Source organism: Squalius cephalus (assembly GCF_949319135.1).
Source record: "Squalius cephalus genome assembly, chromosome: 9".
NCBI lineage: Eukaryota > Metazoa > Chordata > Actinopteri > Cypriniformes > Leuciscidae > Squalius > Squalius cephalus.
Genome location: NC_137130.1, coordinates 35,064,144 through 35,136,232, shown reverse-complemented (window position 1 = coordinate 35,136,232; position 72,089 = coordinate 35,064,144). Strand labels below are relative to the sequence as shown.

Genomic DNA, 72,089 nt, shown 5'->3' with positions numbered 1-72,089 from the left:
TGCGTAACACGAGAGTGAACCTCATTGGTTCTTGCTGAAGCTCAAACGTTCTGCGTAACACGAGAATGAACCTCATTGGTTCTTGCTGACGCTCAAACGTGATGCGTAACACGAGAGTGAACCTCATTGGTTCTTGCTGAAGCTCAAACGTGATGCGAAACACGAGAATGAACCTCATTGGTTCTTGCTGACGCTCAAACGTAATGCGTAACACGAGAGTGAACCTCATTGGTTCTTGCTGAAGCTCAAACGTTCTGCGTAACACGAGAATGAACCTCATTGGTTCTTGCTGACGCTCAAACGTGATGCGTAACACGAGAGTGAACCTCATTGGTTCTTGCTGAAGCTCAAACGTTCTGCGTAACACGAGAATGAACCTCATTGGTTCTTGCTGACGCTCAAACGTGCTGCGTAACACGAGAATGAACATCATTGGTTCTTGCTGACGCTCAAACGTGCTGCGCAACACGAGAATGAACCTCATTGGTTCTTGCTGACACTCAAACGTGATGTGTAACACGAGAGTGAACCTCATTGGTTCTTGCTGAAGCTCAAACGTGCTGCGTAACACGAGAATTATCCTCATTGGTTCTTGCTGACGCTCAAACGTGCTGCGTAACACGAGAATGAACCTCATTGGTTCTTGCTGACGCTCAAACGTGCTGCGTAACACGAGAATGAACCTCATTGGTTCTTGCTGACACTCAAACGTGATGTGTAACACGAGAGTGAACCTCATTGGTTCTTGCTGAAGCTCAAACGTGATGCGAAACACGAGAATGAACCTCATTGGTTCTTGCTGACGCTCAAACGTAATGCGTAACACGAGAGTGAACCTCATTGGTTCTTGCTGAAGCTCAAACGTTCTGCGTAACACGAGAATGAACCTCATTGGTTCTTGCTGACGCTCAAACGTGATGCGTAACACGAGAGTGAACCTCATTGGTTCTTGCTGAAGCTCAAACGTTCTGCGTAACACGAGAATGAACCTCATTGGTTCTTGCTGACGCTCAAACGTGCTGCGTAACACGAGAATGAACATCATTGGTTCTTGCTGACGCTCAAACGTGCTGCGCAACACGAGAATGAACCTCATTGGTTCTTGCTGACACTCAAACGTGATGTGTAACACGAGAGTGAACCTCATTGGTTCTTGCTGAAGCTCAAACGTGCTGCGTAACACGAGAATGAACCTCATTGGTTCTTGCTGACGCTCAAACGTGCTGCGTAACACGAGAATGAACCTCATTGGTTCTTGCTGACGCTCAAACGTGCTGCGTAACACGAGAATGAACCTCATTGGTTCTTGCTGACACTCAAACGTGATGTGTAACACGAGAGTGAACCTCATTGGTTCTTGCTGAAGCTCAAACGTGATGCGAAACACGAGAATGAACCTCATTGGTTCTCAAACGTGATGCGTAACACGAGAATGAACCTCATTGGTTCTTGCTGACGCTCAAACGTGCTGCGTAACACGAGAATGAACATCATTGGTTCTTGCTGAAGCTCAAACGTGCTGCGTAACACGAGAATGAACCTCATTGGTTCTTGCTGACGCTCAAACGTGATGCGTAACACGAGAATGAACATCATTGGTTCTTGCTGAAGCTCAAACGTGATGCGAAACACGAGAATGAACCTCATTGGTTCTCAAACGTGATGCGTAACACGAGAATGAACCTCATTGGTTCTTGCTGACGCTCAAACGTGATGCGTAACACGAGAGTGAACCTCATTGGTTCTTGCTGAAGCTCAAACGTGATGCGAAACACGAGAATGAACATCATTGGTTCTTGCTGAAGCTCAAACGTGATGCGAAACACGAGAATGAACCTCATTGGTTCTCAAACGTGATGCGTAACACGAGAATGAACCTCATTGGTTCTTGCTGAAGCTCAAACGTTCTGCGTAACACGAGAATGAACCTCATTGGTTCTTGCTGACGCTCAAACGTGATGCGTAACACGAGAGTGAACCTCATTGGTTCTTGCTGAAGCTCAAACGTGATGCGAAACACGAGAATGAACCTCACTGGTTCTCAAACGTGATGCGTAACACGAGAATGAACCTCATTGGTTCTTGCTGACGCTCAAACGTGATGCGTAACACGAGAATGAACCTCATTGGTTCTTGCTGACGCTGAAACGTAATGCGTAACACGAGAGTGAACCTCATTGGTTCTTGCTGAAGCTCAAACGTTCTGCGTAACACGAGAATGAACCTCATTGGTTCTTGCTGACGCTCAAACGTTCTGCGTAACACGAGAATGAACCTCATTGGTTCTTGCTGACGCTCAAACGTGATGCGTAACACGAGAGTGAACCTCATTGGTTCTTGCAGAAGCTCAAACGTGATGCGAAACACGAGAATGAACCTCACTGGTTCTCAAACGTGATGCGTAACACGAGGATGAACCTCATTGGTTCTTGCTGACGCTCAAACGTGATGCGTAACACGAGAATGAACCTCATTGGTTCTTGCTGACGCTCAAACGTAATGCGTAACACGAGAGTGAACCTCATTGGTTCTTGCTGAAGCTCAAACGTGATGCGTAACACGAGAGTGAACCTCATTGGTTCTTGCTGAAGCTCAAACGTTCTGCGTAACACGAGAATGAACCTCATTGGTTCTTGCTGACGCTCAAACGTGATGCGTAACACGAGAGTGAACCTCATTGGTTCTTGCTGAAGCTCAAACGTGATGCGAAACACGAGAATGAACCTCATTGGTTCTTGCTGACGCTCAAACGTAATGCGTAACACGAGAGTGAACCTCATTGGTTCTTGCTGAAGCTCAAACGTTCTGCGTAACACGAGAATGAACCTCATTGGTTCTTGCTGACGCTCAAACGTGATGCGTAACACGAGAGTGAACCTCATTGGTTCTTGCTGAAGCTCAAACGTTCTGCGTAACACGAGAATGAACCTCATTGGTTCTTGCTGACGCTCAAACGTGCTGCGTAACACGAGAATGAACATCATTGGTTCTTGCTGACGCTCAAACGTGCTGCGCAACACGAGAATGAACCTCATTGGTTCTTGCTGACACTCAAACGTGATGTGTAACACGAGAGTGAACCTCATTGGTTCTTGCTGAAGCTCAAACGTGCTGCGTAACACGAGAATGATCCTCATTGGTTCTTGCTGACGCTCAAACGTGCTGCGTAACACGAGAATGAACCTCATTGGTTCTTGCTGACGCTCAAACGTGCTGCGTAACACGAGAATGAACCTCATTGGTTCTTGCTGACACTCAAACGTGATGTGTAACACGAGAGTGAACCTCATTGGTTCTTGCTGAAGCTCAAACGTGATGCGAAACACGAGAATGAACCTCATTGGTTCTTGCTGACGCTCAAACGTAATGCGTAACACGAGAGTGAACCTCATTGGTTCTTGCTGAAGCTCAAACGTTCTGCGTAACACGAGAATGAACCTCATTGGTTCTTGCTGACGCTCAAACGTGATGCGTAACACGAGAGTGAACCTCATTGGTTCTTGCTGAAGCTCAAACGTTCTGCGTAACACGAGAATGAACCTCATTGGTTCTTGCTGACGCTCAAACGTGCTGCGTAACACGAGAATGAACATCATTGGTTCTTGCTGACGCTCAAACGTGCTGCGCAACACGAGAATGAACCTCATTGGTTCTTGCTGACACTCAAACGTGATGTGTAACACGAGAGTGAACCTCATTGGTTCTTGCTGAAGCTCAAACGTGCTGCGTAACACGAGAATGAACCTCATTGGTTCTTGCTGACGCTCAAACGTGCTGCGTAACACGAGAATGAACCTCATTGGTTCTTGCTGACGCTCAAACGTGCTGCGTAACACGAGAATGAACCTCATTGGTTCTTGCTGACACTCAAACGTGATGTGTAACACGAGAGTGAACCTCATTGGTTCTTGCTGAAGCTCAAACGTGATGCGAAACACGAGAATGAACCTCATTGGTTCTCAAACGTGATGCGTAACACGAGAATGAACCTCATTGGTTCTTGCTGACGCTCAAACGTGCTGCGTAACACGAGAATGAACATCATTGGTTCTTGCTGAAGCTCAAACGTGCTGCGTAACACGAGAATGAACCTCATTGGTTCTTGCTGACGCTCAAACGTGATGCGTAACACGAGAATGAACATCATTGGTTCTTGCTGAAGCTCAAACGTGATGCGAAACACGAGAATGAACCTCATTGGTTCTCAAACGTGATGCGTAACACGAGAATGAACCTCATTGGTTCTTGCTGACGCTCAAACGTGATGCGTAACACGAGAGTGAACCTCATTGGTTCTTGCTGAAGCTCAAACGTGATGCGAAACACGAGAATGAACCTCACTGGTTCTCAAACGTGATGCGTAACACGAGAATGAACCTCATTGGTTCTTGCTGACGCTCAAACGTGATGCGTAACACGAGAATGAACCTCATTGGTTCTTGCTGACGCTCAAACGTGATGCGTAACACGAGAGTGAACCTCATTGGTTCTTGCTGAAGCTCAAACGTTCTGCGTAACACGAGAATGAACCTCATTGGTTCTTGCTGACGCTCAAACGTGATGCGTAACACGAGAGTGAACCTCATTGGTTCTTGCTGAAGCTCAAACGTTCTGCGTAACACGAGAATGAACCTCATTGGTTCTTGCTGACGCTGAAACGTGCTGCGTAACACGAGAATGAACTTCATTGGTTCTTGCTGACGCTCAAACGTGCTGCGTAACACGAGAATGAACCTCATTGGTTCTTGCTGACGCTCAAACGTGCTGCGTAACACGAGAATGAACATCATTGGTTCTTGCTGACGCTCAAACGTGCTGCGTAACACGAGAATGAACCTCATTGGTTCTTGCTGACGCTCAAACGTGACGCGTAACACGAGAATGAACATCATTGGTTCTTGCTGACGCTCAAACGTGCTGCGTAACACGAGAATGAACATCATTGGTTCTTGCTGACGCTCAAACGTGACGCGTAACACGAGAATGAACCTCATTGGTTCTTGCTGACGCTCAAACGTGCTGCGTAACACGAGAATGAACATCATTGGTTCTTGCTGACGCTCAAACGTGCTGCGTAACACGAGAATGAACCTCATTGGTTCTTGCTGACGCTCAAACGTGACGCGTAACACGAGAATGAACATCATTGGTTCTTGCTGAAGCTCAAACGTGCTACGAAACACGAGAATGAACCTCATTGGTTCTTGCTGACGCTCAAACGTGATGCGTAACACGAGAATGAACCTCATTGGTTCTTGCTGACGCTCAAACGTGACGCGTAACACGAGAATGAACATCATTGGTTCTTGCTGAAGCTCAAACGTGCTACGAAACACGAGAATGAACCTCATTGGTTCTTGCTGACGCTCAAACGTGATGCGTAACACGAGAATGAACATCATTGGTTCTTGCTGAAGCTCAAACGTGCTACGAAACACGAGAATGAACCTCATTGGTTCTTGCTGACGCTCAAACGTGATGCGAAACACGAGAATGAACCTCATTGGTTCTCAAACGTGATGCGTAACAAGAGAATGGACCTCATTGGTTCTTGCTGACGCTCAAACGTGATGCGTAACACGAGAATGAACCTCATTGGTTCTTGCTGACACTCAAACGTGCTGCGTAACACGAGAGTGAACCTCATTGGTTCTTGCTGAAGCTCAAACGTGCTGCGTAACACGAGAATGAACCTCATTGGTTCTTGCTGAAGCTCAAACGTGATGCGTAACACGAGAATGAACCTCATTGGTTCTTGCTGACGCTCAAACGTGCTGCGTAACACGAGAGTGAACCTCATTGGTTCTTGCGGAAGCTCAAACGTGCTGCGTAACACGAGAGTGAACCTCATTGGTTCTTGCTGAAGCTCAAACGTTCTGCGTAACAAGAGAATGAACGTCATTGGTTCTTGCTGACGCTCAAACGTGATGCGTAACACGAGAATGAACCTCATTGGTTCTTGCTGACGCTCAAACGTGCTGCGTAACACGAGAGTGAACCTCATTGGTTCTTGCTGAAGCTCAAACGTGCTGCGTAACACGAGAATGAACCTCATTGGTTCTTGCTGACGCTCAAACGTGCTGCGTAACACGAGAGTGAACCTCATTGGTTCTTGCTGAAGCTCAAACGTTCTGCGTAACAAGAGAATGAACCTCATTGGTTCTTGCTGACGCTCAAACGTGATGCGTAACACGAGAATGAACCTCATTGGTTCTTGCTGATGCTCAAACGTGCTGCGTAACACGAGAGTGAACCTCATTGGTTCTTGCGGAAGCTCAAACGTGCTGCGTAACACGAGAGTGAACCTCATTGGTTCTTGCTGAAGCTCAAACGTGATGCGTAACACGAGAATGAACATCATTGGTTCTTGCTGAAGCTCAAACGTGCTGCGTAACACGAGAGTGAACCTCATTGGTTCTTGCTGAAGCTCAAACGTGATGCGAAACACGAGAATGAACCTCATTGGTTCTCAAACGTGATGCGTAACACGAGAATGAACCTCATTGGTTCTTGCTGAAGCTCAAACGTGATGCGTAACACGAGAATGAACATCATTGGTTCTTGCTGAAGCTCAAACGTGTTGCGTAACACGAGAATGAACCTCATTGGTTCTCAAACGTGATGCGTAACACGAGAATGAACCTCATTGGTTCTTGCTGACGCTCAAACGTGATGCGTAACACGACAATGAACCTCATTGGTTCTTGCTGACGCTCAAACGTTCTGCGTAACACGAGAATGAACATCATTGGTTCTTGCTGAAGCTCAAACGTGATGCGAAACACGAGAATGAACCTCATTGGTTCTCAAACGTGATGCGTAACACGAGAATGAACCTCATTGGTTCTTGCTGACGCTCAAACGTGATGCGTAACACGACAATGAACCTCATTGGTTCTTGCTGACGCTCAAACGTTCTGCGTAACACGAGAATGAACATCATTGGTTCTTGCTGAAGCTCAAACGTGCTGCGTAACACGAGAGTGAACCTCATTGGTTCTTGCTGAAGCTCAAACGTGATGCGAAACACGAGAATGAACCTCATTGGTTCTCAAACGTGATGCGTAACACGAGAATGAACCTCATTGGTTCTTGCTGACGCTCAAACGTGATGCGTAACACGAGAGTGAACCTCATTGGTTCTTGCTGAAGCTCAAACGTTCTGCGTAACACGAGAATGAACCTCATTGGTTCTTGCTGACGCTCAAACGTGATGCGTAACACGAGAGTGAACCTCATTGGTTCTTGCTGAAGCTCAAACGTGATGCGAAACACGAGAATGAACCTCATTGGTTCTTGCTGACGCTCAAACGTAATGCGTAACACGAGAGTGAACCTCATTGGTTCTTGCTGAAGCTCAAACGTTCTGCGTAACACGAGAATGAACCTCATTGGTTCTTGCTGACGCTCAAACGTGATGCGTAACACGAGAGTGAACCTCATTGGTTCTTGCTGAAGCTCAAACGTTCTGCGTAACACGAGAATGAACCTCATTGGTTCTTGCTGACGCTCAAACGTGCTGCGTAACACGAGAATGAACATCATTGGTTCTTGCTGACGCTCAAACGTGCTGCGCAACACGAGAATGAACCTCATTGGTTCTTGCTGACACTCAAACGTGATGTGTAACACGAGAGTGAACCTCATTGGTTCTTGCTGAAGCTCAAACGTGCTGCGTAACACGAGAATGATCCTCATTGGTTCTTGCTGACGCTCAAACGTGCTGCGTAACACGAGAATGAACCTCATTGGTTCTTGCTGACGCTCAAACGTGCTGCGTAACACGAGAATGAACCTCATTGGTTCTTGCTGACACTCAAACGTGATGTGTAACACGAGAGTGAACCTCATTGGTTCTTGCTGAAGCTCAAACGTGATGCGAAACACGAGAATGAACCTCATTGGTTCTTGCTGACGCTCAAACGTAATGCGTAACACGAGAGTGAACCTCATTGGTTCTTGCTGAAGCTCAAACGTTCTGCGTAACACGAGAATGAACCTCATTGGTTCTTGCTGACGCTCAAACGTGATGCGTAACACGAGAGTGAACCTCATTGGTTCTTGCTGAAGCTCAAACGTTCTGCGTAACACGAGAATGAACCTCATTGGTTCTTGCTGACGCTCAAACGTGCTGCGTAACACGAGAATGAACATCATTGGTTCTTGCTGACGCTCAAACGTGCTGCGCAACACGAGAATGAACCTCATTGGTTCTTGCTGACACTCAAACGTGATGTGTAACACGAGAGTGAACCTCATTGGTTCTTGCTGAAGCTCAAACGTGCTGCGTAACACGAGAATGAACCTCATTGGTTCTTGCTGACGCTCAAACGTGCTGCGTAACACGAGAATGAACCTCATTGGTTCTTGCTGACACTCAAACGTGATGTGTAACACGAGAGTGAACCTCATTGGTTCTTGCTTAAGCTCAAACGTGATGCGAAACACGAGAATGAACCTCATTGGTTCTCAAACGTGATGCGTAACACGAGAATGAACCTCATTGGTTCTTGCTGACGCTCAAACGTGCTGCGTAACACGAGAATGAACATCATTGGTTCTTGCTGAAGCTCAAACGTGCTGCGTAACACGAGAATGAACCTCATTGGTTCTTGCTGACGCTCAAACGTGATGCGTAACACGAGAATGAACATCATTGGTTCTTGCTGAAGCTCAAACGTGATGCGAAACACGAGAATGAACCTCATTGGTTCTCAAACGTGATGCGTAACACGAGAATGAACCTCATTGGTTCTTGCTGACGCTCAAACGTGATGCGTAACACGAGAGTGAACCTCATTGGTTCTTGCTGAAGCTCAAACGTGATGCGAAACACGAGAATGAACCTCACTGGTTCTCAAACGTGATGCGTAACACGAGAATGAACCTCATTGGTTCTTGCTGACGCTCAAACGTGATGCGTAACACGAGAATGAACCTCATTGGTTCTTGCTGACGCTCAAACGTGATGCGTAACACGAGAGTGAACCTCATTGGTTCTTGCTGAAGCTCAAACGTTCTGCGTAACACGAGAATGAACCTCATTGGTTCTTGCTGACGCTCAAACGTGATGCGTAACACGAGAGTGAACCTCATTGGTTCTTGCTGAAGCTCAAACGTTCTGCGTAACACGAGAATGAACCTCATTGGTTCTTGCTGACGCTGAAACGTGCTGCGTAACACGAGAATGAACTTCATTGGTTCTTGCTGACGCTCAAACGTGCTGCGTAACACGAGAATGAACCTCATTGGTTCTTGCTGACGCTCAAACGTGCTGCGTAACACGAGAATGAACATCATTGGTTCTTGCTGACGCTCAAACGTGCTGCGTAACACGAGAATGAACCTCATTGGTTCTTGCTGACGCTCAAACGTGACGCGTAACACGAGAATGAACATCATTGGTTCTTGCTGACGCTCAAACGTGCTGCGTAACACGAGAATGAACATCATTGGTTCTTGCTGACGCTCAAACGTGACGCGTAACACGAGAATGAACCTCATTGGTTCTTGCTGACGCTCAAACGTGCTGCGTAACACGAGAATGAACATCATTGGTTCTTGCTGACGCTCAAACGTGCTGCGTAACACGAGAATGAACCTCATTGGTTCTTGCTGACGCTCAAACGTGACGCGTAACACGAGAATGAACATCATTGGTTCTTGCTGAAGCTCAAACGTGCTACGAAACACGAGAATGAACCTCATTGGTTCTTGCTGACGCTCAAACGTGATGCGTAACACGAGAATGAACCTCATTGGTTCTTGCTGACGCTCAAACGTGACGCGTAACACGAGAATGAACATCATTGGTTCTTGCTGAAGCTCAAACGTGCTACGAAACACGAGAATGAACCTCATTGGTTCTTGCTGAAGCTCAAACGTGCTACGAAACACGAGAATGAACCTCATTGGTTCTTGCTGAAGCTCAAACGTGATGCGTAACACGAGAATGAACATCATTGGTTCTTGCTGAAGCTCAAACGTGCTACGAAACACGAGAATGAACCTCATTGGTTCTTGCTGACGCTCAAACGTGATGCGAAACACGAGAATGAACCTCATTGGTTCTCAAACGTGATGCGTAACAAGAGAATGGACCTCATTGGTTCTTGCTGACGCTCAAACGTGATGCGTAACACGAGAATGAACCTCATTGGTTCTTGCTGACACTCAAACGTGCTGCGTAACACGAGAGTGAACCTCATTGGTTCTTGCTGAAGCTCAAACGTGCTGCGTAACACGAGAATGAACCTCATTGGTTCTTGCTGAAGCTCAAACGTGATGCGTAACACGAGAATGAACCTCATTGGTTCTTGCTGACGCTCAAACGTGCTGCGTAACACGAGAGTGAACCTCATTGGTTCTTGCGGAAGCTCAAACGTGCTGCGTAACACGAGAGTGAACCTCATTGGTTCTTGCTGAAGCTCAAACGTTCTGCGTAACAAGAGAATGAACGTCATTGGTTCTTGCTGACGCTCAAACGTGATGCGTAACACGAGAATGAACCTCATTGGTTCTTGCTGACGCTCAAACGTGCTGCGTAACACGAGAGTGAACCTCATTGGTTCTTGCTGAAGCTCAAACGTGCTGCGTAACACGAGAATGAACCTCATTGGTTCTTGCTGACGCTCAAACGTGCTGCGTAACACGAGAGTGAACCTCATTGGTTCTTGCTGAAGCTCAAACGTTCTGCGTAACAAGAGAATGAACCTCATTGGTTCTTGCTGACGCTCAAACGTGATGCGTAACACGAGAATGAACCTCATTGGTTCTTGCTGATGCTCAAACGTGCTGCGTAACACGAGAGTGAACCTCATTGGTTCTTGCGGAAGCTCAAACGTGCTGCGTAACACGAGAGTGAACCTCATTGGTTCTTGCTGAAGCTCAAACGTGATGCGTAACACGAGAATGAACATCATTGGTTCTTGCTGAAGCTCAAACGTGCTGCGTAACACGAGAGTGAACCTCATTGGTTCTTGCTGAAGCTCAAACGTGATGCGAAACACGAGAATGAACCTCATTGGTTCTCAAACGTGATGCGTAACACGAGAATGAACCTCATTGGTTCTTGCTGAAGCTCAAACGTGATGCGTAACACGAGAATGAACATCATTGGTTCTTGCTGAAGCTCAAACGTGTTGCGTAACACGAGAATGAACCTCATTGGTTCTCAAACGTGATGCGTAACACGAGAATGAACCTCATTGGTTCTTGCTGACGCTCAAACGTGATGCGTAACACGACAATGAACCTCATTGGTTCTTGCTGACGCTCAAACGTTCTGCGTAACACGAGAATGAACATCATTGGTTCTTGCTGAAGCTCAAACGTGATGCGAAACACGAGAATGAACCTCATTGGTTCTCAAACGTGATGCGTAACACGAGAATGAACCTCATTGGTTCTTGCTGACGCTCAAACGTGATGCGTAACACGACAATGAACCTCATTGGTTCTTGCTGACGCTCAAACGTTCTGCGTAACACGAGAATGAACATCATTGGTTCTTGCTGAAGCTCAAACGTGCTGCGTAACACGAGAGTGAACCTCATTGGTTCTTGCTGAAGCTCAAACGTGATGCGAAACACGAGAATGAACCTCATTGGTTCTCAAACGTGATGCGTAACACGAGAATGAACCTCATTGGTTCTTGCTGACGCTCAAACGTGATGCGTAACACGAGAATGAACCTCATTGGTTCTTGCTGACGCTCAAACGTGATGCGTAACACGAGAATGAACCTCATTGGTTCTTGCTGACGCTCAAACGTGATGCGTAACACGAGAATGAACCTCATTGGTTCTTGCTGAAGCTCAAACGTGCTGCGTAACACGAGAATGAAGCTCATTGGGTCTTGCTGAAGCTCAAACGTGATGCGTAACACGAGAATGAAGCTCATTGGTTCTTGCTGATGCTCAAACGTGATGCGTAACACGAGAATGAACCTCATTGGTTCTTGCTGACGCTCAAACGTGATGCGTAACACGAGAATGAAGCTCATTGGTTCTTTTACAATCTCTTTATGAACTTTTTTATGAAAAGTTGTAGTTGCGTAGCTGTCAATGGAGGGACAGAAATCTCTCAAAAAGATCTCATTAAAAAGATCTTCATGTGTGTTTCAAAGATGAACGAAAGTCTTACGGGTTTAGAACGACATGAGGGCGAGTAATTACAGAATTTTCATTTCTGGGTGAACTAACCCTTTAAGGCAGCAACTGAACTTTTTTCCCCGGTTTCACAGACGAGGCTTAAAGGACAAGTTCGGTATTTTACACTTAAAGCCCTGTTTACAGTTCGTTTCTGATGAAATAGAATGGTTAAATAAAATTTTGGACAAATGCTGCTGTCACTCGAACACTCCTTCCTAAAACACATTAAACTTTCGTTTACAAAGACGTGAAACTCACCGAGTGGTCAGGGGTGTCCACATGATATGCTCACACAAAAAATCGCTGCAAAATATGCACCTATACACCCAGTCTACAGGTGGGGGGGAAAGCGAAAGAAACCTAAAATTCTCGGGACAGCAGCATTTGTCCAAAATTTCATTTAACCATTCTATTTCATCAGAAACGATCTGTAAACAGGGCTTTAAGTGTAAAATACCGAACTTGTCCTTTAAGTCTAGTCCAAGACTAAAATGCATGTTTGAGCTGTTTTAACTCATATAATTTAAGATCTTTGCAAGTGCAAGTTGCTTTCAGTGTCATTGTTTTGTCTCAAGATGAACACTAGTAAGGGTTTTTTTTTTTCCCTAAGGCACGTTTATAAAAGCTACTTAAATGTCCTAAGTGAACTAAGGCCTAATCCTGGCCTAATAAAAGCCCTGTCTGTGAAACCAGGCCTTTATGTTGAAATAGGTGGACAATTTACAGTGTATAAAGCAACTGAAAAACTGATTTCTGTCATCTAAACATTACATAATCTTTTTAAACATTTATTGTTTTGTATTATTTCAAAGTTTCAACTAAAGATTCACCAAAGTGAACCAGCAAGCTGTCTAGCCTAAAATATAATTTCCCCTTTGGTGGTTTGGTTGATGATATCATTTTAGACTACAAATATAAGACGTATATGTACTCACATAATTCTGACTATAATATAAGTGCTTAAATGTCCAGTTATCGTCCAGCTGTTGTGAGTCTGTCTCTGACGCAGGTGTTCAGAAAGTGTGCTGTATCAGAGCTCCCCCTTCAGGAGCAACACTGCACTGCACTTCCACACACATGTGGGACTTCACCAATAATACAGTATTCATTACTGAAACCTCTAAACTTAAACTAATGATCTTTGTGTATATGTATTCTACTGTCTACTATACCTATAAATTGTTGTCATATTGAAATATGTGGTAATATTAGAATAGTAATATAGTATTTTAGCACTAGCTTATTGAGCTATTCTCGTTATATTGTGTTTTACATTTTAAATTGTGGTTATAAATAAGAATATTCACCAAATGCACTTAGTTTTTCCCCCCCTTAATCTTATTTCTAAATCTATATGTTATCACATACATCCTCCTGTGATATTATTCAAGACGTGAGGCACTTTTTCAAATTGCTTTTCAAAGTCTCTCAGACAGCCTTAATGTCACCGGGGAGAGAGTGAGCGAGAGAGAGAGAGAGAGAGAGAGAGAGAGAGAGAGAGAGAGAGAGAGAGAGAGAGAGAGAGAGAGAGAGAGAGAGAGAGAGAGAGAGAGAATTGAGAAGTTCACACACCCTTTTCTAGAAATTCACTATTTATAATGTCATCTTATCTGGCTTGCTCTGAGGACTGCACTGTGAGTGCACTTGTGCTTTCTTTTGTTAGGGTGAGTTAGCAATTTCCTGAGAGATGGAAGCACTGCAGTCGGGCGTCTCTCCCTGATAGCGTCTCTGACATGAACGGCTGTTAGCATCAGCACGCAGAGCTAGGATAGTACTGACGAGGACTTGTCATCCAACTCCCACTAACCTCAGACACACTGCAGACGATCAGCATGCGGTCCAGTCCAGTCCAGTCAGCTGTGGCCTTCTGATGAGATCTGAAAGAGCATATAGTGACCTTACTATTACTGCAATGTGCACACTGTGAACAGTATGCAAATTATCTGTATGCATGGAAAATGACCTAATGCATGACAAAATGTGCATTATACACAGAGCACACTTCATGGGACAATGTACTTTTCCAGTGAGACAAATCAGAAGTAATATAAGTCATGACTTTTAACTTCTTTTTCTTGACTCATTGGATATGTACAGAATGACTTACTATTACTGAACACAGTTAGACTACATGCTGCTTGCTATTTACAATATTGGTTGTACTCTATTTTACAGTACATGCACTTACCTATACTTACTGTACTTACCTAAGAAAGTATACATGGGTTAAGGTTAGGTTTAGGTTTAGGGTTAGTACTTACCCAGTTATTGCAAGACTATACGTAGTACATCATGGGGAACAGGGCTGTAAAATAAAGTAAGTGGTAAGTGCCAAAATATTAATAATAATGAAACAATATGCATATGCAAGGAGAAACATTTCAGACTGTATTATACTGTTGTCACATGACTTTATCATGTTGCATGTTTCATCCTACTATTTTGGAAATAAATTATTTTTAGATTTTAGGGGCAAACAGCATGTTTTACAGCAGAATTTGAATTAGCCTCATATTTGAAGGTTTGCATTATTGATTCTGTGAATTTTCCTTTTTATAACTTGTATAAACTGCTTTGAAATAATCTATAGTGTTATATACATAATGGGGATTTAACTTAAAATGAGAATAAAGGTTATAAAAAAATGTGACTTACTTTTGTCCACAGTCACATTATGTGCACAATAGGCTACTATGTAATACATAGCTATTTCAAATTATTTTTACATGTATCATTGCATGTTGTCACATTAATATAGGTATTATTCTGTAAATGACATTCCATTCTGTATAGTCAATGTGAGAGCTAAAGGAGCTTATGATGCATACTCTGATCTCTTTAATAAAGGGAAATATATATCTTATTATACTCTGTTTTCTACTATACTCATGTAAAGCAGCTAAAAATCTAATTTCACCTCTTCTTTTCCTCCTGCTCTTTCAATCAATGTTTAACCGCGGGAGATTGTGGGAGCAATTTGCTCTACTGGTCTCTCTTCTCAACAGGCAAACAGAAGCACACGTCTGAACAATGCCAATGAAAAGGGGCCCATAATAAATACTCAATATTCTACATAATTATTAATCACGGATACAACAGCAGCCAGGACCACTCTTGCCTCTGCCAGTGTGTGCTGCAGTGCTGCCGTGTTTAGGGGGCCATCATATAATCACGCAGATCTCTGTGATGCCCGCTGACCCTGCAGCGCGGGAAACAGGTAAGAAAGCGCGCGCGCGGGCTCCCTCGCACGCGCCGTCTCTCTCGCGCTCATTTAGCGCTACGCTGCTTTTCATAATTAGCGCCGCGAGGCCTCATTAAGTTCGCTCTAATGAATAAATATTGTATTTCATAGCCTGATTACCAGATCAGCTCGACGCTCGAGCGTCGTAAACAATTATTTCCCTAAATATTCATCACCCTAAAGTGGATGATCATTGGTATTTAATACCAGTATTTTCGAGTGCATCTTTATTATGCAAATAAATACTTTTGAAGCGTTTGTTTCCTGCAGATCCGAAAAGATTCACTCTTAGAATTAAAAACTGAGCATTCTGGGGAAAAATAGGCATGAAACATGACATTAGCCTAATGACAAAAGAGATTATCATGCATTGACATGTGTAAATCCCCTATAGGCTGTTTAAAAAAATAATCTTTAATTGTACCAGTAGTTCCCGCCAAAAAGTTATACAGCTGTAAAACTGTGATACCTTGGTATAAGCCACAACTTAGAAAGTATGTTAAAATGGAAGTAAAACTTGGTGGAAACTAAAGCTCATGACCTGAAAACATTACCTGCTCAGTGGGGTTTTAAAAGGAGGAGGCAAAGTCCTCACAGTTTTTATTAAAAAAAAAAAAATCAAATGTAAATTAATGTCCCTGTTACACTTAATGTTGTCACCTTTTCCTGGTTAAATAAACATTACATAAATACCAGATCCTATGTTGTATTTTTACACTATGTAATGTTCTATTTATTAAAACCAAGTATAAATCTCATCAAGTTAGTGTTTTACGCAATTATACATTTATTCCAACATAATAAATGTTCAGCTTTTCTTTTTATTAGTCAACTTATTTTCATCAGTCATCGAGCACACTGGTCAGAGACAGGCTACCTTTAATTTCCCCAAGCTGACTGCTCACTAAAACCCCCCACAGTCATCATGTTTTCAAACCATTTCAAGTTTGATTTTGGCGTGACATAAAGCAGTGATATCTAAGTGGCTGAGTTGTTTACTTGTTTTTAATTCGTCTTTCCATTAACGTCATTGTCGTCATTCAGACCGATTTGCGAACGCGCACGAAAACAAGAGGCGGGATTTATCGCACGAACCAATCATATCCCTGATAGCACACGTACATCACGGAGACGTCTATTTGATGTGTGTGTTTACATCTGTTTGCTCATCTGCAATATGTCTACAGGACATTTCCTGTCAGATGTCAAATAGACGTCTAGAAAATGTCTTTAAGATGTTTATGATTTAGAATGCATGTATCAATCAATCAATCAATCAATCTATTATATAAACTACAATATAAACTATTAGTAAACAGCAGATGCTTTCCTGATGAAGTGATCTTTAACAGACATCTTGCAGACGTACGTGTGCTATCTATTATGACTGATCATATCCAATCATAGCGCGATGAATGCATTGCCTCCTGTCACGTGACTTCCCCCCATTCATTCTCAATTACCCCCCACTAAACCCACCGCAAGCTTTAGGGGGTCTGTAAAAACTCAATGGGCTCAGAGGAGGCAAGAGAGACGCGGCATCCCGCTGTAGCTTTACCTGCTGGTGTCCCTGTGGGACCATTTGTTTGAGCAATAATCCCCGCGAAGCCGTGATTTAGAACAGCTAAGGGGCGTTGTTAGGCACGACGCGGAGTGGAGTACTACTTTTGAAAAATACTACTTTTGAATGTTCTCTGAACATTATGAAACAAGTAATACAATTTAAAAACATTTAGACATCAAATAAAATGTTTCACAAAAAAATGTAAATGCGATGTATAAATACATTTTTGTGCTAACGTTTACCAGACAGATAACTCATAATGAATATTCTGTTAATTTTACTGGAAGCACGTTTGTTCATAAATTCGTGAGAACCTTGTTCCTTGTCCCCGTCCGCAGTTTTTCAGTTGTTTTATATGCTAACGTGCTAGATGGATGGATGTCTTTGACCATTTCATTGCATTTAGCCATTTAGTACTTTAAAACGTGTCTAGAGACTTCATTCTGCTCAGGTGTCCCGTTGCTCTCACTCTTCGTTCAGTTATATGAATCTCTTATAGAAGTGTGTACATGAATGCTAGACATACTTAAAAAAACTCCTCTCAGAGTTAAATTCTAACATGAGCATATACTTCATCTTTTAAGACATTGCAGTCTATTGCTCTGTTGACATCTCCTCATGCCTCCTATAGCTTGTTCATGCAGGTGATCAGAGACCCCGCATTTCTCTTGATGTTTTTCAGTCAGTAGAAAGGTCTCTTTATAGTGTCCTATAAGTAATTGTAACTGTGGCCTTAATTGTCTAGTGCCTGTAAACCGTTAGTCTTAAGGACTGATCCACAGGTGCATGTGCTAATTGTTGATAGTTCATTGAACAAGCATGAAAATCATTATTTGAAAAAAAAAAAAAAAAAGATCTGTAAAGCTTACAATTTTACAAAATTATCTTTAAAATCCAATATCTTAAATTTATCTTTTTTTTTTTTTTTTTTTTTTGCTGCGTTTGTATTCCATGAATGCACAAGCGGTATTAATAGGCCACTAAAGGGGCGTTTAATGTCAGAAATCAGCAAGTCCACGGTGATCTGAATGAGAGGAAGGAAAAAAGGGAAGGAGCTGAGGGATGCGAAAGAGCTTTAACAGGGAAAAATGATTCACAGGTATAAGATTTCCCATTAGAGTCTGCTAATTATTTCCACACCATTAGTGGCAGCTCTCTAATGAGGGATGTGAGCAGACGGCAGTATATCACAGTGTTCTGGCTCTCCTCGGCTATAACCCCCTCCTCATGCCCTCTTAACCCACACGGGCACAGAGGGGCAAGAGCTGAGGGCATGTTCAGATAATCTCTTCTGATTGAATTCCTGCTGAAATAGATGTCGAGGCGGATTCACTGCTGTAATATCAAATGTTCGGTATAGGGGTTGTGCTGATGTCAGATGTAAGAGGAGGTTCTCCATTAGTATGGGAAATCACAGACTCCTTTTGTGTCCCACTCTATTTATTTTTACAAACATACTGTAAAGTGACTTGAACACCTCTTCTAATATTAATCTGTTTTGCATAAAATGAAAAATATTAATGTGGTATAACCCAAGTAGTTTAGCTTTTTGTTTTGTTTTTTATCTCAAAGTCGCTAAATGTTTTTTTTTTATTAAAAATTGTCTGACTAATAATACTGTAAAGTGTCATTTAACCAATATGTTGGAAACTATTTGTCCGAGAAAACCATGATATGGGAACATCAGAGATGAACCCCGCAGAACAACCTTTTTGGTATACCAAACCATATTTACCATAGTAAAAATCTATAGCCCAGTAATAAACAGTATATAAATAATATTATTAAAAAAATACTGCTTAGAAAGGGTAAAAACCATTTCAATATGCAATGGATTATCAAAATAAAAACTACACAAAGAACAATTTTTAGGTAATGATGCTGCCTGAAGCAAATGCCTTTTGCTGTTGTCGGCTGCAAGGAGCTTTGAAATAACTGAAATCATTTGGCAAACTGATATGGAAGATCTGCCTAAAAGCCATTTAATGTTCATGAACTCATTTTAATAAAGAAGCACCATTACATATTTTTCACATTCGTCATTTAACGTATGCTTGAATAAATCTGCAATGCAAAGTTACTAAAGCCACCATTTAAATGTTTATATTTTAACAACAAATTGGAGTACAATTATAATTATATCCATCAAAACCTTAAATTTAACTTGTGCATTTTATTAAGTGTTGGCTATTAAATACACCATTGGTTTTGGGCTAAATTAAATATTTCACTATGGTTTTGAAAAAAAAAGAAAAAAAAAAAAGTGCATCAGTTGCAGTGTTTTATGAAAGCTCGTTTCCGCCACAGAATAAAACATTTTAAAAGACAATTCTGACTTTATTTCCCAGAATTGCTTGTTTATATCTCGCAATTCTGACATCTTTTCTCAGAATTGTGAGACAAACTCCCAACTGCGAGTTATAAAGTCCAACTCTAAGGAAAAACTCAAAATTGAGTTTCTCACAATTGTGACTTTATATTTCACAAATCTGAGATAAAGTGTCAGAATTGCACGATGTAAACTCGCAATGGAGAAAAAGTCACTATTACCCATTTTATTATTTATTCTGTGGCAGAAACAATCTTCCATAGGGTTTATTACAATAAAGTTAACAGTAATAGCTACTAAAAACCAGTGTAAAAAGTGTAATGTGGTCAAGATCTGCCAGGAACTACTTTAGCATTGCATCTCACTGAAAACAACTGCACGCCTCAGACTCACTCCTGGAGGGCCAGTGTCCTGCAGTTCAGCTCCAACTGGCCTGGAAGCTTCTGGTGTGCCTAGCAAGACCTCGATCGGCTGGTTCAGGTGTGTAAGTGGGGTTGGAGCTGAACTCTGCAGAACAGTGGCTCTCCAGGAGCAGGATTGGACATTCCCTGTTATAGAACATTCAACCAATCAGATTCAAGCATTCCACTGGCCCGTAGAAGTATATAATGTGGTGTAAATCATGGGTTTCAGACAGTTTACAATTTCATGTTGCCTCCATAGACATTGCCCTACCTTGTCCATATGGTATTAATATTATTTGTGCCGCTATTAAAAAAAAAGGTCTTAAATAGTTTTAAAAAAACGTGTAGATACCCTGATGACTTTCGTTTAAAAAGTATTCAAACTCTACGACATGTACACTTAAATCTATTGAAGACGTGAGGACAGCTACTTAACTTCATTACACCATTTTAACCTCAAATCAACTTAAATGATCTAACAGATCTAAAAAGACAAAACCAAACATGAACACATTTTACCCTCCATCTTGCACGACAACACTCACGAAGACGACAGAAGTTAAAGCACAACTTTTATTCCAGTACTACAGCAGAACACTGCGCAGTCATAACAGCGTCTAAAGATTAAAAAGATGCTAAAAACAGTAAACAACAAGTATTGCAGCAAACACTTTTCAAAGTAACCAATACAGTACAGAGATAAAAACACTCCCTTTGAAAAAAAAATTACACATTTAAAACAATGCAAATGTATTAAGATTTCATGTAGACAACTCCCAACGGCCTACTCGAAGAACCCGAATCAGGCTTAGGGAAGCTGTGAATCACATCAGCGATCAAGACGCTCGAGGGCGACGCCAGTTTGGCTGGACTCCGCAGAACATGGCAGCCATTTTATTCTCCTTCCTCCAATTCCTTCTTTAAACTGTGGAGAGAGAGGTCAGAGACATTGGTTACGCCTTCCTGGATTTCCCAAAAGCCACCAAGTGAGTGACAACAGTGAGAAGTCGACATACACCCCCAACTATAACTCTTATAGTTTCGGCAATCAAAGAAATGTTTGGATGAAATACAGTCTAAACCATAGCATGTGTAGATGCTAGCACTGGGTTGAGTTCTTGTTAAATCAATCTTCGTTTTGATGAACAGATCTGTTAGTCTATGCCGTTTTGAGTTGAACAAAACTTCACTAAACATTATTAGTACGTGTCCAATCCAATAAATTACAATGAGCTTTTGAAATTGAAACAAATCTGGTCCTGTCACTTTAATGTGTCGTGACAGAGCAGCGCACGTGACCTGATCATCTCTTCCTCTTTACTACTAGTTACAGCACAAAAACATGAACATCAGAATGAGTGTTGAAAGATACAATACAGCTTACAGTCTCATGTCTAATTTAAATCGCTCAGCGTTTTAACCGCAGAAAGACGTCAGCTTGTAAACAGGCTCATGTGATTTTACATTTACCTCAGAAAATCCATTTAATGTTCACAAACTCATTTTAATAAAGAAGCACCATTGCATATTTCACATACGTCATTTAACATATGCTTGAATAAACCTGTCATGAAGTTACTAAAGCCACCATTTAAGTGTTTATATTTTAACAATTGGGAGTACAAGCAACTATCAATCAAAACCTTACATTTAACTTATGTGCATTTTATAAAGTTTTGGCTATTAAATAAACCATTGGTTTTGGGCTAAATTAAAAATTTCACTATGGTTTTGAAAAAGAAAAAAAAATTCAGTGCATCAGCTGCAGTGTTTTGTGAAAGCTCGTTTCCACCACAGAATAAAACATTTTAAAAAACAATTCTGACTTTATTTCTCAGAATTTAAACGGTCAATTCTGACTTTATAACACGCAAATTCAAGTTTATATCTCACAAATCTGTGACAAAGTGTCAGAATTGCGCGATGTAAACTCGAAATTGAGAGATAAGTCGCAATTACCCATTTTATTCTTTTTTTCTGTGGCGGAAACAATCTTCCATAGTGTTCATACATAAGTGTTCAGTAATCGCTACTAAAAACTGTTACCTTTTGAGATAAGAGTGCACATTGTCATAGCCATGGTACTTGGCCAGGTACACGAGCACACCGGTGGCACAGCGCCCCTCTCTGGCCCGGCAGAAGCTGCAGTTACAGATGCCCCTGCACGGGGGGCAACGCCACTCCTGGAAGAGAACCACACACCTCAGCAATGCACTCATTGCACAGAGAAACACTGAACCAATCAGAACACATACGCCAAGGCTAATGATGTCAGGACATGCAGAAAGACTGACCGGGTTCAGGAGGGCATCATGGACCTCCTCTCCATAGCGGTTCCTGAGACAAGGCCCGCAGAACTGCCCGCGGACACCCACACACTCCGGGTTGCGGCAGTTGGTCTTGGTGTCAGTGGTTTTCTGGCGACACTGATGGCAGGTTGAACCCTGATGAACAAAAGCACAGTCACACACAGTTCTGGCTCGCCGAAAGCGTGAGGTTCTGAAGGAGACTCACTGTGGCACGGTTGTAGGTCTTCTCTCTGACGTTGACACAGATGTTGTCCAGTTCAGCCTGAGTGATTTCCTCCACAGGCCTCACGACATGAGGAATCGTCAGAGTGCTGTTATAACTGCGCCGCCGTGGTTCTTTCTACTCAAACACACACACATATTCAATACAGAGGCACCTTACTTGAATGTAACAAGACATGCAAGCGATTTGCCCATGGCAATAATTGGCCATTTTGAGATTGCATGTACAGTACCGTTCAAAAGTTGATTTTGGGGAAAGACTTTTCTTTAAATTATGCTAAATTCACTTTTGCATGGTGTTTGGACATAAATGTGTGTTGGCAGTGTGTGTACACAACCACCCTATACTGCTAAAAATCCATTCACTCCTTTTTTTTATCCCCATAAATCCTAAGCAGTGTCTCCCAGCGACCTTTTTTCAGCCATGGGGCCGGTGTGACGTCACATCAGCCACAGGCCCCGCCCACGAATGTTGACAGACACTGCCGGTTTAACATAGACCCATCGCTGCAAGCGTTGTAGGTGTTGTGTGGCTGGATGTATTAATCCACATGGCTCTCTCTCTTTACTCCCGAAATCTGAGCCAGCCGCTGAAGACGAGGTGGATTCATTTTGTTTTTGAAGAAAATGCTCCCTCAACTCTACCGAAACTCGTTTATGTCTGCTCGAATCATTTTACGCCGGACTGCTTTGTGAATGAGGGTCAGTATAAAGCAGTTTTTTTTTTCTCCGGAGCGTTAGGCCTAACGTTACTGATCACGGCAGAAATGAAAGCGAGAGCGCACACTTTATGACCACTGAAAAGGTGTGCATTTAATGTTTTTTGCACGGACTGATTGTTTCACTTCATAAAACGCCCCAAAGTTCTTACCAGCCCCAAACTTTTGAATTGAAGTGTGTCAAACACTGAAAAAAAAAAAAAAAGTCAAGTTAACACCAAGAAACTCACCTCTTCCTCATAATCATCATCGTCGTCGTAAGCTCTGTTTTTGCGAACCAGGCTGTATTTGTCGTCGGGATCGTCCTGTGGAGCGGGGGAGGGGGGTCCGCCAGCCAGCGAGCGCGAGCGTGTGTGAGGACGGGTCGATCGCTCCGGGTTCCTCCGCCGAGCGGCGCTGGGGTCAAAAGAGCGCCGAGGAACTCGACGAGGCTGTGCACGGAGAAAAGGGTGATACAACTACAGTATTATATCATCATTAGTATTCTCAGCATCAATTTGTTATTAATAGTAATACTTTTAGTATTATTAATAATAATAATAATGTTACTATTTTCATCATTACTGTTAGTATTAGAATTAACATATTCATTTTAATATTATTAGCACCTTAAAATCTTACCGTATTGCCCTGTGACAAAGCAGCCTTCCCGGGAAACGGTCCAGGAACCTTATCCAGCTCTGCCATCAGTTTAGCAAGCTACAAGGGGAGGAACAAAAATACAATTCACAATTCTATTAAAACTGGATTCACACTCTTACTATTAGAATTGCATTCAAACTCTTAAGTACGTAAATGCAAATTAACAGGCTATCTAGGGTTGGGTGGTATGGCTACATGCTGTGCAACCATTTCATAAACGGAAAATATTGGAAAAAGATCATGCACGTGCATGTAGAAGTTGACTTGCTCACCATAGCTTTATTTTCTTTGATGTTCAGTGCTCTCTTCAGCATGAAGTTGTTGTTCTCAGGGTCAGACTCGGGGGCTTTGGCTTCAGGTTTGGGTTTGGACTCGGGGGTCACTGGCTTTGATGGACTGGCCCGTTTGTTCGGGAACTTCATGGCTACTCGGAGCGTGAACGATCTGCGAGTTTTCCTGGGAGGCGAACATGTTTCAGTGTCTGAGTCCATTTTCTAAAAGGAAATGCATAAGAAATTATTAATTGAACGTATGCCTCCTTTCAAAAGCCATTATGATATAGCAGCCAGCAGAAACTTAAAGGGATAGTTCACATAAAATAGAAAATTCTGTCATCATTTACTCACCCTCAAGTTGTTCCAAACTTATATAAACGTCTTTGTTCTGCTGAACAAAGGAGAATACTTATAAGAATGTTTGTAACCAAGCAGATCTCGCTTAAAAAAAAAAAAATAGATCGAGATCTGCTTGGTTACAAACATTCTTTCAAAAAAAAAAAAAAATGCATATAGGTTTGGAACAACCTAAGGGCGACTAAATGACAGAATTTTCATTTTTGGGTGAACTAATCCTTTAAGCGTTTCCTATCATTACAAACCATTTCAGTCATGTGATCGTTCAGGTCGCTCTCAAAACCACTGCACGCATCCTCTTCCTCAGTCACAGGTAGAACATTAAACACTTTCTCAATCTGAGTCGAGCTTCTCGTCCGTCTCATTGGTCTCTTCTAGAAGAAAGAAACAAACACTCATCATGGGTTCAACATGAACAGCTGGTATGTATGACCTAGTCTAATTTTCCATATGTAAAAGTTCACGTCATACCGAGTTCCCAAAACCATCAGATCCAAAACTGTCACAGCTGTCATCCGAGGAGGAGGTTTCCATTGGGACCACAGCAGTGCTCCTGTAACTGCGCAGGCTCATTCTGGTGGAGGGCAGAGACGCCTGCAGCCTCTGGACATGATTCATAATCATAACATTATTAATGAAGAATAAGTCCAGTAAATACTCTAAATAAATTCAGCACAGGTCAGGCTGGTTATTAGTTATTAGAACAAGGTTTCAGATCTGGTGCTTGGAGAGAGCCTGTCTATGGCTCTATTATTATACTGCAAGTATGGCTTTAAAATTTGTAACGTTAATTAAAAATTAAAAATTGTGGGAGTAAAAGTGAAGCCAGCTCTGTTCAAAAGTCATCGGTGTCTGGAGGGCGTGACCATTGCGACTAACTTTTAACTCTTTAATTCAACACTTAACTGCATTTCTTTTTATGCTTAATTTTTTTTTTTTTGCAATGACGATCAAAAAGGCAAAGGTAAACAGTTGTAGAAGCTTTCAACTTAAGTAGTTCATGAAACAGAATTTTTATTTATTTATTGTTAAGCAATTTTACTATGTTTTCCAGAACTTAGGGCGACCCCTGCCCCCACTAAGTTAAACACAAATCTACAAGTTTAAAACAGCAAACAACACTTACAAAAACAACCATGCTCTCGAATATACGTCCCAAACAAAGAAATACAATGAGCAATCGCTCTATTTGGTAACGTTAATTTAACTATTTTACAGCGCTGAAAAGCACTTTAACAACACAAGCCACAACATCCTTCCTCCATTCATTCATTCATTCATTCACAAAACATACTTTCAGGTCAATAGAAAAGAAAAGCTGCTGTATTTAACGTTACCTTGGAGCGCATTGTTGCAGTTCGGTGTGTAAGTTTATAATGTGCAAGAGTCTTCCGTGAGCGCGTGCCTCTCTCGTGTGGCGCGGTGTTTGGTCTGGAGGTTTGGCGGGTAAATGTTGAAAAGGCGCGAGTCTCTTCCGCGCCATATGAGAGTCCTGGAAGGTGTGTAAAACTAATAATAAAGTAACCCAATCGAATAGGTTGAAGATTCAAGAACTGTAGTATCAATTTAATTATGAGTTAAGTATTAACGTGATGATACAACTGCATTAGAAGTCTGGGGTTATTAAAATGAAGGTGAATAGAATTATGTATATTTGGAATTTCATGCGCTTACAGGATCTTTAGCTGTGGCGCCAAACCTCAGAGCTCATTTGCATAAGGACACATAAATTGCGCGAAATGCAGACTAAATAAAAACAAACAAAGTGTTGGTTCAAATTTTATATTTTATTAATATCTTATAAATGTATAACTTTTGCAATTCCACCAATATAATAATAAATAAATCTTTAATATCATTTAAATGAAATAATCCTCCATAATAAAACATCACAATTTAATATACAACCACATTTAATATATAACCAGACATTATCGAAACAGAGAAAATGCCCTCAGTTATAATGATCATCATTGAAGTATTCAGCATAGTTCCAATACAAAAACAAGGAAACAAAATAAAATCACAAGAGAGGCAAATTCAAGTTTAACCCTAGAAAGGGAATATCATCAACTTTTAAAAAAGCTAAGAAAACGGGCCTTTTTCAGGAACGGCATAATAATTTATGACATTTAAGATCAGTATATCCATTTCATGGCATAATAATTTATGACATTTAAGATCAGTATATCCATTTCATGGTGAACTTTTGCCCTTAATCAATGCCAATTTCAAAAGATGCTTTTATTTACAACACTATCGCACGCTTTCACAGACAAAATGCATGTTTGAGCTGTTTCAATTAAAGGAAACTTGCACTTACATATCTTAAAATATGTCGGTGGCATTGTTTTGTCTCACGTAATGTTTTTTTCTAAGGCATGCTTATAAAAGCTACTTAAATGCCCTATTTGAACTAAGGCATAATCCTGGTTTAATCTGAGCCCTGTCTGTGCACAACTAGGTTTAAGTGCTTTCTTTGGTTAAAACCAGGTCCCCGTTCAGCCCATACTCTGAATCAAACTTGATTCATCACCCCTTCTACCAGAATAAACACTCAACTTCGTCCACGCCCCCCTCCCCTCCCTCCTCTCCGTGGCCGGTTTCTGGCCTGCCTTCCTTCCTGATGTTTATGTTCCTGTTTATTAGACTTCTTTCTTTCTACTTTAATCCAATCCCCATCACCAGCCCCGGCCTCTTCAGACGGCCCTTTCTGCTTCACCACTTCAGTGGCGATTGACATCCCCGGTATTGGCCGCTGGTGGTTGGATGGAGTTGCGTAAGAGTAGCTGTTTCGTGGCCGTCCAGCCTGTTGGAAACCTCTGGATCCTCTCTGTGTCATCTGATTAAACCTCCTGGCGTCTCCGTCTCCTCGTCCTCCTCCAGTGATCTTAAGCGTGTGGTCGTAGTAGGTTTTTCTGTTGTAGTTGTGTTTAGCTCCAGCACTAGGGGGGCGCTCTCGCTCGGAGGCGCTCTCAGACGTCGTGCTGGACGGGCTGCTGCCCTTCGACCCCAGGTGGATGTTGGAGAGTTTGACAGAAAGAGTGGGAGAGGAACTCCGCGAGTCGGTCCATGGCGTGCGAGGACTGCGATTGGGCGACTTCCTCACCGCGGAGGCGTACGATGATTGGTTGCTGATGACCGACAGGAACTGAGGGAGGGTCATCTTGCCTGTGGAGTCCTGGGTAGCTTGTTCTCTCATCTGCTTCATTCTCAGGTTGTAAATCCATCTGGGATCAACACCTGATTGAGAAACACAAAAACAATCATTCAAATTTTTTATACAAAGTAATTACACAATAAGGCCTTAAAGGATTAGGTCACTTCAGAATAAAAAATTCCTGATAATTTACATGTGGACTTCAATGGGGTCCGTTGAAAGGTCACGTGTGACGTAGGCGGAAGTACAGACCTAGTGTTTACAAAGCGAAAGTGCAAAGACTAAGTAAAACGCCATTTACAAAAATAAATAAAAGGTAAAACAAAGATGTCAGACGATTTTGAATTTGGAGGAGAAAATGAGGGAGTTTTTTGCCCTACCTTATATTCCTGAACCGGAACACGTGTGACCTTTCAACATGATTATGTAATGCGTGGCATATTGCAGAGCTAGTGCAAGATGATCATTTGTGCTTAAAAAGTATATAAATGTTTATTTTTTTTTAGAAAATGGCCGATGGTTTGTCTAGATAAGACTCTTATTCCTCGGCTGGATCGTGTAGAGACTTTGAAGCTGCACTGAAACTCACATCTGGACCTTCAAACCGTTGGACCCAATTGAAGACACTATATGGAGAAAAATCCTGGAATGTTTTCCTCAAAAACATTAATTTCTTTTCGACTGAAGAAAGAAAGACATGAACATCTTGGATGACATGGGGGTGAGTAAATTACCAGGAAATTTAAATTCTAAAGTGAACTAATCCTTTAAAAACAGATGGCTGAAAAGAAATAAAATCTCAGGAGGTCAAACTAAAGCTGCTTTATTTTCTATTCATTTTATGAGGGGTTTGCATTTTTTGCTACCAAATAAAATATTTAAAATCCACATAAAACTAAAATAAGTAAATAAATAAAACTTGGGCAGATTAAGTTGCAGGATTTTGCCTAAATGAAGCATTTACTTGGAGTAAACTACTTAAAGAAAATGATTTTACTATAAATTCGGTGCCAAGGTTGAATGGTTGAACGTGACAAATACAGCCAACATACAATTTGTGTAAACAATTATTATTTACTTCAATTAATCATGAAATAGTTCAAAAGAAAGTTCAATATAATACATTTTAATACGACAGCACACATGCTATATGAATCAGTGAATCAGTATTACCTGAGTTGGACCTGCTTCTGTTGTAACCTTCCTTGATGCTGGCCGTCGCCTCAATGAGCAGCTCTACTGGTTTGATCACGTCTCTCCCGCTGTCCGGACTCCACCGCAGTGTGTGCCCATGTCTCGTGCACTTTGGAGATCTCACGTTACCCTGTCAGGAAACAAGGCATCAGTCCAAAACAGTCTCATGCCCCCTTATAACCTTGATGGCACATCTGAAAATTCTGCATTCAAATAACTACAAGACATACTAAATAATTATAAACTATTTAGCAAGTTGCACTTAAGGAGTTTCTTGAAACAGGTTATACTTATGTAGCTAAACTTTGCATCAGTTATCAACCTGAAAGTACTGTCTAAAATAACAGAAATATCCAGTTAAATATAAAATAGATGTTAAAGTCCACATGAAATAAAAATCGGCCATTTACTTTCTTAGTATGCATTGGAACCTTTGTGGAAAAGAAGAGCGTTTGATTGTATTGTATGTGCACTTATTAAAAGTATGTTTTTTAAAAACTGTATTTATTTACTGTACAAACAGTCCACTTCAGTGTACATGAAGAGAGTACATTTTCATGACTGTATAATGTCAAATTAAAAGTCTTAATTTAAATTTTTTACATTGTTTCAATAATAATGGTGTCATGCTTTATAGAAGTGCACTTATTTTGATGTGTTGACATGTAAAGTACTTGATTATAATTTTAACTGTAGTGTGTTATTCAATACAACATTTAAAGTTAATATATTTACTATAACTTTATCATTACAAATGTGTAATTTTGTAGTTTACAATAAATGTGTGTCACTACATTCACCATATTTCAAAGACAAGTAATTATGATTTATTATGAATTACTATAACACATTTTTGTATTCAATTGCAGTTAACATGTAATCAAATGTCTGATAACATTATATTTTGTTTGGATTAAGATAGATTATTTCTGTAATAAGTACTCTTTCAAAGTAAGTTAAAGTAAATAGCACTTCTTTTTTACAATGCTAGTATTATTGTGCACATTATTCCAAAGTAAAATAATGTTTGTCTTTGGAATCTTTCATCAAAAATGGCTAGAATATGCAGTTTCACTCTGAAAAACACTCCATTTTCAAAAATATTTGTTGCACTTACAATATACTTATAAGTTATACTCAGGTTTTTCTTAGGTAAGTACACTAAGATAACTACATTTGGGTTTTAGGTTTGGGTGTTTGGGTTAGGTTTGGGGTTAGTGCCTTGTTATAACTGTAATAAGTACATAGTGTGTACGGTACATGCAAAACAGGACTGTAAAATAAAGTTCTAGTCTTTTGGCTGGTACTTACCTCATAGTTCACTATGCAGTCAACAGTTTGAGTGCCAGATATTCCGACTATCCATTTATCCATGACAAACGGAGGCTGGAGAGTAATTTAGATTTTAAAGCACATCACAACAGAGGCTGAAAGGCATGACAGCATCATAACATGCATGAGATATTCACTCTTATCATGACACATTTAAGACTTGTGTTGGTGGAGTAAACATAGTTGTGAGGAAGAATTATCTCAGGTTTATGACCTCAGGAAGACCTCATCTCCTGGATTCCTCAAAACGCAGCGGGAATCTAATGGAGACATCGTTTACAGTGATATATGGCATTTCTCACCTTGGTCATCTTTAATACATCTACATCTGGTCTGTTGGCATTAAAGGTCACGTCTTTGATATATGCTATCGCCACCTCATCCCCATCAAGCTCCATGTACATTTTCCATTTGCAGTCCTGCAGAGGTCAGAAAGACAGAGCGAGACACAGATGAGAAAACTGTGTGTAGGATGAGGTTAAAGTGCAGGTAAATGTGGGCATAGATATAATGCATGTTTTTTAGCTGATTTGATTTTAGCTGTTTGAGGGTGATATAACAACAGCACAACCTAGAGGACAACAATGGGAATTAAGAACACACAAAGCACAAACCAGGGTGAATCTAACTGCACACTTTAACTAGATTTTCACAATTTCTCTCAGCTCAAAATGATAAATCTAATCGTAATATTTTAATTTCTTCCCATTCTGAAGGAATTTTCAGGCTCTTTCCAATAAAAAACATGGGGGTGGTTGCTAGGGCGTTGCTAAGGTAAGTGTTTTTAGTGCATTGCTTTGTGGATTCTAATGTATTTTAACTACTCTCAAGTCATATGTATAATATATAATATTCTGGGGCTGGTTGCATAAACTGCTTAGACGAATCTTAAAAGTTAGCCATCTATTTTCGTTCTTCAAGACTGGTCCTAACTTTTTAAAGTCAGTCACATAAAAAGGTAGTTCGGTCTAATAAGAAAAGTAAGAATGACTAATTCCTAGAGTCAAATTAGTTCTTAAGACACAGTTTTAACGTAGTGGCAAAGTTTATTTCATTCATTTTTGGGAACACAAATGAAGATAGTTTTAAAGGTGACCTAGAATGTGAAATTGAATTTATCTTGGCATAGTTAAATAACAAGAGTTCAGTACATGGACATGACATACAGTGAGTCTCAAACACCATAGTTTTCTCTTTCTTATTTAAATCTCGTTTTTGAAAAACACCCCTGAAAAACAGGCGAATCTCCACATAACACCGACTGTGACGCAACAGTTGGGATTATTAATATGTACGCCTCCAAAAATTTGCATATGCCAGCCCATGTTCAATGCCAGGCGGAACTGCGCAGCCGAATCATCAGAAGTTCTGCAGGTGAAGAAACAAGCAGGAGGAGGATCATAGGGAAAATGGCAGATCTATCTATAATCTGATACCGCTACAGTTTAATTCGAAGTTGTTAGTTGCTCTGTCCATTTCACCACGGACTGTTTTTCTAACCTGGAACAATATCAAGCAGCCAGGCTTCTCTTGGCGTCTCAAACGGACGAAGGGGGCAATTTCAACTAACGTTATATTCCCGCAAGCGGTAAGTAGTGATTTTATTAACGATAATTTACACTGTGTTATCTAGATCCAGCGCGATATTGTTTTTTCCTCGAGAGACATCGTGGCTTGCAAACGAGCGAACGAAGCATGGCAGTTGCTCAGTGTTTGGATGTACAAATGAACACAAAAGTATTTTTTTAGTTCCTTCATCCGAGCCTCTGGAGAACCAGTGGGTTATGTGAATTTCTGATGTGTAATTGTTCAAGTTCAGACAGATAATCTTTCTCTCAAAGTCCTTCAACACTGTTTATGCATCAGTAGATCGCGTTGCAGTGATAAGATCTTCATTCACGCGATCAACAGGCTGTCATCTGCTCAATGCTGGAATAATCTAAATACTTAAAAAACTTCTCATGATTCGTTAATCCCGATAGCTGTAATAGTAAAAACGTATAAAAGCTGTAATAGTAAAAGTTTTCCAGATAGTTCTACATGTAACGCCAGATATTTCATATGCAAGCATGTCAGCCAATCACAGCAGAGGGCGTTTACACTGAAGTCTCACAGCAGACACGCCCCTTCAAACAGAGTGTTCAAATCAAAGGATGAAATCAGGCTAGGAAATATGCCTTTTATTTCTAAATTATAACAAATTTTGATCTAAAAAACATACTAACATTATAAGGGCACCCCAGGAAACCTTATAAAATAATAAAATAATCCATTCTACGGCACCTTTAAAGAAATCTGAGAGATTTCTGTCCCTCCATTGACAGCTACGCAACTACCACTTTGACGCTTCAAAAAGTTCATAAAGAAATCATAAAACGAATCCATATGTATTAAACGGTTTAGTCAAAATTTTCTGAAGAGACTCGATCGCTTTATATGATTCATTTAGGCTTTCATTCACATATGAACATTGATCAACCGAAGCTGCTTGACCTTTGAGAACAAACCTCTTGCTGAAGCTCAAACGTGCTGCGTAATACGAGAATAAACCTCATTGGTTCTTGCTGAAGCTCAAACGTGATGCGTAACACGAGAATGAACCTCATTGGTTCTTGCTGAAGCTCAAACGTGCTGCGTAATACGAGAATAAACCTCATTGGTTCTTGCAGAAGCTCAAACGTGATGCGTAACACGAGAATGAACCTCATTGGAGAAGAACGAAAGTCTTACAGGTTTGGAACGACATGACGGAGGGTAAATGATGACAGAATATTTACATTTTTGGGTGAACTATCCCTTTAAGAGATAACTCTAGGATATTTGTATCCATCATAACTCCTGGAGAGAAATAGCACAGACACTGAACACAGGGTCCCTGCTGGTCCTTAGAAACTCTTACATTTAGCTTGATCAAATTTAAGGTCATAATAAGTCTCAAATATCTTAATTGTTATAAGATAAGTCATACATTTGGGGATGGAAAATTTGCTAGCATTCGCAATATGGCTTAATGGCTTAAAAGGCTTTGTTTTAATTAAATAAATGTAGGCACTGCATGTTTCAATGTTTAATCTTTTTACACAGATTACACAGTCTTGTAGTGTTAACCGGTGGATCAACAAGAAGCTAATGTGCATTCAAAAAATGTAGAATAATAAGGTATCTAGAATAGTATATATAATCATATTTTAAATGAATGCAATCATTTATTATTTTGACTCATCCCTTTTCTTAAAAAATGGTTTAAAGGCTGAAATGTGGTTTATAATTTTAAAAAACTAGTTTTTGTCATTGTATGGTATAGGATGTTGCCATAAACAATGGCATACTCAATACGGTTTTAATTTTATTTGTGCAGGTCTTAGAAAATGTCTTAAAAAGCCTTTAATTAGTAACCCCTGCAGATACCCTATGAACAAGGATCAAACTTTCCGGTGCGCACAAGTCCACTGTCCTGACTTTGAGTTTACTTTTAATAGGACAGCTGATGAATGCCTATAAAGCGACACATTTACTACTAGCTTTTCGAGTGTTACAGATAAAGCTGAACTTTGCTCTGTTGTAAAGCTGCGAGACATTGCGGTGTGCCGTGTAAACGCAAACACATCCCAGATAAAGCCAAAGCTGAGAATGAATCACTGAATGTCAACGGGAGAGTATTCATTCACACGCGCCTTTCTGAGACAGAATGATGTGACGGCTGAAGCTACGAGAGATCAGAGGGCAGAGAAGCGAACGTGTTCGTTTCTCAGGCATAACAAGAGCGAGACACCTTAACATCCATTCTCTTTCACATTAGCAATGGAGATGAGACCCCTTACCGAGAGCCCGCGCGAGACACGGCTGAGCCGAGGTAATGATCCGTCAGATCCGCAGAGGTCAAAGGGAACGGCTTAAAACATGCGTCCGTTCACACTACACAGGCTTACACGCCGTTTGATAGAGCCTCCTCATGCAAGTGCAAATGCTCTGTTGTCCCTCCTATGCATTCATAAAACGGTGAATTTTATAAAATAAAAATTTATATGAAAATTGACATCAACAAAAGCAACAGATATGCACTGCATTTAATTCATGACAAGCTAAATTTCAAGATCAAAGACAGCAATAAGAGAAAGAGCAGCATCAGCACTGGCAAAATCAAAACATTTAGTCCTGGTCCGCTTAGCGGTCACATTGGCATTTTAACACCGAACCTAAAGATACCAAACCTAAAGGCATAGGGATATATTCACAACCTGACTGGTCTGCTTTTATGACGTATATTTCGCGACGGAATTTACCGAACATCCAAAACAGTGCTGTGTTCTGGGTTAAATGTGCGTAGCCTACATATGATGCTATTTTGACCAGCTGAGAACTCGTGAAGAGCTTATAAACTGATTAAAGGAGTCAAAACAGCGTCAGGTACCCCTCCGTCACACACACACACACACACAGATCTGCTGTGGTTCTCATGCCTGTACTGAACTCTGATGGACAACATCACGACTATGATGAGGAAAAACAGGTTTCCAGTTCTGTCCTTTTTAGGGTCGCGTCTTGTGACATCATGTCCTGTTTTTGGTTCGTTGAACGCAACATGTCTTTGGTCCGTGTTGCGTTCATATTTCATTCAAACCGGGGCAAGATACATCTTTTCAGCGTCTCTGTCCACTTGTTTGGTGTCACCAGGGTTCAGTGGCAATTGCAATCCCAACCAAACATGCCAAGTGTGAACACACCCTAACTGTGCTAATTTGCTCAAAACAACACAGATTTGACTCCTCACTGCTGTTAGCACAGAGAGACAGCCAGCCAAAAGGAAACCCCGTTAACCCCTTCCTGACCAATCATCTTTCAGTCTGATCATTTCAACGCTTCATTATTGGCAAGTGGAGACACGTCATGCTATATATAACCGTGTTACACAAGCAGGAACAGGCAACCGTGAGCGTGTGCCTGCTTGTCTTTTCGGGCCGAGTGCTGACCAAGCGTTTGCCAACCGTTATCCCTGCCTAATAGCAGCAGCAGAAACAATGCGCGGTAATGACGGCCAGCGTGGTAAGCGTCTAATGACACCTCATACATAATTCAGCACCTTTCCGGCGACTAAGCCCTGATATCCTCATTAACAGAAACACTCTGTGCTGTCAGATGGGCAAAGCACAATCGTAGGGTCTCATTTAGGCTTTGAGAAGTGCAGCTGGTACCACGACACCGCCAGGAAAGAGAGGGAGAGAGAGAGAGAGAGAGAGAGAGAGTCAGAGAGAGAGAGAGAGTGAGAGAGAGAGAGAGAGAGAGAGGGAGACGAGCGAAAAAAGGCAGAAAAAAAAAAAAAACTCAAGCGAAGCGGGTTTGTTTTATTTAGTGCAAAAAAAACCTTGCAGTTTGTAAAAACAAGGCTGACACGGAGGCTGACACCAGGCAGGGGAAAATAATTAGCTCTCATTTTCTCAGACTCCTGTTTCCTTCTTCCCGCTGAGCTTCCTCCCAACCAAACCACCACATGTCAGGAGAAATAGGAGGCAATTAGCGGCCCCGCTTCAGCCCCGCCGCACGCGTTGAAAGGGGACTATTTATGATGGGACAATGAACAGCTGAAAGATTAAATAACATTTGCCTTTTAAAAAGAAAATGACTTCTGGCTAAATTTTTGATTAAATTCAAACGGAAAGTGAAGACGCAGTCGCTCTCCTGTGTCAGGAGCCCAAACAAAGGCTTGCCGGCGAGAGGGGGTGGATGGATGGATGCTACGCCTGGCTTTACACCAGAAATCTTTTACCTCTTGCGGCCTCTTTCAAGTGAACGAAAAAGAGGAACCAAAACAAGAGGCTTGGGAACGGAAAATGCGTTTAGACAGTGGTCAGTCTTCGGAGGAGGGCGATAACAGGCATCTTTTACTTGAGGAAGACAACTTCAAATCAAGGAGCGCCGCAATTGTGTGACAAAAAGTCTCAGTTATGACAAGACATCACATCTGCAACAAAAGCTCCCGTCAACACAGGAAATGATGCACAGACGGTGATGCGAAATAATGACAGCAAATCACAAGCATTTCATACATTAAAGAGAACCGTGAGGAAACACTGCATTCGCGTTTCTCCAATATTCGACCATCATGCGGATTGTTGATGAGAGGAATGCAATTACTTTTTTAAGGAAAATTATTAGAAATGAAATCATCTTGGTAACATTTCCAAGAAAAGCCAATTCAAAATGTGGTGTAATCATAATTTGTCTAGAATCTATGCGAGTGTCTGCATTTTAATCATTGTTTTTCAAAAAGTTTTTAAATATATATTATATCAAACAAAACGTTTTTTGTTTCACCGCATGACATTTTACATCCCGAACTAACCATGCATTGTCATAAAACGTTCATTACTTATATTTTTTATTTATATCTTTTATTTATCTTTATTGACCCTGGTTTTTTCTGTATACCTCTGTTGGTTGGACATGACACATGACTTTGATTTGCCGTTTTTTTTTTTTTTTTTTTTTAATAATATTGAGGCAGTTTTCTTAAAGTAATTAAAAAAATAAAACATTATTTATTTTCTATATAGTTTATTTCTTATACATTATGTTTTACTACTTATGAAGTTTATGACATTTTGCTTCATTATGATTTATCTGAGTTTATACCACAAAAAAATCGAAATAAGTATTAAAGGGGTGCTATAATGCCATTTTCACAAGATGTAAAATAAGTCTCTGATGTCCCCAGAGTGTGTGTGTGAAGTTTTAGCTCAAAATACCCCATATATATTTTTATATAGCATGTTAAAGTTGTCACTTTTTGAGGGTGAGCAAAAACGCGTCGTTTTGTGTCTGTCCCTTTAAATGCAAATGAGCTGCTGCTGCCGGCACAGGGGGCGGAGCTTCAACAGCTCCTGTGTCCTTTTACCTCACACAGACATGCACTGAGAATTTCAAAAACGTTTAGCCTTTTATGTTCAAACTGGAGTCAGAAAGATGGAGAGACTCAAGAAGAAGTGACAACATGTAGAAGCAACAGGACATTTCTGAATGGTTAGTTGATGAATTTATGTAGCTCATGTGTAGTTATCTTCTAGTCATTGATTAGCATATTCTGTCTTGATAATCTATAAATCGTGTTCAGGGGGCGGGGTTTATTTAAATTCTAGGGTTGGTGATGTCACTAACCCGGGAGGAAGCTCGTGTAGTCTCTACCAGCCGTTTGTTGTAGTCCTTAAAAAGCAATTTCTTTAAAAGCAAATATCTTCCTTTGCTTTGAACTTTGAGCATCGTAACTTTGCAGATGTTGTTTATGCTCAAACAGCAACATTACACACTAACTAAAGTTAGAAAAGTCAAATCATAATCTACCACCCCTTTAATACAGAAATGAAATAGCATTTTGATCAAATTCATAGATATGACAAAAAGTAAGCGTCATGTCAACAGCTGTTTCCAGCCAAAGCTGCGAATTTAACGCAAAATATTGCATAAAACGTTTGTGAATAAAGCAGAGTTTCCATCTCACGTGTTCAAGAGAACAAAATCGTCACTTCCTGGGAAATTCGGTGCAAAATATCTGTGATAATAAAAATGGAAGTTGCTGCAATCTGGGAAACCACTGTGGCTTTTTTCCCTCCATCATAAATGACTTGCGTCTCAGAGCGAGAAGACGAAACGCAATAAACGCCGTCACGTTCTCTTGCGTTCGTTTGCCTAGTGTTTGAGATCACAGTCGTGTGAGACGCTTCTGGGAATTAAACCACATCATTCTGATGACAGACTTTGGCTCAGGCGTTTCAGAATAATCAAACCAACATTTGAGAAGCTGTGCGATGAAACTGATCCACTGGTTATCGAATCACATCCACTGTTGAGGCAAAGTCACGGGATGTTTTTGTTACGCATCCAGGGATTTATTTCTTTAAATGTGTTTCCATGATAGTTCATTCACATGTCTTCTTATCGAATAAAATAATACTAAATTATTTGTGTATTTTCAGAATTTATGTGCAACTTCTTGTTTTTTTATGCGATATCCCAAAATAGACATGAAAATGGGTGGATGGAAACATAGATATATGCACATATGATTTTCACCAAACACCCAAGCAACCACAGACAGCACTTACTTGCAGAGTGTGTATTTTAACATAATTTTGTGTGCATGACGGTGTCTGTTCAAGTGCAAGGAGACGCGAAAAAGGAATCAATTCAGTGTTAGCCCGCTATCTGAAACCTGCCTCTGTGTGTGTGCGCGCTTCAGGTGTGTGTGGCTGTGTGCACAGATAAACAACGCGCGATCAACTTCTCTTTAGCCTCTTCTTGCGCTTGAATGGTTTAAAATCGCTTAAACGTGTGAACTGTCGAGGAAAGACATGCGTAAATTTTGAACATTCATTCTGAACAATATTTAAAAAATGAAAACCTATCTTGTCACTGACAGAATATAATTATGCCAAACTCAAAGATTGCATGGATTAAGGCCCTGTCCCAGACAGAACCTAAAATGACAAATGGGACACCCGGTCTTGTGGAGTTAAAGGTCCCATTCCATGGATTATTTTTATTATTTTATAATGTTTCCAGGGGTGCCCTTATAATGTTAGTATGTTTTTTAGATCAAAAATTGTTATAATTTAGAAATAAAAGGCATATTTCCTAGCCTGATTTCATTCCCTGGTATGAACACTCTGTTTGAAGGGGCGTGTCTGCTGTGAGACTTCAGTGTAAACGCCCTCTGCTGTGATTGGCTGACATGCTTGCATATGAAATATCTGGCATTACATGTGGAACTATCTGGAAAACTTTTACTATTACAGCTATTATACGTTTTTACTATTACAGCTATCTGGATTAACAAATCATGAGAAGTTTTTTAAGTATTTAGATCTATTACCATCACATAAAAGGTTGCAGTGATGATGAGCATTGAGCAGATGACAGTCTGTTGAGTTTTTTAAGTATTTAGATCTATTACCATCACATAAAAGGTTGCAGTTATGAGCATTGAGCAGATGACAGCCTGTTGATCGCGTGAAAGATCTTATCATTGCAACAGTTTCTGCACTCACTAATGATTTCACCAATGCAAACATGAGGCATATAAATACAGTAAGAGCTTCGTTGTGCAGTGTAACAGCGTCATTGATTTCATAACGAGTTTTGGCAAGTGTCCAGATAAACTCGCGCTGTGTGATTGACAGCTTGGGCGATTGGAAAGGGATTGTTCTTTGATCGCTTTCTGTATATTAATCACAGTTTAAGTAAGATTATTTTCATCCTACTAAGAGAAACGAACGATGTGAAGAGTGATCGCTACTTCCATATTAAATCACTACTTACCGCTTGCTGGAATATAGTTGAAATTGCCCCCTTCGTCAGTATGAAACGCTGAGAGAAGCCTGCTTGATATTATCCCAGGTTAGAAAAACAGTCCGTGGTGAAATGGACAGAGCAAACTAACAACTTCGAATTAAACTTTTGCGGTATCCGATTATAGATAAACATCAACCGTCTGTTGACATTTCGCCATCAATACGCCTGTGTTCCTGTGGGCGGAGGTTAGTCTAAACACGGTTCTGGTGATGTCACTAAAGAAGGAAGTAGAGGGATGTAGTCCAATCCAGCCGTTTTTTGTAGTCAACTTCTGTTAAATAAAATATCTCGCTTGGCATTGAACTTTGAGCTTTATAATTTTACAGATATTATTTATACTCTAACAACAACATTACACACTAACTAAAGTTTGAAACATGGGATCACATAGAACGGGACCTTTAACAGACACACACATGTGGTGGCCATAGTAAGTCCACAAGAACGCAAGTGCACATGAAGTGTGACATTTGGGACAGGGCCTAAGCTGTTTATCATAAACCTATCAATAACTATGAGGGCTCCTACACATGATATGAAGCGGAGTGATTTACCGTGTGGCTTGTGCCTGCTTTCCAGTGGTATCCAAACACTAACTCCAGATTTACAGTCTTCCTCCAATCCTCGTCTTCTTGTTCAGTGGCCAAACCATCCTAAGAGTGCACACAAGGAACATTTAAATGAGTGATGTTTTTATTTACATAATATATGTGTGTGTATATATATATATATATATATATATATATATATATATATATATATATATATATATATATATATCTGTGTGTGTATGTGCATGTTTATACTATATACACACACACACATATATATATATATATATATAAATATGTATATATATATATGTATATGTATGTGTGTGTGTGTGTAGACATGAGCACACACACATACAGAGTGACATATACAGTATAATATATATAAATAAAATATTATATATACATGCATATACGTAAACAAAAACCTTTACGTTAGATGCAATTAATCAGGATTAATCAATTTGACAGCACTAATATAAATACATTAGCTGTGACCTTGTACTGTATAAAATATATATATACATTTTTTTTTTTTTTTTTTTGCTCTGGCTTTTTTGAGTTTTACCAACTTCCAAAAGCTGAGATAGCTTATCAATTCAAATACATAGGACAAATGAATTGGATAAACCCAGTAAATTAAGTTTAGTTTACTAAAAGCAAAAAAGGTGACATAGTAATAACAGTAAATTATGCATAATTACAAGTAACTAACCCTAAACTAAACCCTAACCCTAATTGTAACTCTATAATAAGGACATGTAGTTAATTAATATTACTCAGTACTTATTTGAGTAAGTACAATGTAACTACGTCACCTTAAAATAAAGTGTAACCTTTTTAAAGTGTGGTGGATAAGGAAGAAATCAGCCAAAACAGTGTGGCTACTGTTCAAAAAAACTAAATCACGTCAACTCTATGTAAAAGATGATCTAGAAAGTGAAAACATGCCTTGATCAACGGAGGAAAGTGGAACAGATTCAGGTAGTCGTGGGTAAGTTTCTCAATTTCGGTCTGAAAAAGAAAAGATTTGACATAATGTTTAAAACATTACGAGATGGATTTATGCAGTTATGCATAACAATCAGCCAATGACCAGCTGTGTGTGTGTGAATGTTACATAATTATTACCTGTTAATGGACTTTCAGCAGCAAAACAACAATTAATACCATTGTGTATCACTTATGAACATAGAATTCGCGGTCTGGCATATGTCATATACATCTAGAGTTAATTAATTCAACAAATCACGCTCTCTATGGAGCGAACATGCGCTTTACAGGATCAGACGTGTGATGTCAGTTAGCAGCGTTTCCCAGAGGAGGAAAAATTATTTCTCAGAGGTCGCTCTTTCAAAGCTTAGCAATATGACATAATGGAGTTTTCAATTAAACATCAACGCTGTCACGGATATTTCATTGGGGGGGGGGGGGGGGGGGTCGATGCATCGTCTGTCGATGCAATACACTGCATCGACAGACGAGGACCAATGCCGACAGTCGACAGATTACGGCACTTCTCAGAGACGGCGTTTACGTATGGAAGAGTGTGGCAGTATTCAGACAAAACAGGGGAAATAAACATAAATGATAAACATGATGCTGCTCCTTAAATCTGTTAAATCAGAAATTGCAGCTTTGAAAAGCAAATTTAAACCGCCTAACACTGTGTCCTAACCAGACGTGATGTGATTTATCCGTCCAAACTGCGACAAAATCAATCAAAAATCCCAGCCAATCAGAAGAGCGTGTGGGCGGAGTCTCTCTGCATTCACAACGAAATGGAGAAGTACATTATCAAATTCATAAATATTGCACCATTTTAACCTGATTAAAAATACATTCTGGGCCCTATCTTGCACAATTGACTGTACACCGATGCATGTATCATTCCTATTTTGCACCCGCGCACAGTGGACTTTTCCCTCCACAGACGCACGTCGGTAAACTAGGAAATACACTTGCGCTCCCGGGCAAAGAGGAGGCGTGTTCCGGCGCAAACGTTCCCTGGTGCTATTTTGCAGGTTTAGAAAACAATTCCGCCACTGACCAGGAGAAACCTAGTCTAAAGTCAGTGGCGCATTGCGCATGCAGTTCAGATGCTATTTTAAGGGTGCATGCTTGGCCATAATCAATGTAGCGTGTGCACAACGCGCATACACTTTGCTTATCTCATCTACACACAGACGCAGCAGTTTTCATTTTTAGAAAACCATACATTATTACAAGGAAAAATATTAACACACGAGGGAAATCATTGCTGTGTCCATGAAGATGTGAAAGAATAGGCATAAATCTAGCTTACACATTTACCCAAATTATCATACGCCTGTTTAACCGAAGCAAATTTGGGTGGGTTTCTCCATCCCCAATGTCACTTCTCTGTGTTTTACGGCCCTGACGAGAACGCTCCTGGCGTGCGCCTGGCAAATCCGCCGTTATAATAGCAATCCGCCATGGAACAAGCGCGCCTGCTCTTAAAGGGAATGTGAGATGACGCTCTGATTGGTTTATTTCCCGTTACGCCCAAACCACACTTATGAATAATGAAGCTACTTCAGACCAATCCATTTTAGATTTGCGTCGGGCGCAAGAGTCATTTATCCCGCCAGTATAATAGCAACAGCGCCCAAGACCCGCCCACAAAGTTACTTGCGTTTCGCGCTTGATACTTGCGTTTCAGATCGTTAAAATAGGGCCCTAAGAGTGACTGAAACAATCTTTTTTTTTATCATGGAATACACTTGTTTGTTCACCTTGAGTTGAACATGTTCTTTCCTTTCATTTATTTTCAAGATCTGAGGTGAATTAGCCTATCAGTTGTTGCTTTCAGTCTGTCTATAAAGGTCCCGAAAAATGATATTCAAACTTGCATTCAATTATTTTTACATTAAAGGCACACTATGTAATTTTTCACCACTAGAGGACGTTTATTCAAAACAAAGGCGCAGCTCGATGACGCGGAATGTTGTCTTCACCGGTGTCCACTAGAACAATGGTATATATTTTGTTGATTTGTAATACTTTCATTATCCCAGATGTTTCTAAGAATGTTTAAATCCAGAGAAATAAGCAGTTTTAACCAGGACACGGACAAATAATATATATATATATTTCTGACATTTGTAAAGGTAAGAGCTGTAATCGTGGAGGAAGTAGTGTGGCACCTTCAGATGTATGATGTGTCCTTTGGACGTCACACCCAGATCCCTCATGTCCGTCTCAGACAGCAGCAGGAGTCTCTGTCCTGTGATGTGATTCTGCTTGAAGACCTCAGCGTACTGCTGCAGCTCTCCATCACCTGCAGCACACACACACACACACACACACACACACACATACGCACACACACACACACACACACACACACACACACACGCACAAGCACACACACACACACACACACACACACACACACACACACGCACAAGCGCACACACACACACACACACACACACACACACACACACACACACACACACACACACACACACACACACACACACACACACACACACACACACACACACACGCATACGCACACACACATGCATGCACAAGCACACACACACACACACACACACACACACACACACACACACACACACACACACACACACACACACACATACATTTTTAGAGCTGTGCTCTATGTGAATATATTGTAAAAAAAATATATAATCTATTCCTGTGATCAAAGCTGAATTACTCCAGTCTTCAGTGTCACATGATCATTCTAATAATGATTTGATGCTCAAGAAACATTTATGATTATTATCAATGTTGAAAACAGGTTTCAGTTTTTCTTTGATGAAAGGAAAGTTCAAAAGAACAGCTTTAAACGAACAGTTAATCGACATCAGAGGTGAAGAAGAATCTCACCTTCAAAGATCTGCTCCATCCAGAAATGCTATAAAGACAAAGATGTTAAAAAAAGAACAAAATTCTGAAATCGTCTCTATTGAAGAAATACCCACCACATGTTCTTCTGTCCAGGAGTGTATCGCCAGGTTTGGAAGAAGCTGTCGGAGACGGACAGAAGAACACAAGCACTCACATGTGTGAACAATCAGATGACATTTACCTTAATATTCAGCTAGTGTTCTTATAATGTGAAGTGCAGATATTAACAACAAAAACGATCGTATTACAGTATATGACGCTCACTTTTAATGCAAATAAGAGAGTCATTCATTGATTTCCCTCATTCACAAGTGTAGAAATAATTAAAAAATGAGGCAAATTGACATTTTATATCTAGAATATCTAAATTTATTTGTGGGTGTGAGTGAGTTTCTTGGTGTTTTTGACATCTCATTAGCAAATTTGGATGCTTTTATGACATTTTAACTTTATTCTGTATCTCAGTTTTGCCTTTGAATTAGCATCTTATTAACAGGAAGTGAAGTTGTGTCCCCAGGTTATGTGTTAGGATCAAATCTTCCCCTATAAAGTAACAAAATGTTCCATAAACTTTCATATTTTCTTCAAGCTTCAGGGAAATGAATCATGTTCCCTCTGACGGACCGACTGATTGATAGGCAATCCATCTCAGGCAAGATTAATCACTGTGTCACAGATCTTTCATTTCAGAATGATAGGGTTTTTTTTTAGTAAATCAATTTTTAGACATCAGTACAGGATATTACTTACATAATTGTTATAAGAGAAATTTCTCAGACACACTATCAAAGAGAAAATATAAAGACACCATGAAGAAAGAATGAGGGGAATAATATTCATATTTTTTATATTGTCAAAACTAATTCTCATGATGTTATTACAGTTTTACCTAAACAAAATGACCCAAAATATCGAAAACATTTTTCCTTTGGATTAGTGATGTCGATATAACAAAAGTAATCCCAAAATGCACTGCGACGAGCTCAGTGAAAAAAAAAAACACCCAAGATGGCGGACGAGACGACTGAAATGTTGATTATAAACACATTTTGAAAAGAACCAATAGAAACAGTTCAGTATAATCACGTATAATGCTATTTAGAGTTTTTCAAATCAGCAAGTTTCTTATAAACAAGCACAAACTCAGTCAGAATAAACGAATATACGAACTATTACGTATTATAATTTAGATGTCTGGCTTAGCTTTAACCTGTTCAACATTTCCTTCACCGTGATTCTGCAAGTACATCTATTATTTCATTAATATTATATTACAGTTATTTTATATATAAGTACAGTTGTTTTTGTTGTAAATTATAGCCTCCTATAAACGTCTTTAACTGAATGGTGTATCTAGTGAACAGCACTGTCATTTCTTTGTCTTTTTTTACAGGTTTTCAGGTTTCCGTGAATAGAAGAACAGAGGAACAGACACTGGACTGTAACGCAATTCATTTCTGCTGGAAGAAATATTGAAATACTCTTTTTATTGCTCATGTTTTTCAATCTCTCTCTCTCTCTTTCTTGACGGTGTGTGAGTTCCTCACAGTCTTCACACTGCTCAAATTGGCCAATCTTAATGTCAGTGAAATGTCAGTTGTTCGTAAGTGCGCGCTGCCCTCGCCACGCTGACACGCTGTTCTCTCTCGCTCTCCTCAGCATGTGGCTATACATCCACTTCATTTGCCATAAATAACATCCATAAGGACCCGGTGGGCGTCAGACGGCCTCACCTAATACAGCCTTTACAGGGAATCAGAGAGAGTGACTGCTCTAACCTCCACGACTCACGACTTATTACACTTAAAACTCTTCTTGCAAAAACAGCATCTTTTCTCCAGCAAATAAACACTGTTCCTGATGGGGGGAAAAGATTCAGAAGCACGTCGTACACTGTGACTAAACGAAGCTATTTCTCATCTGAGCAAACTTGAATACGAGCAGTTCATTTTGATCTATTTAACTGTTCTTTTATATGATTGAATTGAATGAGTTGAAATGGATATTGAAGGAAAGACGGTGAGCAAGTGTCCAGCATATAGGGTTTAAAGTGCTCCTGTTATGCTTTTTCAGATATTACCCTGGCTATCATGCAGTGTGTAATACAGCGGTTTGAGAATGTAGAAGCTCTGCAAAGTTTCAAATATCAAAGTGCTTGAGAAACGGATTTAAAAAGAGAGAATCGAGAATAATTCCAGTCTCACTTCTTAGACGAAACCTACGTAGGTTTGTAACAAATTTCCCGAACGGCAGTTCATTAGGCGCGTTTCCATTACAGATTTGCGCAAAACTTTTGCGATTTTTTCTAAATGTCGACAAAAAACTATTGCGAAATGACGGCGTTTCCATTAACTGATGTTATGCGACTAAAACTTCATTTTTTCCTCTCGCGATCAGTAAAATCATTCCAAAAACCATGGCATCGGACGTTGGTAGGTTTATGTACTAGGCTATATCCCAGCCACTGCACTGGCCATTATTATTAATGGAAGGAGATGTTATGTGTGTTTTCCTATCATTAATGGTAAGGAACGACCCTTATTATACTTGTGAGTGGCTCATATGAGGAGTTCTGGGTGTTTCTCCCTCAGATCTGCTTCGAGGTCTTGATTGTGGCATTTATTTGAGGTTTAGAAGCCATTATTCTTGTAATTATTTTGTCTTATATGAATTTAATAAAGAACTCTGTCTCGTATTCTGTCCAAACACACCTCGTCATCTACGTCAGGTGACCTGTAAATGCGCAAAAACTGTTTCCATTGCAGTTTTGCGAAATATTTCTTTTTCGAATTGCCTTAAAAACCTCCTCATGCGAGCGTGAAAACTTTTTTGCGATAAATGGGAGTTTTTGCGAAAATTACGTGTTTCCATTGGGCGTATTTTCAATTCGCAATTTCAATTTGCGCAATTTGAAGGGTAATGGAAACGCGGCTACTGTCTGCCTGTGAACAACATCTACTCTGAGCCTCAAACACTGTAGTTTTAGCTGAGACTGGAAGAGTTTGATTCGTGTTGTTAATGTCGAGATGACGCTTCCAGAAGAAAGAGACTCAATTCTGCTGGAATTGATTCTGTAAAACCGACGCCATCGTTACTGTTCGTATCTGTGAGTCAAGGGTAATGGGTGTTTCGTTTCTGACACACTAGTGTTCATTTCATTAATGAAATCTATGACAAAAAATGTTCCTTGACGACCTTTTTTCCATGACTAAGACGAGACGATGACGAGACGACACCAACGTCATTAAACGACAACTGTGACGTTATCAACATGCAATATCTTTGACGAAAAAAGACTAAAATGTGGTTAAAACATCATAACTTGACCAAGATCACTCTTTGTTTTTGTAAAATAAAAGAGGAGACAAAGCATTAAAGACTGTTTCTATCAAGCCGCTACGAGCTTTCACGCGTACGGTTGCCAGATTTCAAGATTAAATCCCCCAATCAGTGCTTTTATGGTAAAAGAACACGTTTTCTCCTTTTTACTGCAATCTGGCAACCATGTGCACACACTCTCTCTACACTGCGGTAGAAGAGCGGATGATCTGAAAACACAGACAAATGTCTAAGCTGCAGTTTAGAGATCTCCATTTGAGATATTCTGCTTAAATGAAAGAGTCATTCAGTCGGTCTGTGTTCCTTCAGTACTGTTCACTGCGACTAAATCTGCGATCAAACCTTCTCAGTGATGAACTGTAATAAATCCAAACATGGATCTCGACTATTTGAGATTGTGGTTGCTGAGTAAATGCACTTTTGTGTGACAATACAAAGTCATTTTGCTGTTGTTTTAATAGAAACACATTTACTAGGATTACTAGTTTTATTTTTTGAGAGAAGTTTCTTGTTTTACCCTCAGGCCAATATGACAAATACCCTATAATAAATAAGGGAAACTAGATCTCTACTTTAGACTCTACTTAACTCTATTTTGTTTTGTTTTACTGTCTTTATTTGACTCTCCTTTACTCTGTTCAGCCCTTTGGATAGCGTTGCTACATTTAAATGTGCTATATAAATAAAATGTACTTACTTACTTATTTACTGTAGCTGTAGTTTGCCAAATAATTCTGTCACATAAATACCCTAACCAAGTTCATTGTTTTGTTATTCCCTTATATTTATAATATTTAAATCTATTTTTAAAATATATATATAAATATATCTCATATTTTGATGGTTTAAATGAATATGTAGGGTCATAAAAAACAAACATCCCCTCTAAACATCACTTTTGGCCACTACTGTAATGTGAATATTCTTCTTTTTATGGTCTACTAAAGAAACAAACGACCTGGAAAAACATGAGAGTAAACGATGACAGGAAATGGTCTTTTGGGTTAACAGTTGCTTTGAGTTAGAGCGAGGTCGAGGTCCTCAGGAGAGAGAGAGAGAGAGAGAGAGAGAGAGAGAGAGAGAGAGAGAGAGAGAGAGAGAGAGAGAGAGAGGGAGGGAGAGAGAGGAGTGAGAGAGAGAGGGGGAGAGAGAGGGAGGGAGGGAGAGAGAGGAGTGAGAGAGAGAGAGAGAGAGAGAGAGAGAGAGAGAGAGAGAGAGAGAGAGAGAGAGAGAGAGACTCACCGGTGTGTTGGACTGCTCGATGAGTTTTCTCTCCCACATCTTTAACCGTCTCTCTCTTTCTTTCAGCTCTTGTTCTTTGCTGCTCAGATCTCTCTCCAACCGCTTCAGACGTTCCAGAGTCGCCTCGATCTCACACCTGCTCACACAATGCACATCATATTCATCAACATAATATCCCTATTCATAAACATATCAATATTTATAAACAAGTGATTAGCTTACATACATTATTATTTTACTGCATAATGTATCATACATTGATGTACTAATAAACAAATATTTATGGAGATGTACATAATTAGATTTAAAATTAGCTTAAAAAAATGTTAAATATTTTTTGAAAATTAAAATATTACATACTGCTTTCAAATTAGTTTTTTCAGTTTATACCCACAGGATTGCATAGACAATTTAACAACATAATTATTAATTTCACTGGACTTTAGGGCCAGAACAAGAGAGAAAAAACATTGTTAGGATATTTGTTAAAGAACAAAATATATTCATTTTAACACTAATAGAAATATTATTGTTTGTACATTTTAATATTACGTATTGCTTTAAATTCTGACACATTTTATACCCACATTCACACTTTTGGAGCACAGTGGAAATTTAACAACATTAATACAATTTGACTGAACTCAAAAAAACACACTTGTTTGTCCAAAGGTTTAAAATAAATACCCAATTTATAGACAATTTATGTTTTGAAGACAAAATGTGGTGTTTGTTGTTTTTCACTGATTTTACTGGTTTGGCCACAGTGTGCAAAGAAATGAATGTAAGACTAATGGCTGAATGTTGTCTTTATTCCCTAGACAGGATAAATGCTACTAAACATAAGAAATGTTTAAAGATGGCTGGCAACATATAGTGCAGAATCATCAACTGGTGTATATAAGTACAGTCAAGCTTGAGTCACTGTACATTTGTAATATGTGATTTAACCAGCAGAGGGAGCTACACATTCTCTTCAGACAACAGTTATTTATACAGGGACAGGAACTGGAGCTGGTGTCCTCAAACACCTCCCATCGGGCCCGTCCCATCCCGTCGAGCCCCACCCTTGACGCCCTGCTTGCTCAACTTCAACAACACACTTCCCGTGTGACTGATTTCCCTGTCTGCCTCTTTTCTAACAAATGCTATTGAAATTTCACAATTATATGTGGCCTAAAGTTCCCCTTTTTGACATGACACTTTTTTTTTCTTCGTTCTGTGTTTCCCTGTTTAGCTGTGATCTCCTCTCCCTGTATCCTGGCCCAATTCCAGAGGGTCTTAATATAGCATCAAACACCCAGGACTTTCTAGACCACCAGGACACAATGGTCTGGTTTCACAGACAGGGCTTTTATTAGGCCAGGATTAGGCCTTAGTTCAGTTAGGATATTTAAGCAGCTTTTATAAATGTGCCTTAGAAAAAAACATTACTGGTGTGCATCTTGAGACAAAACAATGGCACTGATTTATTTTAAGATATGCTTTCAGTTAAAACATGCATTTTAGTCTGGGACTAGACTTAAGCATCGTCTGTGAAACCAGGGGAATGTGTGTGAAGGGACATAGTAGTTTATAAAAAAAACAAAAAAATAAAAACATATCATATTACGGTTAAAGCACCACTTTGATTACTTAAAAAATCTGTTTTTAATGTTGTTTATATGTCTATGTGGTATTTTTAATATGCTTTAAGACAAACCATGTGTAAATTCATAAGTCGACAGCATTGCTGAGTATTTTCTCCTTAAAACTGCAGTGAACCAAAGACAGTCTCAAGAACACGCTTTGAAATCGCTGGTGTTTCTGACGTCACAAACTACCTTGTAACCAATCAGATCAACGTGTGATCGTCAACCAGTGGATTTTTGAGCTGAGTGAGTGAGTGGAGGCGGGGCTCATTTGCATATTCACAGAACAGCGCATACTAAACAAGGCAAAGGTGTAGAGTTACATTCAAGCTATTTTAATAAATAAAAATGAATAATTTTTTTTCAAAGAAAAAAGAACTTAAGTAATTTTGATGATCAAAGATGAGTTTTAAGGGATAAAATGATTGACTACAAACTTTAGAGCATTTAAACAGCAGTTTTTAAAATAAAAATGGATTGCATTTTTTATAGTGTGTGTTAAATCAGTCCTAGTGTAACGGCAGGTAAATGATATTGATATCTGTGCAGTATGTAATCATTAGTGTGCTAGTGTACCTCCACTCTGCTTTATTCTGCAGGAACGTGTTGCACTCGTCAGGTAAATGACTGTCGTTCCACATGGACTCCAGCGTGGACAAGATGTGTTTGAACAGCGGCCTGTCCTACAACACAATCACAACATCTGCATTATTAAGAACATCAGCATTTCAAACACAGACACTTTCTGAAACACTGAACTCTTCTAAAAGACTGTCAAAATGTTATACTCAGACGATTTGCTTCCCTGGCCAATAAAGCATACTCAAATTCAGATCTGATCAATAAACGCTACACCAATATCTCACAAGCACTCCCTAGTGGAAAAAAACTTAAGCATACTTTTAAAAAGAGCACTTAATATGGAAATAATATACTTAAAAAAATAATATACTTGTGCGCACTGCATGTAATGTTTTCGGACACTTAATTGAAAGTCAATTGTAATTAAATTTATATTAAAAGCAACTTAAAGAGTTTTTTGGCCCACTTAAGTACATGTAGGACTTAAGTAAATTTGTATGTGTAATTTCATAAGTACTCCTATTGTCTTTGAAATATGGTTTAAGTGTAGAGTTGAATGCATGACAAGCATTTATGGTAAAATAAAATATACTTTAATGCCATTTCTATATTGAAGCTTGTATGTCATGTATTCAAATATATTTGTTATTACATATTTGTAATGATGAAGTTGCAATTTAGCACTTTTAAAATGTATTATCTTTAAATGTAATACTGAATAACACACCACAGATACATTCAACACAATTAAGTGCACTTCTTTTTCACAAGTACTTGAAAGGTTGAAACGGTTCATAAAAGCAGCAGGATGGGTGACACATTAACAGCTTTTTCAATTAAACGTTTGCAAGTTGTCATCAGTTTAATGCACAGTAGAAATGTCCATATGATACATTTCAGAGTTGAACAACAGCTGTGTGTAGCTTAAATTGCAATCTGAGTGTTTTTGAGTGTTATGATGGTGTTTTTTGGCACGCCCGCGTCTGTGAGTGACAGGCGGACGTCAGCGCCAGCCAACATGAATTTATGAAGCTCACTTAAATGGGTGTGAGCGTTCAGAGGAGATGTGTTCAGTGAAACTGAGAGGGAAAAAAACAAGCCCTGACATGAGGCAGATAAAATGAACTTTGATTGGATGAATTAAAAATGTCAGGATAAGAGACAGTCATATATTAATAAAGACAGCGGTTATTAATGTCCTAACCAAACAGCATGTCTTATCTATTATTCATACATTAATGCATTGCACTTTAACGTGGAGCAAATGCCAATCTACTTAAGCACTGCATAATTAATGTATTAGTAGTATAATGCAACATATTGCTAATGCTCTCCAATGTATGTCATTCTCAAGGTTTACTCTGTGATTGCTAAGCAGTGTCAAAACCATAACAATTTATACTGTATTTGCTAAATAAGATCTCACGGGATAATCACACTGTGAAAGAGTTGATCCACCTGTCTCATGTCGTTGCAAACCTGCATGACTGGGTTTGGTTTAGTCTGTGGCCATGATCTAGTATGTGGCCTAATTTGCATTTCGGGGTAAACATGCATTTTTGTTTTTTTTTACTTACTTTTGGTTCCGTCACCCAGCAGCTTCTCATCAGACAGGCGAAACTGGATGGGCAGCTACTGGGAATCGTCAACCTCTGCAAGACACACACGACACATGTGAAACATCCCCCATCAACCCGCCGAACACACCTCATCAGTGGCACAGCCAATCAGAACCTGCCGTCACCTCGTTCTTCTCCACCACCAGCCAGGCCACCTGCAGCCCCTCCAGACCTTTGAAGGGAACTTCACGCGTCAACATCTCCCACAGGACCTGAAAGAAATTATTATTCACAGCTATATGAAAAAGAGAACTATCTGTGCCAACGGTCCCAGTGAATCCACCAACTGACAAAAAAATACCCTAATTTGTTAAAGCCAAATTTATTAGTTTTTCTCAAATTATATTTTGGTTCAAAACTTAAATACTGATTTAATATTAATAAAAATATTTATTTTCCCAAAGATCATTTTCTAGTGTGGATGTGCTGGAGGAGACTTTACAGAGTGCTGGACCTCAAAAATTGATGCACCTCTTGATGGAAATAACATCACAACATTTATTTCCGTCAAGAGGTGCATCAATCTTTGGTTAAGATCTTGTATTGACAATGCAAGAGTCCAGCACTCTGTAAAGTCTCCTCCAGCACATCCCAAAGACAATGAATTTAAAGGGTTAGTTCACCCAAAAATGAAAATTAGCCCATGATTTACTCACCCTCAAGTCATCCTAGGTGTATATGACATTCTTCTTTCAGCCAAACACAATCAGAGTTATATTAAAAATATCCTGGCTCTTCAAAGTTTTTGAAGCCCATAAAAGTGCATCCATCCATCATAAACTAATTTATACGACTTCAGGGGGTTAATAAAGGCCTTCTATACACTTGCTAGGGATGTTTTTTCCTCGTGGAAGTTTTGCGTTTGGTGAGCTAATAAAATATTAAAACTCAGTCGAATCAATATTTTGTGTACAGTTATTTAATTATGCCACCCAGTATCGTGGACTCGCTCTCTCTCGTTTCATACAAACGCAGATGCTGCCATTTTGTGACTATTGTTTTGAACACTGTTGGATTATAACCTACAAACAGGTATGATTTTAAAACAGTTTAATCTCAGATCAATATCTCTTATCCCCATAATTATTTATGTGTATGCTGTGTAATAAGTGGTATGACTGTAAACCATATCCCTTAATGTCCGTCTAGCTTGAACTTGTCCGCGCTAGCAACTGCTCTCTTTAAAGAATTAATAAAATATTTAGACTCAATTCAATATTTCGTGTCTAATTATTTACTTATGTGGCAAGTAGCCGTGTAATAAGCGGGATAATGTACATCCAGCCGGTTGTTATCTGAGAATAAACACCTTCAGGCTGATGCAAGACCTCCTGATCACCCTGTCGGGGTTTATTCTGAGATAACAACCAGCTGGATCTACATTATTCCTTACATATAACACCGATTGTGTTTGGCTGAAAGAAGAAAGTAAAATACACCTAGGATGGCTAGAGGGTGAGTAAATAATGGGATAATTTTCATTTTTGGGTGAACTAACTCTTTAAGGTCTGGATTCAGAGGTGCTGATTCATGTGTGAAAATGATTCTTCATGCTCCTCACAACCATTCTTTCACAATCTGAGCCTGATGAATCCTGACATTGTCATCCTGGAATATGGCCATTATGTGTCTTCCTACATGGTTGTTTAAGAAATGAAAAGCTACACACTCCATCAATTAGGGCTAGAAGAACTGTTGCTAGAAACATAATAATCACTGCAATAATGATCCAATCATAGACTCTTACTCATTTGCCTATATGTGTATATTCTGAGTTTGGTGAATATATCTTATTCCGTTAAAGATATTTTAGTAAAAAAGGCTCCGGGCACTTCAAACGTTTTGGCTTTCCTTTATGAACGTGAATCGAATTATTTATTTATTTTTGATAATTATAGATATTCAGACTCCAGAGAGTATTTCTGCACTGGTTTGGTTCTGATTGGGTGAAATACCTAGGACTAGTTCGCACAAAATATATATATTTTGTCCGTCTTGGTATAAGGCACTTGAGTCTACCACAGACGTCTAGGGGCCCTATCTTGCACCCAGCGCAATTGACTTTGTACACCGACGCATATATAATTCCTATTTTGCACCCGACGCACAGCGGACTTTTCCCTTGACAGATGCACGTCGGTAAATTAGGAAATGAACTTGCGCTCCCGGGGGGCGGTTCAGCGAAAAGAAGAGGCGTGTTCAGGCAGAAACGTTCCCTGGTGCTATTTTGCAGTTCCAGAAAACAATTCCGCCACTGACCAGGAAAAACCTAGTCTAAAGTCAGTGGTGTGTTTCCAGTGGCACGTTCAGATGCTATTTTAAGGGCGCATGCTTGGCCATAATGTAGCGTGTGCACAACGCGCATACACTTTGCTTCTCTCATCTACACAGACGCAGCAGTTGCCATTTTTGCGAACCATACATAATTACAAGGAAAAATATTCCACATGAGGGAAATCATTGTGGTGTCCATGAAGATGTGAAAAATAGGCATAAATCTAGCTTACACATTTACCCAAATGATTATACGCCTGTTTAACCGAAGCTAATTTGGGTGGGTTTCTCCATCCCCACTTCTCTGTGTTTTACGGCCCTGACGAGAACGTCGGTCTCCTCGGCTGTGAACCGCTCCTGGCGCATGCCTGGCAAATCCGCCGTTATAATAGCAATCCGCCATGGAACAAGCGAGTCTGCTCTTAAAGGGAATGTGAGATGTCGCTCTGATTGGTTTATTTCATATGTTACGCCCAAACCACACCTATGAATAATGTAGCCACTTCAGACCAACCCATTTTAGATTTGCGTCGGGCGCAAGAGTCATTTATCCAGCCGGTATAATAGCAACAGCTAGCAAAAGCAATAACAATATCTCCCCAAATTGAGATCTACCATCTTGCCAAGTTTCAAGTCTCTAGGCCTTACGGTTTGGTCTGCACGATCAGTTTTACAGCAGAAGAAGAATAATAGTGAATGGCACAGCCTTTTCACTTTTTTCAGTGCAAGTAGCTAGAAGCTCCAGCGCTGACGTTCACACACTCACCACTCCGTAAGAGTAAGTGTCGCAGGTCTCAGACACAGGGAAGCTCTGGATGACTTCAGGGGCCATCCAGGGAAATGTGCCCACCAGAGACATGTGGGTGGTGTGAGAGTGAAACTTAGACGCCCCAAAATCACAGATCTGAGGAAATGGAGAGTTCGGTTAATCAGCAGACTTTTTCAAGCAGAACTTATAACATATAGAGAACTTGATTCTGTTTGTATGAATAGACAGTGATCATGTACCTTGGGTATTGAATCTGCAGTCAACACAACTGAAACGAAACACAAGGTCTTCAGGTCATAGAGACAGACAGTATTCAAGCACTCCTGAACTCAAATAAATATTTATACAGCCTTTATTTCACAAAGTTACAAACCATTTCGGGACTTGAGGTCTCTGTGAATGACCGTAAACGGGGCCTCAGCGTGCAGATAGTGTATGCCTATGAGAGAAAACACAACATACAAGCAAACAAATTGTGAAAGACTAGAATTTGATTTTGTTATTAGTCAATAGGGGCTTTCGCACAAGAGGAACCTTTTCATAGCTCCTTAGAACTAATGGCGGAAGTACCCGCTTTTTGCAGTGTTTGCACCACAGGAACTGAGAACGATTTTAGTTCTACAAACTTCAGATTTCCTACTGGCGGTGCGAATGCAACCAGGAAAATGGCCCTATGGGAACATGGGTGGCTAGTTCCTATAACTAAGTTCCTATAACTAGTCGGGCTATTATTACAATGAAGGTCCTTGAAGAAGTACTTGAGTCAAAATAACAACATCTGTTGCTTCTCCCAATTCTCTGTGTGTATAAACAAACATGAAATATGTTTACAGTACTGCGGTTACAATGGAGGCCTAGAGGGGTTCATTGCAGAAATGTGAAGCTTTTACTTCTGTTAAAGTGCTTACACTGCCGTCAAAAGTTTGGAATTATTCGTTTTTTTAAAGCTTTTGAATGAAGTCTTTTCTGCTCACCAAAGCTGTATCAAAAATACGGTAAAAACTTAACATTTTAAATATTATTACATTTTTAAAGAAATGATTTATGTTGTGGTATAGTTAAAAACGTAATTTATTCCCTTGATGGTGAAGTGTCACATGACTGGAGTAATTGCATCAAATTACAGGATTAAATTAGTTAGGCCGGAATACATTACATTTTTAAATATATTCACATAGAAAATAGTTATTTTAAATTGTAATTATATTTCACATTATTACTGTTTTCTTCTGTATTTTTGATGAAATAAATGCAATATTGGTAAGCATAAGAGACTACTTGAGACACGTATGATGTAATAGTGCGACAAACGACCGCCTCTGCTGAATCAAATCAATGCAAACTTCTACATCATCACGTCTTTGGCCCCGCCCACTGGCACGAAGGAGTGAAGAGAGATACTTTATCAATGGACTAGAAATAACATTACTTTTCCAAAGGATCCTGATTCTAGGAAAGTTATTTATTTTCAACTATCTTGATGTCTCAGGAGAGCATTATTTGTTTGTTCTGTACATTTCACTGTAGAATCTTTGGTAAATCAGTAACATTTCGGCATAGGCTTTGCAAACAGACTTTTACTGTAAGATATGGACCCGTCAGTAAGGCCACAACATGTAAGTAACCCTGTAAATTATAATGCCTGATCTGTAATCAGTGATTTCTGATATGATTAATGTACAGTCAGACGTTATTTGTCTCAAAATTGTTTATTGCTGTTTATTATGCGTCTGTAAATCAAGCCAAATGATCAACTTCACATTGTTTCTCTTAGTAGCATGAAAATAATCTGTTATTTAAATTGTGATTCAATTATATACAGAAATCGATCAAAGAGCCCTCCTCTATAATCGCTGGAGCTGTCGATCACACTTTATCAGTGACTGAGGCCCTGTTTACAGCTGGTATTATGATGCGTTTTGGTCGATCGGATCACAAGTGTACGACGCTAAATACAGGAGTAAACGGGGTCTAAAACGTTTGATCTCGTCCACTTTTGACCACTTCCAGAGGTAGTCGAAAACACATTCAACCGGATTGCTTTCATAGTGTAAACGCTCATGTGATCGAATGTGTTCAAACAGCCACAAAAGACCGTCTTCTCTCCATCTACTGATCTAATGAGAAACATTATGAGAAGAGCTCTAGACAGACGGGATTTAAACTTTGTTGACTGGAGACCCAAGTTTGGCTTGAAGATGAAAAACGTACCAAGCACAATGTTCTCTCACCATTCCTGATTTCTGCAAGTTATGTTTTTGGTCTTTTTGTGCCTTTTATTTTGATAGGACAGTAGAGATTTTGACAGGAAAGCATGGGGTGGAGAGAGAGGGGAAGGGGATCGGCAAAGGACCTCGAGCTGGGAATCGAACTCGGGTCGCCGGAGGCGCAGTTGCACTTTATGTCGGCGCGTTAACCATGGGGCTATTGGCGCCGACACCATTCCTGATTTCTAACACACACTCACAGCGTTCGGCTGGTCTTGAGCAGAAATGAAAGCTCATACTCTCCATATGTTTTTCCGTCGTCTTCGGTCGCGTTTGTATGTTACTTGCGCAAGCTTATTTTGTCCATTAGATGGAAAAATCTGAAAAAGCTCATTCATTTACCCCCCCATAGACCCTCCCCTCGAAGAAATCAGGACAGAAGTGTTTGAAAGTGGACAAAAGAGACGGATTAAAACACCAGGTGTGAACGGGAATGTGTCTCCCTGTGCTCCAATCCACCAAAACACATCTTAATACCTGGTGTAAACAGGGCCTAAGTTCTGGACTCTCGTCAAAACTCCTATTATAATCAATGACGCTGTCTACACGCTTACATAATTAATTGTGATGAAAACATTCATGGGAGTGCAGAAATCGAGTTAAAATGACAAGATCACTGCATTCATGCGCTCAACAGTCATGTCTGTCATCAACTACAATGCTCATCACTGCAACCTGTCATGCCATGGGAGTAGATGTAAATATAATGCTATAATCAACACTTTTCACAATTAGTTAATCTCGACATCTGTAAAAGTAAAAACAAAGTAAAAGATTTCGAGAGAGTTTGACATGTAATACTTGTTTCTAGGGCTGAACGATGTATTGTTTTAGAATCGATATCGCGATGTGATGTGTAGGGTATAGGGATCGTAGTTGATCGTTCCGGTTCGGAACGAATGTGATTTGCGGATTAAAAGAAAAGTTTAACCATCATAGAGTGAAAGTTTATCATTTGCATTTGTTTTCTGTCAGTCCTGTGAGTTTAAACATCAAGCGCAAAAAGACTTTTCTGTGCACACAGAGCCCGGAGACAGCATGTGACCAACGCATTCAGTTCTCTTTCTCTTTCTTGTGAGTTTGAACAGACATGTGCACGCAAAATTAAGTCAAAATGCCTGTCTCTGTGAGTATCCTCGTAAACACAGTGTTGTAAACAGGAAAACGGATGCATATCATGATTATGTGATTATATTGGGTCTGTGCATTTGTCTTAAAGTGACAGCAGCCTAATATACCCACGGCTGTTAGTGTCGCCAATGTTAATCACACAACAAAGAGAAACAGAAAATCACTTTTGTAGCTTTAACAAAGATAAATTGTATTAATTAATTATATTAGTTATATTTCATGTATACAGTGAAGACTATGCAGTTTTATTTGATTATTCAATGTCTGTATCTGAATACAGTTAGATTTACATGAAAAAGATAAACACTGCTTATTTAATTTGTATCTTTGTTTTGTTGTATGTATCAATGCTTTTAATTTGTTTATTATTTTGATAATAATTAATAAACGCACTCTCAGATGCACTCTCCAACAAAATCACCCCAATCATGATTAATACTTTACAAATAGAGCAATTCAAATCATCTAATGAAATTGTTTTCATATCGGAATATATATTGGAGAAAAACTAAATATTGCAATGTCAGTCAGTTTTTTTCCAATATCATGCAGTCCTACTTATTTAATATGCAAAGATGTCAGCCAATCACAGCAGTGGGTGTTTGCACTGAAGTCTCACACAGACACGCCCCTTCAAGCAGAGCGTTCAAATCAGAGGCTAAAATCAGGCTAGGAAAAATGCCTATTATTTCTAAATTATGTCAATTTTTGATGTAAGAATCACACTAACATTATAAGTGCACCTCAGAAAACACTATAAAATAATAATAAATAAACATCTTTATGACCCCTTTAATTTGTTTTTTAATTATTCCAAACTTTTGACCGGTGGTGTATATAATGTCCCTTTCCAGACAAACTTCTGGTTAAACATTACGCTTTCAATTCTTGTCTGGTGTCGTTTGCTCCACTGAAACAGTGATTTATGAATACTTGAAAGTACATTTTCTACCGATTTTAAAGATTGGATGCAATTGCACAGACAAGATTAGTAACTGATTATATCACAGCAGTGTCATATTACCATGTGTAATGTTAATCCAAATACTGCAACATATTTTACACAAATATGTGAACGGAAATGTGCATTCTCAGCGCTGCTGCAAGACGCGCACATATTAATGTAAACTGTTCAGTTCGTTTCCTCTTACAGGTCAGAGAAACAGCTGGAAGTTAGTTAAACTGTATAATGTTTACAGCAAGCTACCTCCCTGCTGGTCATAACTGGTTTAAACTGGTCAAAGCGGTTTGTCTGCCTGCCAGAACAGCAGGGTCTTAGGGTCTGCATGGGTATGTTCCTGTCCTGTCCTTATATCATTATATATGGTTATATTTTTGATATCACCATTTGTGCTAGGCTTCCACTGTAAATGTGTTTTGTTTTACATTTAGAACATGTAGGCCCGGTTTCACAGACAGGGCTTAGATTAAAGAGATAGTTCACCCAAAAATGAAAATTCTGTCAGTAATTACTCTCCCTCATGTTGTTCCAACCCCATAAGACTAGAGTTGAGTTCACGTAGTGTAACAGCGCAGCGCTTCTGGGTTGTACGTCAGAACGTAGACTCACTATTGTGCAACGCTGGCCAATAGTGAGCCTACGCATGGGCGTCAGTTTGGTCTGAAATGTGCTGGGGACAGAGACGCCTTCGGAAGTGCTTTTTCAGAAGTGCTGGGTACAATGACGCATTAGTTTTTTTTCTCTCTTTCGCGCAGGTCATGCTTTGAAAGACGATGTCCTGTAGCTTACTAATGTAAATAAATAAAAATGTATACAAAAATGTGATGTCCGATTCATTTTATGAAGAAGAAGAAAGCCTTAAGTTTTCAAAAAGCATTAGACATACGACCCACTATTCTGCTTCATAAGTACCATGTTGACAATATGACATGACGTGGTTTAATGTACCTAAACCTGTTGCCTTTGGCTTGCTCAGTTGGGGATATTTTGGGGATATTTAATTTAATTTTATCAATCAATAAATTCCACTAGAAACAAACCTTGTTGTATTATTTTCATTTAATACTGTGAAGCTGCTTTGATACAATCTGTATTGTGAAAAGCGCTATACAAATATACTTGACTTGACTTGACTAAACAATGATTACCAAATTTCTCTCTCATTATTGCTCCTCATAACCACTGAAAACTGTCAAAAAATGGAACCCAAAGTCCAATTATTATGGACGTAATCTGACATTAAGCGTTTCTGCTTCATTGAGGCTTGTAGGAAAAAGCTTAACGGTTTATAGGCTACCTAAACAACGATCAGTGATCACCAAATTTCTGGTTAGATTTTTTTGACAGTTTTAAGTGGTTATGATGAGCAATAATATGCATAATAATATGTACATGAGTAATAATATGTAACACATAATACCAAAAAATGACTCATGACGAAATCTGATGGGTACGTGTACCCACCGTCCTCACCGAAATCGACGCCTATGAGCCTACGTTCTGACGTACGACCCAGAAGCGCTGCGCTGTTACACTACGTGAACTCACTCAGAGCCCCACACAGAAGAAAATCAATAGTTGAATAAAGTCGTTATTTTTGTGTGTTTTTTCGCGCACAAAAAGTATTCTCGTCACTTGATAAACCTAAGGTTGAGCCACTGTAGTCACTTGGACTATTTTAAACATTGTCTATACTAACGTTTCTAGGCTGGCAAGTTTCAATTACATAGATGCCTATGAAGGAGTGAGACAGCTCTCAGATTTAATCAGAAATATCTTAATTTGTGTTCTGAAGATGAAGGAAAGCGTTACGGGGTTGGAACAACTTGAGGGAGAGTAATTACTGACAGAATTTTTATTCAGCCAGGATTAGATATATTTAAATTTGGACATTTAAGTAGCTTTTATAAACATGCTTTTTAGTCTGGGACTAGGCTTAAAAGAGAACTTGGTAACTTTTTTAACTTAATAAAACTGTCCAGAAATCATTTGGATGGTTAAACAACCTGTTCTGGTGATATTGTTGACTTTCCCCGCTCCCCCCAGCGTTCCCAGGCGGAAAACCAACCTTGCAACTTGGGGACTACCGTCCCGGCAAGATAGAAATTGGAAGTCTCGTGAGAAGCGAGAACGAGAACGAGCGTGAAACACAAATTGCTTTAAGGCAATTCGACATAAACACACACGCATGTATGATGTATTACCAGATTACCCACCTCGGTAGACATAGCTACACACGATACAGCTGGCTTGCTCCGATCAAAACAAACGCACATGAGCAGCGGTAGAGAGGGGGAGGAGGCCGCCGCAAGTGAGTTTTTTACGACCGTGTTGTGAAATATACGCCCCCCCCCACAGCTGTAGGGGGAGCTCGAGGGGAAAACATGCGACAACTAAAGGGAAAATCAGCGAAGAAGTGACTAGAGTTCGCTAGAGTTGCCGAGTTCTCCTTTAAGCCTTGTCTGTGAAGCCAGGGTCATCTTTCTTTTCAGTTTATGAGTGTGTGCGTGTATATAATACCTTTAGCGATGTCTATGGCCCAGGTCATAATCTGCTTCATACTGATGTCTTCACTCTCGGCACTGGACAGATAGTCAAACAGAGATCCACCACTGGCATACTCTACCATAAAACACACACACACATACAAATTAAAATACAAGTCGTATTGGGCAGTATTTTTACATGTCACTGCAGTGGGACGCGGTGCACTACTGGTGTTAGTTGTCATCAAGTACTGTGATATAATACTTGCAGTGAAATTCACAATATCCTGTTTCTGAGCTCAAACACTCAATGACATCATCTAAATACACTGGAACATGCAAACACCACAGAACCCCTTATATACACAAACACTGGCATCTGCGTACAAGAGGAAACACAACTGTAACGTCATTTATTTGCATGGCGTAGTACTTGTTTAAGGGCAACGGGTAAAACGATTAATTGAAAAATAGTTTTGAACTCTGACAGCCCTTTTTGCTGAAAAACAAACATATGAGTGCTAAGCTATGGACTCTGACCCCGTTTCAAGACACACCTTATTTAGTTATTTGAGATTTAGATGCCTCATACAACCCTACTGATACATGTGACTAACATGAGGAAATATGATTTTTAGATGTTTAGATTTTTTTACGTATTAAAAAGTGTTCCCAAAAGAATGTGAAGTATCCAAATACAGACACATACCACTGGCATACGAGTGCAGTTGAGTCTGCTAATATTGATGAATACTGTATGTTTAGCTTAGGTTTAGGTCACTCTGGGCACACATCATATAATGGTCAGATTATCAGTGTCAAACAGAGATACATACACAGGGGAAATTAATAACCTCACTGACAAAGGTGAGCTGGTCATAAACGTCACCTTCACCTGCTCTTATTATATTTACTTTTCATAAAGAGAGTCTCTCAATACTGCAGACCATAGACTCTTTGCACAGCACTTTATGATCTTTTACAATCACTGCATCTTCATTTGAGTCTCGCTCAGCACAGCAGAAGCAGAAGTAGACCAACACACTGGGTCTCGTTACAGACAAAGGTCCCATAATTTCATTAATCCATGATTAATCAAAAATTTAATATTTTCAATACAGTACACAAGGACAAAAACAATCTTTGATAGATAAAGTTTATATTTGCACTTCTGTAGTCTGATTTATCCCAATAATTAAGAATCAGCGGAATAATAATAAAAACATACGTATGTAAATATATACAGTATATATATATATATATATATATATATATATATATATATATATATATATATATATATATATATATATATTCAATCAAATTACAAGAACACTTGTTCTGCAGATTGACTGGTAATTTATTAATCTGGCAGATCATTTTATTAAAGTGGAAAATATCATTATGTGAATTCACAAACTGGAGACCAATGGATTTTTGATTATTGTTGTTATTTGCTTATTATAAACCAAATGCAAATGAAACTGGTCTGAGATAAACGGAGAAATGAGCATTTCCTGAAGGAAGTACCAGTGCTTGCAAGTCAAGAACAAGAACAAATAGCAAGAACAAATAATTAGACAGTGATATATGGGTATTAAAGGGATAGTTCACTTTGAAATTAAATTTTGGTATGTTTTAGCTTACCTCAAGGGCATCCAAGATGTAGGTGTCTTTTTTTCCGCAGTAGTTTCAATTTTGATATTTTTAGGTCAAACCGTTCTTGTCTGTCAGTCATTTAATGCAGGTCTGTGGTCACTGTCTCAAAGAGCATGCACAGAGTCCAAATTAAAACAATTCCCCATCGTCCAAATTAAACAGTTCCCCATCGTAAGTACACATTGACGGCCTAAGACACGAAGCGAGCGGTTTGTGTGAGAAAACGAAGAGTATTTATATCGTTTTTACCTTTTGTACACAGCCACGTCCAAGTGATCTGAGGGCGCGGGCGCATCCTGGTGTGTGACGTGTACGCAGACTGGTGCATAGATATATACACTAGAGGTCGCCTTACACTAGAGGACGATTTGGACGATGGGGAATTGTTTAATTTGGACGATGGGGAATTGTTTTAATTTGGACTCTGTGCATGCTCTTTGAGACAGTGACCACAGACCTGCATTAAATGACTGACAGACAAGAACGGTTTGACCTAAAAATATCAAAATTGAAACTACTGTGGAAACAAAGACACCTACATCTTGGATGGCCTTGAGGTAAGCTAAAACATACCAAAATTTAATTTCAAAGTGAACTATCCCTTTAATATGTAATATAGATTGATAAATAGATGCAAGGAAGATCTATCACAATTTATTATGCTAATCAAAACAATTACATTATTTTCCAACTTCAATCTTACATTTTTTAATGTATAGAAAAGAGTAATGAGGTAAAACGCTGAAAAGAATTATTAATTATAAATAAAAAAAACTAAAGCTAAAATGATCTATGAAGCAAAGTTTGAATGGAGTCTGTGTGTGGAGAATAATAAAAATACAGCGTTTGAGGAATTTGATAAAAGCCCTGCCTTGCAAACACTGTAATAAATGTCCTGTTTTACTGACCTGTAACAATTCCATAGTTGGGAGCTTCCAGGATCGCTCCATAAAACTGGATAATGTTTCGATGACTGAGAACACTTAAAATATCTGCCTGCAAATACAGCCAGCACAAAGAATTAAAGCATGAAAATACGCTACAGATTCATAATGCAGATTCAATATGTGCATTCTTTATTAATATAATACAAGAAATGTTAATTACAGTTAATGGTAACACTTTATTTTAAGGTGACATACAATTTACTACATGTACTTACTATAGTAATAACGGTAAATTATGCATAACTTCAAGTCACTAACCCTAAAACAAACCCTAATCTTAACCCTATAGTAAGGACATGTAGTTAATTATATTGCCCCGTACTTATTTAAGGAAGTACAATGTAACTACATCACCTTAAAATAAAGGGTTACACTTTATTTGGTAACACTTTATTTTACAGTGTCCTTGTTACATATGTTACATGTTCTTACCATAGTAATAACAGTAAATTATGCATAATTAAATGCAACTAACCCTCAACCAAATCCAAATCCTAATCTTACCCTAACCCTATAGTAAGTACATGTAGTTGCTTAATATTACTCAGGGTAACACTTTATTTTAAGGTGTCATTTTTACAGTGTAATTATATTTTTAAGTACTGAGTAATATTAAGTAACTACATTTACTTACTATAGGGTTAGGATTTGGTTGAGTGTTAGTTGCATGTAATTATGCATAATTTACAGTTATTACTATAGTAAGTGCATGTAAAATATGTAACAAGGACACTGTAAAATAAAGTGTTACCAAATAAAGTGTTGCCCAAATGATATAATCAGCATACCAATTTAAGTGAAAAGCTGACTTAAAAAAGTCTGGAATTTGAAGATGAATTTGAAGTTTTATTAGACTGCTGATGATACATTACATTTGTGTGATTTTTCTAACTTTTTAAGCGGTTAGTTCCTCCATCAAATTATAATTTTTAATGTAATTTTCCCCCGACCAAATGGTCCCATCCCAAACATTACCAGAGCCATTATGCTCGAAAATCACTACATGCGAAGAACAAAGACAACAATGAATCCAGCACTTAAAAGTAAATACACTTCACCCCAAAGACAAACACTGCACTCAGCTGAAACTAATATGACTTAATTATGTGACAATTTTCTCTTAAAGACATAGTCTATGAATTTCAGTTCACAAAAGACGCTGTGAGAGCGTAGAGTAGAGAGGAGGCGTAACCGCGCTGGTCGGACTGGAGTCGACACACAGAGAGGCAATTAAAATGATTATCACACTGACAATTAAAGCATGTGTATGAAAAGCCCGGGCGACTCTCACTCCCACCTCGTTTTCAATCTTCAGAAGCTTTTTCACCGCCACCTCTTTATCCTGCGAGAGCCAGCGGGCGCGATACACGCTCCCGAAGCTCCCGCCGCCACAGTTCTCGTAGAAGAGGATGTCATCGGATTTGATTTGCACAAAGGAGCCGCCCAGAGATGCCATAGCATAGTGGCACTTAGAAACACGCGTCTCTCCTGAAGAACGAAGAAGAGAGGAGAGGATGAGAGGAGAACGAGGGACGAGATGTTGTGATTTGATCTGGCACTGACAGAGCTGTTCACTTGCACTTTATCAACACACACACACACACACACACACACACACACACACACACACACACACACACACACACACACACACACACACACAGACAGACTGGTGTGAACGTAATGTTTGAGTGTATGATCAACAAGTGTACTGACAATGCATCGTTGGACTAGCACACTCATGTTAACAGTCCTGATATTCCTCATATCTGCAATCAGACCACATGATGATCATACTGATCTGGGATCAGCTGACAGCAGAAGTGTAGACCATACCAGCATGCGCACTTTTGTGGAAAGGAAGTGCGCTTAACTGTACTGAATGCACACTTGTTGTGTACTTCAAATCTTACATCTATATTCTTTTTAAATTGTAAGCCTACTTGTACATAATATATTATATAAATTAAATAAAAGGCCACTTAATAATCAATAATCAAGGCCACGCGATTATGCTTCTTAACACACTTAAGTAGACTTAAAAAGTGCACTTTGTAATAATGTTAAATCATTGTTTTAATAATCGTTTGTTGTGATTTAAAGATGACTAGCACACTAAAATTATCATTTTAACTGTTTTACTGTTTATGTGTTATTCAAATTTACATGTAAAGTTAATATATTTTAAATGTACTTAAAGGGGTGGTTGATTATGATTTCACTTTTCTAACTTTAGTTAGTGTGTAATGTTGCTGTTTGAGCATAGACAACATCTGCAAAGTTACGATGCTCAAAGTTCAAAGCAAAGGAAGATATTTGCTTTTAAAGAAATCGTTTTTTAAGGACTACAACAAATGGCTGGTTGGGACTACACGAGCTTCCTATCGGGTTAGTGACATCGATAACCCTAGAATTTACATAAACCCCGCCCCCGGGAACACACAACAAAGAGGGTGAGTCCATGTTGAGAATAGGATTTGCTAAGACACGAGCTCTTGAAGCTCCGCCCCCTGTGCCGGGAGCAGCAGCTCATTTGCATTTAAAGGGACACACACAAAACGACGCGTTTCTGCTCACCCTCAAAAAGGGACAATTTTAACAATATAAAAATATCTGTGGGATATTTTGAGCTAAAACTTCACATACACACTCTGGGGACATCAGAGACTTATTTTACATCTTGCAAAAAGGGGCATTATAGCACTCCTTTAAAGTATATGTGTGCTGGGTACATTGAAGCCCACCAAACGCCCCATGTGTAGCCGTGTAGTCCTGTACAGCGAGGACAGCACTTACAATGGGAATAGGCTGCTTCAGCTGTTTGTTTGTTTTTCCTTTTCTCACGTTTGTGTACTGTTACACCCCTATATCATATAATGTCGTGAGGGTGAACTCCAATAAAGACTTGATCAATAAAATGCATATAAAATGCACTTTTTCTGTAAAACCTTCAATTTCCCCAAAAAAGAAAGAAAAAGAACTTGTGTTTGAGCTCATAAAGTTTCACACTTTCAGGGGAGTAATTATGGTTTTTAGAGGGCTGCGTGGGACAGCTGGGGTGCACAGCGGGTCTGAGCTTCGCGCTCACAGAGGGACGCCGCGGCTCTTGGGCGGTTTGGGGCCATTTGTGTTATATTTAGCAGAGCAGGAAGCAGATCACCTCACCGGTGCTTCAAGCACTCAAGAAAGAAAGAGACTCTAGTGAATATATAAAAAAAACTAACATGGCCACATCTTCATAAATACAGTGGCTCCAAAATGGGTTCGAATCACACATAAAAATGTGTGAAAGTAATTGAATTAGATACAAAATATCAAAGGAAGTGTCATCAAATGCTGCAGGAGCTTTTCTCCCCTTGTGAAAAAGATGTAGACTTTAGCATACTTTTAGAAAGAGTACTTATTAAAGAAATAACATACTTATGAAGAATATACTTAAGTGCAAAATGAATGCAATGTTTTCGTACACTTGATTGCATTATTGCAATTAAATGAAAATGTATTATAGATTATATTAAATGCAATGATGTAGGCCTATATTTAATGCATTTATCTGGACTTAACAGAGTGTGTTTTTTTACCCGCTTAAGTATAGGACTTAAGTGCAACTGTATGTGTAATTTCATAATTACTTCTATTGTCTTTGAAATATGGTTAAAGTGTCCTGCTGAATGTACTGACAAGCATTTATGGTCAACTAGAATATACTTTAATGTAATTCTATTAAAACTTTTATGTCATGTATCTAAATATATTTGTAATTACACATTTGTAATGAGGATGAAGTTGAAATTTAGTACATTTAAAATATATTAACTTTAAATATAAAATCGAATAACACACTACAGTTAAAAAAGTATAATCACGTACTTTGCATGTGCTTTTGTATGTTAGTCAACACATCAAAATAAGTGAACTTCTATATAAAGCATGACAAAAGATGATTAAAACATTAAGAAACATACTTATGAAATAAGTTAAGTAGCCTATACTTAAATGGCCTTTTAATTAATAAATATTATATTATCTGCAAGGTGTTCTGTTTTTTAAATAAACACTTTTGAGTTGAAGTACAACTACAAGTGTGCAAAGCACATTTATAGTGCACTTCTTTTTCACAAAGGTCTTCACTAACTTTTCTTCCTAATTTTTGCTCAATGTCTTTTAATCAGCTGGTGTTTTGGTGATTGTTAGTGGATGTATGAAGTCAATTCTCCTCAAGTTCACACAGGTGTGCTAACCACAGGTGCAGAGAATCACATTCAAAATGCAGATGATCAACTTACACTGATAACCACAAAGAGTCACTATTTCTCAGTATTGTCAACAATATAATCATTGTTTCATAACTGCAGTATCACTTCAAACCAAGAAATGTTTTCCTTGACAAGTCTGATTGTGTTATCGCTCTTTAAAATAAATGACACTTGCCTTGATATTCTGTAGCTAATGCAAAGACATTCATTCATTTTCATGTATAAATTAAATGTCCAAATACTTTTAGATGTTGCTGTATTTATTATCTGATTCTGATAACCTCTCTGCATTTCAATGCTTGTGCAATATTTCCTCATTCAATTATGAACCAATAGGATAACAGCAACATTCCCGCATACATTTCCAGGCACATGCACTGGAACAGAAAGTAAAACCAGCAGAATAATTGGGATTTTTCTCATTCACCCTGAAGGCCTGTGTATTCATACAATAGAGCATGCAGAGGACAGCAGAATGACTTTCACCCCGGATGAACAAAAATTCAGTCAGTTCACTGAAACAATGTAAGTTGATAACAGGGCTGCTCCCCTTTCTGAGAATCGTTTTAGTTATGAGGCAGCATTTATGGATGTAATAAATGCATTATTGCGTTATAATTACAATGTAAGCACATATACAACACCGTTGAAGTCCTTTGAAGCATCATGTCAAAAGCATGAATATCTGATAGGCCTGTCTTCAATGTTCTGGTACCATAGTAGGCCTACTTTTTGTAAAGGATACAACATGTTATATTTAGTGCAAAACATATAACGTGCCCTATATTCGTTTTTCTATTACAGCAAACAGCAACATTTTACATAAACCTGGCTCAAAACCACACGTGCTTTAGTTCATCAGACTTTAAGGTTAAAAAGCAGATTTTGCACAAATTACTCATTAATAAGTGATCATTTCATCATAAACTTTCCCTGTCTGTGATGTGGATGATCCAGGAACATGTCCAGACAGATCCATGAGCACTTATCCACATCTCACAGTTATCACATGTTATTATTACTACAGTGTAACATCATGAGAAACACAAACAGACACAAACACACACGTAACGTTACCCGCTCTCCTGTATTCTCGGTCAGTCTTCCCGGGAGAGAAGGACAGCAGTCAAGAAGTTCTTGCGAACACTTGTGACTCAGTGTCAGATATTTCCAGTCAGTGACCGACCCGGTGATTTCACGTGTAACAACTTCTTCCTGATCAGAGCTGCCAAGATCAGTGACGCACAGCAGCGGAGAGAAACAGCGACACCCGGCGGAGAGAACCGGTCCCGCACACTCTTCCTCACAACTAAACCGGTGTCGTGACATTCCATCCTTCTCCAAGGCTGCAGCCTGCGGATCGGGGCGGGGCTGCACGCCCATGACGCTTCTCATTGGTTAGTGGCACAGTAAAGACGTCGACTCCACGGTAAACAGGATATTATGCGGTACAGGTGAAACTCGAAAAATTTGAATATCGTGCAAAAGTTCGTGTATTTCAGTAATTCAAATTAAAAGGTAAAACTAATATATTTAGTATAAATATATACATATGCATGAATATACTTTTCAGAGGGCCGACATTTCTGTATTTAAAATCTTTTTTTTTTTTATGTAGCTAATATTCTCATTTTCTGAGATTTTGAATTTGGGGTTTTCACGTATTACGGAGCCCGGGAAGTCACCTCTGGGAAAAAAAAAAAAACAATCCGTGGCGACGGTTTTGCAATCCGTCCGCTCAGTTTATAAACCGTACTCACGAATTCTCAAACTGTTCCCTCGGTTTAACAAATCGTGCCCACGGATTAATAAACCGTACCCACGAGTTTCTAATCCGCGCTCTCAGATTTGTAAACCGTGCCTTCAATTTTTGCAATCTGTACCCACAAATTCATAAACCGTGCCCACGCTTTCGCAATCCGTTCCCACGGGTTTGTAAACTGTAGGCTACTCACGGATTTGTGGCTCGCCCTCATTTTAGAAGAACACCAGGAGACCGTTGTTAACGAATCATATTTTATATTGTTTTATTAAATATGAAGTGGAACACATCAAATTGTCTTGCGTCTGCATGTTTAAAGTGATTCTCAATTGTAGCGGGTATGGGGTAGAATAGAGGCTACTATTTAATATGAATGACGTGCATCAAAATCTTTTGTTTATTTGTAATAATCTTAGCACTTCATTATTATTGTCTAACCAGTATATTTGACGAATTGCTTTGTTCCTTTTTTGTAAGTTTTGGACAAAAGCGTCTTCTAAATATGTAGCCTAAAATGTAGGCATAATTAATAATAATAATAATAATAATAATAATAATTATTATTATTATTATTATTATTTGAGTTTATAACTATAAATGAGTTAACTTAGTAATACAGTAATATGTTTTTCATAAAATCATTTATCAATGCTTTATTTGTATAGGCTATAAACTAACCTTTTACAGTTTTGGATAAAATAGGCCTACATTTTTTGCATAATTTTTGCTTAAAAATAAAGCATTCACAAATTATTTCATGATAAATGTCTGTCTTATGTGAACTTATTTATAGTTATAAACTCAAATAATAATAGGCTAATAATAATAATAATAATTATTATTATTATTACATTTTAGGCTACATATTTAGAAGACGCTTTTGTCCGAAACTTACAAAAAAAGGAACAAAGCAATTTGACAAATTTCAGTCATAATACAGGTTAGACAATAATAATAAAATGCTAATATCACAAATAAACAAATTATTTTGATGCACGTCATTCATATACCCGCTACAATTGCGAATCACTTTAAACATGCAAACGCAAGACAATTTGATTCCACTTAACCTCCTGAGACTCTGCGTCCTCATATATGAGGACATTACATTTTTGCCTCTTGACACAATGATAGTCAAATTTGTAAATCTTAGACATGTTGGCCACATTTAGGGACACTGCACACACCATCTTGTGGTGATATCACAACATTACACTAATGTCAGTGAGAAGAAAATTACCCTAACCCTAACACTTCTACACCAGTTCCCGAAAGAAAAATGACCCAGGTAAAAAATCTATTCAAATTATATGAATGAAACAAATGTATTTATGTACAATACTGTCTCTATCATCATATGGGGATTAAAATTTGACATATTTTAGTAATAGTAGCACTCTAGGACATCAGTAAATGTGAAGCACTCGTTTGAGGACATTGGGACTATATTACGTTATCCCCTTAACTG

General features: G+C 39.3%; 2 protein-coding genes across 2 annotated transcripts; both read right to left on the bottom strand.

The window, feature by feature from the left end:
* Window positions 1–20,245: 20,245 nt before the first annotated feature.
* Window positions 20,246–25,715, bottom strand: cdca7a (cell division cycle associated 7a). Its single transcript, XM_079881809.1, has 10 exons — window positions 25,552–25,715; window positions 24,686–24,817; window positions 24,460–24,588; window positions 23,855–24,076; window positions 23,562–23,639; window positions 23,171–23,371; window positions 22,205–22,339; window positions 21,985–22,134; window positions 21,737–21,873; window positions 20,246–20,615 (listed from the first exon to the last, which is right to left on the bottom strand). Exons 1-10 carry the CDS (start codon window positions 25,561–25,563, stop codon window positions 20,585–20,587), a joined length of 1,227 nt encoding a protein of 408 aa, XP_079737935.1. The 5' UTR covers window positions 25,564–25,715; the 3' UTR covers window positions 20,246–20,584.
* Window positions 25,716–25,984: 269 nt separating this feature from the next.
* Window positions 25,985–70,065, bottom strand: map3k20a (mitogen-activated protein kinase kinase kinase 20a). The gene is made up of 20 exons (XM_079880460.1): window positions 69,937–70,065; window positions 65,901–66,091; window positions 64,565–64,652; window positions 62,032–62,133; window positions 55,526–55,591; window positions 55,392–55,420; window positions 55,150–55,287; window positions 52,235–52,321; window positions 52,068–52,142; window positions 50,485–50,591; window positions 48,278–48,413; window positions 43,771–43,815; window positions 43,676–43,703; window positions 42,961–43,094; window positions 40,745–40,807; window positions 39,797–39,895; window positions 30,203–30,319; window positions 29,880–29,954; window positions 28,548–28,698; window positions 25,985–27,457 (listed from the first exon to the last, which is right to left on the bottom strand). The coding sequence occupies exons 2-20, from the start codon at window positions 66,057–66,059 to the stop codon at window positions 26,772–26,774; spliced, it is 2,385 nt and encodes a 794-aa protein (XP_079736586.1). The 5' UTR covers window positions 66,060–66,091; window positions 69,937–70,065; the 3' UTR covers window positions 25,985–26,771.
* Window positions 70,066–72,089: the final 2,024 nt, after the last annotated feature.

Excerpts from the sequence above, each read along its gene's own strand:
- cdca7a (XM_079881809.1), bottom strand. Across the intron at positions 22,135-22,204 it reads AGACCTACAACCGTGCCACA|GGTTCAACCTGCCATCAGTG; the intron begins GTGAGTCTCCTT and ends TTTGTTCATCAG. Across the intron at positions 21,874-21,984 it reads ATGATGCCCTCCTGAACCCG|GAGTGGCGTTGCCCCCCGTG; the intron begins GTCAGTCTTTCT and ends GTTCTCTTCCAG.
- map3k20a (XM_079880460.1), bottom strand. The coding sequence starts at position 66,059 with ATGGCATCTCTGGGCGGCTCCTTTGTGCAAATCAAATCCGATGACATC. Across the intron at positions 43,704-43,770 it reads CCTGGACAGAAGAACATGTG|CATTTCTGGATGGAGCAGAT; the intron begins GTGGGTATTTCT and ends TTGTCTTTATAG. Across the intron at positions 40,808-42,960 it reads GACACATCATACATCTGAAG|ACCGAAATTGAGAAACTTAC; the intron begins GTGCCACACTAC and ends TTTCTTTTTCAG.